At 41.9% G+C, this 72,089-nt stretch overlaps 1 protein-coding gene across 1 annotated transcript in view; it reads left to right on the forward strand.

The window, feature by feature from the left end:
* Window positions 1-71,026: 71,026 nt before the first annotated feature.
* Window positions 71,027-72,089, forward strand: part of INHBA (inhibin subunit beta A) — an 11,121-nt gene continuing 10,058 nt past the window's right edge. The window contains exon 1 of the mRNA XM_073678223.1: window positions 71,027-71,729. Coding sequence (XP_073534324.1) covers window positions 71,342-71,729 — 388 coding nt within the window. The 5' untranslated portion in view covers window positions 71,027-71,341. The remainder of the gene's footprint in view (window positions 71,730-72,089) is intronic.

The raw sequence follows: 72,089 nt of genomic DNA on the forward strand, positions 1-72,089 counted from the left end.
AAAAGTGGCAGTATATAATGCTGATATGTACGGAGGACATTACATAAGAAATGAATTCTGGTATACCACTTGGTGGTGGTGGTGCACCATTACTTATAAATTTGCCCCATTGTTTTGATGACTTGGAGTAAACTTAGATTAGCAAATAAAGTACTGTCCTTGGGAATTGCTCCAAACTGTACAGTGAATTACAGTCAATGATTTATACTTTTTTAATAATGGTAGATGAAAGCATCCACAAATAAGAATGTAACATCCCTGGCGGCGTGCTTGCATGGCTTACCATCTCCCACCATGCAAGACCGCAATCCTACCTTTCAGGCCAGGCTTCACACTTTTGCTCCAGTACCTGCTGTTTGTATGTCTCTTGTCTGCTGGCTTGGGGCGTCGGCGCTGTTGCTTTCTGATTCTTAAAGCTACAGTGTGTGCAGTCCTAATGCGTCCCCAGCCTATTGCTGTGAGTCACTGGATACTTAAACCCCCTCCACCGAGTGGGAGGTGCCTGAGCAACACTTTCTTACAGTCTGTGTTCTGTGCAACTGTTAGTTGCCAGGTCCTGTCCTGACTCTAGTCTGTCTGCCACCCTGGGGGCTGAGAACCCAGGGCCTCTACCTGTACCTGTTACTTTTAGTCTATTTCCGCCACCCTGGGGGCCGAGTGCCCACGGCCGCTACCTGTATCTCTGACTTCTAGTCTGTTTCCGCCACCCTGGGGGCTGAGTTCCCAGGCTCGTTCCTGTATCTTGTTCCCGGTTCGGTTCCTGTCTGAACAGTGTCCTAGCCCGTTACCTGTTTGTCTCTATGTCTGAATCTTCTCTTTTCCTGCAGTGTCTGAACCTGTACCTAACTCCAACTCGTTGTCTCTGTACTTCTGTTTGTGAGTTTTGTGTCCACTCGCTACTTCATTGTAAGTACCTTGTGTGTATCTGGTTCTGCTTGTCCCCTTTCCCTTCCTCTGTATCTACCTCCTGTGTTCTAACCATCTTCCTGTATTTTCCAGTCTGTTCCATGTGAACAGAGCACTGTCCTGTCTGCCTGCACCTTCTGCTCTGTTCTGCTCTGCTTGTTCACCGCACCCGCGGTTCCGCTCTGCTCATTCACCACACCTGTGGTTCCGCTCTGCTCGTTCTCCGCACCTGCGTTTCTGCTCCGCTCTGCTTGTTCACCGCTCCGGCGGTTTTGCTCCGGTCTGCTTGTTCACCGCACCTGCGGTTTTGCTCCGCTCTGCTTGTTCGCCGCACCTGCGGTTTTGCTACGCTCTGCTTGCTCACCGCACCTGCGGTTTTGCTACGCTCTGCTTGTTCACTGCATCAGCGGTTTCGCCCTGCTCTGTTTGCTTACCGCTCCGGCGGTTCTGCTCTGCTTGTTCACCGCATCTGCGGTTCCGCTCCGCTCTGCTTGTTCACCGCTCCAGCGGTTTTGCTCCGTTCTGCTTGTTCACCACATCTACGGTTTCGCCCTGCTCTGTTTGCTCACCGCTCCGGCAGTTCTGCTCTGCCTGTTCACCGCATCTGCGGTTTCACTCTGCTCTGCTGTCCACCGCACCTGCGGCTCTGTTCCTGTGTCCCAGTCTGTACTGGTCCCTATCCTGCCTGCGTTCCTACCTGCCAGTACTCGCCTGCCTGCATACCAGCTGTGCCTGTCAATGTCCATCTGTCTGCATACCAGCCGTGCCTACCAGTGCCCACCTGTCAATATGCCAGTTTAACCTGCCTATTCCTGCTTTTCCCGGTGTGGGTCAACAGCTGTGACTGGGGTCTGACCTGGAGTAGCACCTGGTTCCTCTGCTCGGTTCCTCCCTGGTTCACGGAGTCAACTGAGCCGCCGTGCGAACTTGGTCGGACCGAGTTGATACTTAGTTTAATTTATTGCCGAAATTATAGTGACATGTCCATTGAGTAGCATTTTACTGATAGGCAAGAGTAAAAATTTCTATCATTCTAAGACTTCCATGTAGACAAAACTTGTAGTAAAAGGGGATTTACTAATAAAAAAACAAGCAGAAAAATTCTAAACAAACATATAAAAGTTGAAGAATACATGGATCAGAGATAAACCCTGAACATGTTAAACTAAATTTTATTACACAGCTTTGCAGTAATAAACAGGGCTAAAGGTGAAGGTAGCTTGAGAAGGCTAAGAGGTTAAAAAGTCATTTGGCTTCAGAAAGTAAGGGCGAAAAAACAAAACATTTTCTGAGCGTCCCATCTTAATTCTTGCTTAGGGCCATTTCCATACTGAAACTTGAACAGTTTAGTAGCATAATGGAAATCTTAAGAAAAAAAAAACGTTACTGGATTTTTCCCCTATGAGGCTGATGGGCAGATCATAAGAAAATGTGTTAACACAAATACGAAAGGCATAAAAATATACTGTGAAGACCTTGCAAGATCTTTAGAGATGCATTAATCACCTCTGACAGAATACACATGAGGGTTTTCATTAGATGTGAAGTCTACTTATCTCGTCATCCTGTTATCTCTGATTTCAACAGCAGCTCTTAGAAATGTTGAGTTCTAGCAATGAAAGAAAAATGACCTCTTAAGCATGGTGCCATTTTTCTTAATGCTAGATGACATACCACAAGTTCATTATTTCAAAAAGTAGAAAATTAGACTAAATATTTTGGTCCTTAACCCATTCATGTCCAGATCAAATTAGACAGAATGTAAATATTGACAATAGACACATAAACAAAAGTATAACAATGAAGGGCCTGTGAGCAATAAACAATAAGATAAATATTTTTATGCAAAACCAATTAATTGAATGCTATCTTTTTTATACCTATTGATTATCATTAGTGTCAATAGCTTTCGTTTCAATCATATTTTTAGTGGAGTAACTAAAGGAGTTGCAGTCGCACCTGTGCCCTGAAGTCACGGGGACAGAATGATACTTCCTTGCTTAAAAAAGCATCCATGGCATTCATCAGACATTATGGTTGGACGGCCCAAACTTTGCCTTACGAAGTATAAGCAGTCCCTTTGACATTTTTGTCCACCTTTCTGGTATTCTTGGCTACAAAGATAACACAAGCTGTAAAGCTGTATTTTTACCCCAATAGGCAACATTAAAATTATTAAAGAGCTTGTCCACTGCTTTTTCATTGATGACCTATCCTTAGGATAGGTCATCAATGTCTGATCGGTCGGGGTCTGACACCAGGCACCCCTGACAATCAACCGTTAACGATTTCGGCAGCACCGGCTGGAACTGCTCGATTAAGGAACTGACGCTGAGAACAGCTGATCAGCAGGGCATGCCAGTAGTCTGACAACAGCCGATCAGACATTAATGACCTATCTAGAGGATAGGTCATCAATGAAAAAGTAGTGGACAACCTCTTTAAAGTCTCTTGGGATTCCTGTGTATCTGTTTTGAATTCAGATCTGGCATAGCTGTCACGATTTTATTATACAGTTATGTAATAATGATCACTTTTTATGTAAATGCATAACTAAAGCTTCTGTTATATGTGTACAGGGCTTATAAAGTGGCAATCAGCAAGTAGATGGCTAAGAAGGTGAAGTATTTGTTTACAGGCTTAGGCAGAGCATTGACCTCTACCCTGACCTGGACGAACATCCTCTCAAAGGGCAGAAGGTAATTTAGTCTCTTTGCTAGTTCATTCCTAGGTCCTTCCTGCTAAGAAAAGTCAATTGAACCCAATTATACCTAGTGAGTTTAGGTTTTAACACATGTCTATGGGTGACAGATGCTAATGACTCTGCTTCAATAAATACAGTAAGTAAATAACGCGTAAGTTGTAAAGCACTGAGCACTAGTTAATTGTTCATGGAGATATAAATCAATAGACTTGGCATTGGAGTCTGCAGTGTTATCTGATTTTTTAAGCCATTATGAAAAACAGATAAAGCTAGCAATAGAAGACATTTTATTCTTATAACTTTGTGCATTTATATAATTGGACATTGTTTTATGGTTAATATATACAATTTATGTTTCAAGAATACAAGTTAACAAATATTTTAATGTCATTAAATATCTATTTATATGTATTGTAAAAACTTTACATGAATGATCCAGCATTGACTTTTAATGACAGCCTGTATCATAACCTAGAAGTTGTATAAAAAATTCTGTAGACTTCAGAGCTGAAATCTCTAAATCGCTTCATCCATATGATTTTATGTAGCAGAGGAGACTTATGGGAAACACCTCCCCCAAATTTTAATAGGTACATAAATTAAATAGTGAGTTATAGTGTTCCACACTAGATGTGGGGGTCTTAGATGGGGGCTTCATTACTACTGTACTACTTACCTGAGGGTTGACTCAATGGTTAGCATTGTTGCCTAGATTTGAATATGATTAAGGACAACATCTGTATGGAGTTTGTATGTTCCCTCCATGTTTGTTTGGTTCCATCTGGCTACTCCTGCATTCTCCCATAACCCAAAATGATTGTGTATGTATGCGTGTGTCTAAAATAGAAAAAGTAGATGCTACTTTCTATTCTAGCTTCAACAAAAGTTTAAGCAGCATGGTGGCTCAGTGGTTAGCACTGTTGCTTTGCAGCACTGAGGTCCTGGGTTCAAATCCCAGCAAGGACAACATCTGCAAGGAGTTTGTAAGTTCTTTGTGTTTGTGTGGATGTTCTCCAGTTTTCTCCCCCACTCTAAAGACATACTGATAGGAAATTTAGATTGTGCGCCCCAATGGGGACAGTGCCGATAATGTCTGTAAAGCTTTGTGAAATTAATGGCGCTATATAAGTGAGTAAAATAAATAAATTAATAAAAATAAAACCCCCTGATCTGCAGTACCTGGGAGCTGCCACTACACCTTGTGAGTGCTTGGGCTCCACCTGAGAACTGTTCACATTCACCAGCTGCTGGAACTGTGAAGAATTTTGAATCCCTGCCATCTAATATTGATGACTTATTTAAGTATAGGTCATCAATATCATTTTGGTGGAAAAGCCCTTTAATTGGTGGTTGCAACTCTCATTTTTGCAGCTCCTTTGCCCCTTATACAGCCAAATATCATGACAATAATAAAGGGAGAGAGATAACAATTGATTGCAGAATCAATATCAATATATGGATGTTAAGACCAAAACAACCCTGATTATGAAAAAAAAATATCAAATAAATAATATCAAAAACTAATAATAATAAACAAAAAAATAAAAAATCTTCCAAAATTCCAGTCAACTAAGCTTCACTGCTATGCTAAGTAGGAAAGATACAGAAAGTTATTTTACATAGTAAAATAGTCTTCATAAAATATAAAACACAAATATTAATTCTATAATTTTATATAATTTACAAAAAGTTTTTTGATTTTTATCTAACAAGGCATATACTGTGTGTAAAAATTGTAATAAAATTAAGCCCTGAAAAAAAGGCAAAAATAATATTAATACTGTAGAAAATAAAAAAAAAATGTAGCCAACACGTGCAGAAAATCCGTAGAAAAGTATTCAATATAAATCCTAATATTGTTCTCTTGTGCGAAGTATTTTAATATTCTATTCAGCTGTTTCATACTTGTAGCTGTTTTTTCCTCTGTGTTTTCCAAAAGTGACACCAGGAAATGGTTGCCATTACAGCTCCCATTAGGATTGACACTGAGACTCTTATTTCCCTTACTCCTGCATGGTAAATCTGCTGAACTATGGAGCGATATAGGGAGAAACAGAGTGTCAGTGCAAGTCAAATCAACCCCTATAGGAGCTTTAAAGGCTGACATGTTCATTTAAAAAATACACAGGAAAGAAACAAATATAACTGGGGAAACAGCCAAAAAATAATTTATTTTTTTTCATATAAGGTCAAATTCGCTACTCAATGTAAAATAATTCTTAGATAAGATGATAAATGTAATAAATTATATAATAAAACACAATACAATACAATCATTTATTTTTATATATTTTTTTTATAGTAAATGATGAATTTTAGTAGATAGCAAGAACTGCAATAAGAAAAAAAACAATGAAAATGTTACCCATATGTAATAAAATAAGGGGAATTTGTCATATATTTATAATAGATTGGTAATAATTTTCATGTGACATGTGTTATGCATTATGAGCTCAGAATTTTTGAGTAGAGTCAATTCTGTATATGCCGAACCAAAAATACCATGAGTAATAACGGGGGGAGATGATTACTGTAACTTGATTGGTAGAAAAGAGCGTCATTACAGGCAGCTGAATCAACTTACTTGTCAAAGTCATTTCTGATGAATAAGATGAGTCTTACATGATCTGCTGAAACAAAGGTTCTTTGCAAGTAGAAATACTATGATGGACCACTCATAAAAAATCATCTTTATTTATAACTATTTTAAGGTTGTTTTCTTTAGACCATTGGGCTTTTTTATTATTCATTATATATAGTAAAAGGTCAAAAAATTGTATTGACTCAGCTTAAATATTTGTCATCCCCATTTTCCACAGTTGGCCTAAAATTTCCTGGCAAGTCTATTTTGAGTAATACTACATTTATCTTCCTCGTGTGCTGTGGATTAGAACAACAGCAATTATGAAAATGTTAAAAAAAAAAGGGAAAAACTGACCATGGAGTGGAGAATGCATGGCCTTTGAGTTAATCTCTGGAAGAATGTTGAGTTTAATTACATTCCCTTTATCAAACTGATAGAGACTTATGGAAATCCTGACTGCAATTTAACCTTTGCAAACCTGACCTTCCTAAAATTAGAGCTGGGCACCTGGAAATATTTACCAACTGAACTGAAATGCACTGTGTTGAAAGTTCTACCCGTTTACACTGAAGTTATTTTCATGTATTTCCTATGTTTAACATCACCTACATTGTGCAGCCCTGAACGTGAATCTGAGGTTGACTGGTAAAAGGTCAGATACTTTGGACTCTTTCTATCTAGTTAACTCTTGTACATGATGGAGTCTGGACGGCTTGTACGTGATAAGCACACACAATACAGCCATCAGATCACTTTGACCATTATCCTCCCTGCCCCCATTATCACTTGCTTTCAGTTTCCAAAATCTGGTCTAAACCAATGGGAAGAATAAATAAATGCTTGCTGGTAACTGATGCTGAATGCTTTAAGAATACACAATGTGAGATAAAACATTGGCTAATATATACTTCAATGTATTCTAAGTTAAGGAGAAAGACCTATTTGTATATGTTATCTCATAATTGGCAAAGAAGTAGCAATAATACTCCATATAGAGCTAATCTTAATAGGGAGCACCAGAAGCTGCCAAAGCTATGTCAAGGCCTCTCATCCAGCCACCCAAACCCTGCTTTGAACTGATGTGGGATGTATACCCCAAATAAAAGTGTTTGTAATGGGTATGGGTGTATGGGTGTCACCCATACATGGGTAACTGTATGGGGGTTAGACTTTGCTAATATACTCTGTCTTGTTGAAAGGTTTGTTAAATGATTGGACTTGGTGTAGCCACTTGTGATCAGTGAAGCTGACAATATTTGAATTTGGCAGGTCACTCGAATTTGGCCAGGAAATTTGATTCATATTTGATGAAAATCAAATATGCCTTATAATGTCCATGGCTCTGTCCTTGCCCCTTATGAATAATAAACATAGAGGTTACAAAATAAAAAAAATATATATTACATTCACATCTGTAGCATCGGCGTCTCTGCCCCCGGCCAGGCAGAGATGTCGTCCCTCTCACCGCCGCGCTCCCCGCCTGGCGTCCTCCAGCGCTCCTCTTCCTGCTTCTGCCAGCGCGCGCAGCTTCCCGGGCACTGTGCTTAGGGCGCCGCGCGCGCTCCCTCTTAAAGGGGCCGCGCGCGCCGCCCTAAGGAGTCCCCGGCCAATTGCCGGAGGTCCTCCCATATATAAAGCACCTCCTCCAATATGGAGTTGCCCAAGCATTAGTTAATGCACAGTGTACTTACCTCTGCTTCAGCCCTCAGGTCCCGCTGCTAGCCTGACTACTAGTCCTGCCCGCCAGCCTGACTATCAGTCCAGTCCGCCAGCCTGACTACTCTGCAGCCCGACAGTCTGTCTTCCGTTCAGTCCACCAGTCTGTCTATGGGCTTTGCCCGCCTGCTTACCTGGAAGCACCTGCCTGTTTCCTGTCAGCCTACCTGGAGGCTCCTGCCCGTCACTTGCCGTGACCACCTGTCTGCCTACCTGGAGGCTCCTGCCCGTCACTTGCCGTGACCACCTGACAGCCTACCTAGAGGCTCCTGCCTGTCACTTGCCGTGACCACCTGACAGCCTACCTAGAGGCTCCCGCCTGTCACTTGCCATGACCACCTGACAGCCTACCTAGAGGCTCCCGCCTGTCACTTCCCGTGACCACCTGACAGCCTACCTAGAGGCATCTGCCTGTCACTTGCCGTGACCACCTGTCCGCCTACCTGGAGGTTCCTTCCCTCTGCTCGGTCCCTCCCTGGTCACGGAGTCGTTAGCCGCCGTACGACCTAGGTCGGTCTGAGTTGATACTTAGTTACGCCCCTCTGGGTCCCTCCTTGAACCGCAGCACAGAGGTTCCACCACCCAGATCCGTAACAACATCCCTGCTCACCTGTCTTGCCTCCATAGCTACTCGCCTGTTTCTCCACCAGCTCTGGTCTTTTCTGTTCTTCTTGGCAGGTAACATCCTCTTCATTGCCTTTCTTCACTCTGCACCAGTGCTTCCTGTGCTGGCTAGACCTTGGGTGATTCTAGTCATGACATCACTATTCACAATGTCAAGACATCATGACGTGCATCACTTTAGGCATAGTCAGGGCCTTGGGTCACAAATCAAGATGTCCTTACATTGTGGTGTCATGACATGGTGCCTAGACGACACACATTGTGATGTCCTCCTGACATCATGTGTGTTGCCCAAGGGATATTCAGTGCAGGAAGCATTGATGCAGAGTGAAGGAAGACATGGAAGAAGATGTCTTTTGCAATATAGAACAGAAAAGACACGAGCAAGAAAAGAGGAAGCGAGTGGAGGATTGTGGCGACAGGACAGGTGAGCAATGAGTTGAGCATACTTATTTATTTTTAAGACCTTTTCAGTCTGCTACTAAAAAGGAAAATGGAGGTGGCTGACAGCCACTTTGCTAGTTTTGCATGTACCAAATAAAAAAATTTTTAGATTTGGGCGAATTCAAATTTTTTGTAAAACTCAATTCGAATTTGATTAGTCTTCAACAGATTCACTTGTCTCAAGTAGCCACTTAGTGGAACCAGCAAAATAGTTTTATTTTTTTTCTGTGAGAAAGGGAATTAGTATTAGGGATGAGCATACCTGTGGAAGTTCAGGTTCATCGGGCTTGGTCGAACTTTAGTCCAAAGTTTGGTTCAGGTACCCAAACTTGACCCAGACCCACATAGAAGGCAATGGGGACCCGAATTTTTGTGCTGTAAAATGACTGTAAAATGTGGGTAGTAAGGGGTTGGAAGCTGCAAAAAGAAGGAAAATGCGGGTAATAGGACAATAAACCTGCAAACAAATCTGAATAGAGAAATGAAGGATAGATAGACAGAATAGATAGGATATATGTCCTGTAGATATTTAATGCTACAAGCCCCCTACATATAATAAACTAGCACCCTTTTAGTGCCTTTCGTACATTTATTATGCTAAGAGGTCTGAAGAGAAAATCAGAGCCTAATTCGGAACATTCAACTTGCGGAGAACAGATTAGGTGCAAATAAAATTTCATCAAAAAATCACCGCTGTTTGGCCATTTAGAATACCTCAGTAGTGCTGAAGTAAGAAGAAGCTGCACATACTGCAATCCGCCCTGTCTTTCCGATCTAATATTGTGGATAAATGGATTGAAAACGTAAGAGAAGGCTGCCCACCATGTCTTCCCGATCTAATACTAAAAATAAAAAGGTTGCTGAGGTCAAATGAGTTTGTTCTCACTGCTGTCCACCCAGTCTTTTTGATAATAGAGTGCAATCTAAAATTGAAGGTACCAGTGGTGCGTAGATAAGAAGAGGCTGCTCATGCTGCTATTCACCCTTTCTTTCTGATCTAATACTGGCTATACTAAGGTGCTGAGCTAACAAGAGGTTGCTCACACTGCTTTTCATCTTGTTTCTGATCTAATACTGAAGATACTAGTGGTGCTGAGGTAAGAATAGTCTGCTCATACTGTAATCCACCATGTCCTTCTGATCTAATACCAGAGACACCAGGGGTGCTGAGGTGAGAGGAGGCTGCTCACACTGCTGTCCACCATGTCTTTCTGATTTAATAATACCAGGGATGCTGAGGTAAGAGGCCGATCACACTTCTATCTACTCTGTCTTTCTGTGCTAATACAGTAGATAGCAAGGGTGTTCATATAAGAAGAGATTGTTCACACTGCTATCCACCCTGTCTTTCTTGTGTAATAGTGCAGCTACCAGGGTTGCTGAGGTAAGAAGAGGCTGCTCACACTGCTATTCTCTCTTCATTTCCTATCAAATACAGGAGTTACCAGTAGTGCTGTTGTAAGAAGAGGCCACACAAACTACTGTCCACCATGTCTATCTGATCCAATACTGGAGATAGCTGGGGTGCTGAGACAAGAATAGGCTGCTCTGTCCACTCTGTCTATCTGATCTATTACAGCAGACACCAGGTGTGCTGAGGCAAGAAGAGGGCACTCACTCTGCGGTCCACCATGTCCCAAGTTATAGGACAAATTTAGCCTTCTAACTAAATTGAAGAGCTGATCTGTGTCTGCTAAGATCATGTAGCTTTTGCACCTTTCCAGCATTTGGCAATCACATGATCGCTGGCAAGGGAGCGATTAAGGAGGCATGAACTGTAATACACCATCTATGCCTTTCTTTGACAGCTGGTTTTTTACTCCCGTAGCTGCACGATCTCCATGGGCTTGTATAGTTAGCCTCAAAGTTTTAAAGAGGACCTGCGAACAGGTCAAACATGGCCATTTTTTCCTCTTCATTCCTGTTGCTTCCTAGAGTATTTTGTTTTCAGTTTTTGTTTTTAAATCTGCCATACGGTTCCAGATATATGAGCCTTTTTATTTAGTGCTAATTTTTATGGTCTTTAGCAATGGCGTGTGGCTCACGGGATTATATGGGGGCATGACTTTAGGCTATTTTGAATAATTACCCCTTTGAGCACTGCACTCTTGGTAAAGACAATAAAAATGTGTGACAAATAAATATGCCCATAACCCTCAAATGACTAGAATAGTGCATCATCAGAGACCCATCCAATGACATGCTCCTCTAGTCACCTGAACTCTGGGATTTATGAATCAGGCAGACTCCACTTCCGAAGCTGGCAGTGACATATGGAGCTGCTTATACTGGATCAATGGGGGAAGGTGAGTTTGCTTCCATTTATTATTTTTAATCAGTCCATTGCTAAAAAAAATATTTTGCTGTCGGACAACCCCTTTAAGACTTTGGGCAGAAGGCAAGGAGTTAAAAAGGAAATCCAGTCAAAATTATTTTCAGACATTTTTGATATTTGCTATCATATACCACTACTGAATTCCAGAATGACATGTTTCAAACCTCTTTGACACTGCTCAGATATCTCTTTTATTGCAAATCTGACACAACATGCTAAGCACACTACACACTGCTATGGATTTAAATGGACAGTCAACTTTGCTTACACCATAGTGTCAACATTTTAGCAACAGAAATCTCTGAGCAGTGCCAGAAGGGTATAAGTTCTGTAGAGCCATTCATTACTGAAACCAATGGTGGTCCAAGATCACAGATTTTGCCAAGATCTACCATGATGTATGGTATATCAAAGCTCAAGTTTCATTGGATTTACACTTAAAGTAGTTGGAAGGCCTTAAATCATGTTGTTTATTAAACTGCAAGTCCATTATAGTCAATAAGTAGGAAATTCTTATTAAACAGTACAATTCTTCTCCTTAGTCTTTGAAGAGCTTCTTGGGTCTCGGACACCAAGCATTTGGCTGGCCTTGGTCATAGATACATTCTGATTATTAAGCTTCTCTTCCCTATCTATCATGACAATAAGCTATAATGGGGCATATATTACATTCTTTTGTCATAACTCACATTGTTATTATGTAATCCATTATGGAAGTTAGGATTAATTTGCTCGACTTTTAGTTTATGACCTTTCTCAAGTTTTTCAACACATAAAATAGCAATTAAGGAAAGTACAACTAGGAAAGTAATGCTAAAGTGGAGTTAGTCTGATCTGTAAATATTGGACTAGTGTACTTCTTCATCATTCATTTTCAACAAGTTTCCTTTTAATTCCCTAATGTCTAAGCCTCAGGCTTCAAAAGACTTGGTTCTTAAAAAAAATGCCCGTTCATTTTATGACATTGATTATATTCATTACTTTGCTATAGGGAATTCACATAGATTTTTCGTTTCTATGTTCTTGCACTACGCTTGGGTGATTTGGCTGGATCGATCTTAGAAAAAAATAAGTACATACTGATGAGTGGCTGTACAAGAAATCTTTATTCTTGTTGCCTTAATTCACCCCATGCAATACAGCACTTTGTTAAATGTTCTCGAAGTACAAGTACAAGGCAAGAAAACTTCTTCTAACAAAGTCAACAGCAATTTGTCAGCAGTCATAATGGGCCACTGTTTTGTTAGGGCAGAAATAATATGATGGCTCTAGGTGGATAACATTAAATGAAGGACTCAATATATCATTTATAGTAAGTAATCAATTTACATATACTTAAAAAAGTACGGTAAGTATTTAGTTAGAGAAAGATAGGTGCATCTTTTTAACTTTTGTGTCTCTGTAGTAATTGTGTGTTTCTCTGCATTATCTTATATTATCTGTACATGTCGCTTCTGATTTGTAGACTGCTGCAGAATATGTTAGCGCTTTAAAAATAGAATTATTCTTATTATTATTAAAGGGTATCTGTCGCTCACAACATTTTAAATGATATAGGGGACTTAGTTCCTATAAAAATCATACTAGCACTGTGCTTGTTACTGGTACGACGCCTTAATTTCTATGCAAATAGGGGATTTTCAATGCGCTTGTGGCATGATCGGGAGCTTGGTGCACCGTTACACCCCCTCATTTTGCATGTTAAGGACTTTCCCTACTGCTGATTGCTTCCTAGAGTCAGACAGCGTGCGCCTAAACCCGGCGGAGAGCGCACACATTTTGATTTCTGGTTCCTCTCTGGGTGGATCGGTATAGTAAGACGCATCAGGAGAAAGAAGTCATAGAGAAGGGGCTTGATCACTGTATGCATGCGCGATTAGGCACAAGCCGTGTTAGTGTGCATGCGCACATATGCTGCAGTGCTGATAATCAGAAGTGGGGGAATCTCCCAACATGCATTATGGGGGCTCATGTCAAAGTGCTCATGTCAAAGTGCTCATGCATGTCAAAGTGCACCAAAACCCCCTCATTTGCATGCAAATTGGAAGTTATTTTATCAGGCATTGTGCCAATAATAGATACAGCGCTAGTATTATTTTTATAAGGGTTAAGTCTCCTATATCACAGTATAGCTCAACTAAAATGTAATTTCATGTGACAGACATTTTCTCACATTACTGAAACATTTCAGAAGATGCTATTCTTGGAGTGTCCCTCAGATATGATTATTATATGATTTTTTTATTTTTTTTATTCACATTTTCACTTTAAGTACAAATCCTAAAATGTTATTGGAGTTCATGAGTAGATAAACCCATTGATCACTAGATTGAAGGTATTAATGGTATGTGCTATTTGCTGCGTCCCTTCTGCATCACTTAAAAGTAGTGATAGAATCTATAGAATAAATTCAAATGAAAAGCAAAGGGACATTTATCTTGGCATAGTGTTCCACCTTTCTAACCACTTACTTCACATTCTTGCCTAGATTGAATGTCGTTATTTGAAAATCTATAAGCAACAACAGCACATCCATGAAGCTCAGAGGATGGCAGAGGTTTGCAAACCTGAGACTGCAAATATTGTTATCCTATGTATGTTGCAGTGGTCACTGCTACGTACTTCCTGAAAGCATTTTAAGAAGAATAATTGCTCATTAAGAACTTAATGGATTGTGAATAGTGATGAGCAAGCATGCTCGTTACTTGAGATTTACGAGCATGCTCGGGTGTTTTCCGAGTATCTTCAGCGTGCTCGTGTGTTATGTTTCAGTCACTCCGTGCACATGATTTGCGACTGTTTGACAGCTTTAATACATGTGAGGAATGCCTGTTTCTTGGGCATTCCTCACATGTATTAAAGTGCACTGACTGAAAGATAACACCTGAGCACGCTGAAGATGCTCAGCGAGCACCCGAGCATGTTCGCCGAAAGGGTTAACAGAACATACTCGCTCATCACTAATTATGAATCCAAAGCCAAGCCGCAGATATGAAGTCTACTTACCAATTGGAATTGGGTGTGAATACAACAGAAATGTGTTTAAATTTCCAATTAGAATGTGGTTACTGCATTGTAGCAACTTGTAGTTGCTTCTAGACAAATATTGCACATGAGTGCACAGCTTTAAGGCTAGGGCTACATGGCTACGTGTGTTACCTGACAGCAGTTCTCGTAAAAGTCTCATGACAAAAACATCTGTGTAACCTGTGTGACTATTTTAGAGCTTTGACTTTGCTGTAAATAAAACAGCCAAGTTACAGACATGTTGCACACAAGTCACAAGTCATATCCAACTTGCATTAACCCCTTAAGCCCCGCGGGTGGTTTGCACGTTAATGACCGGGCCAATTTTTACAATTCTGACCACTGTCACTTTATGAGGTAATTACTCTGGAACGCTTCAACGGATCCCCCTGATTCTGAGATTGTTTTTTCGTGACATATTGTACTTCATGATTGTGGAAAAATTTCTTTGATATCACTTGCGTTTATTTGTGAAAAAAACGGAAATTTGGCGAAAATTTAGAAAATTTTGCAATTTTCAAAATTTGAATTTTTAAGCCCTGAAATCAGAGCGATATGTCACACAAAAGAGTTAATAAATAACATTTCCCACATGTCTACTTTACATCAGCACAATTTTGGAACCAAAATTTTTTTTTGTTAGGGAGCTATAAGGGTTAAAAGTTGACCAGCGATTTCTCATTTTTCCAACAAAATTTACAAAACCATTTTTTTAGGGACCACATCACATTTGAAGTCACTTTGAGAGGTCTTTATGACAGAAAATACCCAAAAGTGACCCATTCTAAAAACTGCACCCCTCAAGGTGCTCAAAACCACATTCAAGAACTTTATTAACCCTTCAGGTGCTTCACAGGAATTTTTTGAATGTGGAAGAAAAAAATGAACATTTAACTTTTTTCACAAAAATGTTACTTTAGACCCAATTTTTTTTATTTTCACAGGGGTAACAAGAAAAAATGGACCCCAAAATTTGTTGTGCAATTTCCCCTGGGCACGCAGATACCCAATATTTGGGGAAAAAATACTGTTTGGGCGCACGGCAGGGCTCGGAAGGGAAGGAGCGCCATTTGACTTTTTGATTGTAAAATTTGCTTGAATAATTAGCGGACGCCATGTTGTGTTTGGAGAGCCCATGTGTGCCCAAACTTTGGAGCTCCCCCACAAGTGACCCCATTTTGGAAACTAGACCCCCCAAGGCACCTTTCTAGATGCATAGTGAGCACTTGGAACCCCCAGGTGCTTCACAAATTGATTCATAACAATGAAAAAGTGGAAAAAAAAAACACTTTTTCATTTTTATGAATCAATTTGTGAAGCACCTGAGGGTTCCAAGTACTCACAATGCATCTAGATAGGTGCCTTGGGGGGTCTAGTTTCCAAAATGGGGTCACTTGTGGGGGAGCTCCAATGTTTGGGCACACAGCGGCTCTCCAAACGCAACATGGTGTCGCTAACAATTTGAGCCGATTTTCCGTTAAATTTGTTAGAGGACACCATGTTGCATTTAGAGAGTCCCTGTGTGCCCAAACATTGGAGCTCCCCCACAAGTGACCCCATTTTGGAAACTAGACCCCCCAAGGCACCTATCTAGATGCATAGTGAGCACTTGGAACCCCCAGGTGCTTCACAAATTGATTCGTAACAATGAAAAAGTGAAAAAAAAAACACTTTTTCATTTGTATGAATCAATTTGTGAAGCACCTGAGGGTTCCAAGTGCTCACTATGCATCTAGATAGGTGCCCTGGGTGGTCTAGTTTCCAAAATGGGGTCACTTGTGGGGGAGCTCCAATATTTGGGCACACAGCGGCTCTCTAAATGCAACATGGTGTCCGCTAACAAATTTAACGCAAAATTGGCTCAAATTGTTAGCGACACCATGTTGCGTTTGGAGAGCTGCTGTGTGCCCAAACATTGGAGCTCCCCCACAAGTGACCCCATTTTGGAAACTAGACCCCCCAAGGCACCTATCTAGATGCATAGTGAGCACTTGGAACCCCCAGGTGCTTCACAAATTGATTCGTAACAATGAAAAAGTGAAAAAAAAAACACTTTTTCATTTTTATGAATCAATTTGTGAAGCACCTGGGGGTTCCAACTGCTCACTATGCATCTAGATAGGTGCCTTGGGGGGTCTAGTTTCCAAAATGGGGTCACTTGTGGGAGAGCTCCAATGTTTGGGCACACAGGGACTCTCTAAATGCAACATGGTATCCGCTAACAAATTGAATGGAAAATCGGCTCAAATTGTTAGCGGACACCACATTGCGTTTGGAGAGCCCCTCTGTGCCCAAACTTTGGAGCTCCCCCACAAGTGACCCCATTTTGGAAACTAGACCCCCCAAGGCACCTTTCTAGATGCATAGTGAGCACTTGGAACCCCCAGGTGCTTCACAAATTGATTCGTAATAATGAAAAAGTGAAAAAAAAAACACTTTTTCATTTTTACGAATTAATTTGTGAAGCACCTAGGGGTTCCAAGTGCTCACTATGCATCTAGATAGGTGCCTTGGGGGGTCTAGTTTCCAAAATGGGGTCACTTGTGGAGGAGCTCCAATGTTTGGGCACACAGGGACTCTCCAAATGCAACATGATATCCGCTAACAATTTGAGCCGACAATTTGTTAGCGGATATCATGTTGCATTTGGAGAGTCCCTGTGTGCCCAAACATTGGAGCTCCCCCACAAGTGACCCCATTTTGGAAACTAGACCCCCCAAGGCACCTATCTAGATTCATAGTGAGCACTTGGAACCCCAGGTGCTTCACAAATTGATTCATAAAAATGAAAAAGTGTTTTTTTTTTCACTTTTTCATTTTTACGAATCAATTTGTGAAGCACCTGGGGGTTCCAAGTGCTCACTATGCATCTAGAAAGGTGCCTTGGGGGGTCTAGTTTCCAAAATGGGGTTACTTGTGGGGGAGCTCCAAAGTTTGGGCACAGAGGGGCTCTCCAAACGCAATGTGGTGTCCGCTAACAATTTGAGCCGATTTTCCATTCAATTTGTTAGCGGATACCATGTTGCATTTAGAGAGTCCCTATGTGCCCAAACATTGGAGCTCCCCCACAAGTGACCCCATTTTGGAAACTAGACCCCCAAGGCACCTATCTAGATTCATAGTGAGCACTTGGAACCCCAGGTGCTTCACAAATTGATTCATAAAAATGAAAAAGTGTTTTATTTTCACTTTTTCATTTTTACGAATCAATTTGTGAAGCACCTGGGGGTTCTAAGTGCTCACTATGCATCTAGATAGGTGCCTTGGGGGGTCTAGTTTCCAAAATGGGGTCACTTGTGGGGGAGCTCCAATGTTTGGGCACACAGGGGCTCTCCAAACGCAACATGGCGTCCGCTAACAATTTGAGCCGATTTTCCATTCAATTTGTTAGCGGACACCATGTCGCGTTTGGAGAGCCCGTGATGTGCCTAAACAGTGGAGCTCCCCCACAAGTGTCCCCATTTTGGAAACTATACCCCTCAAAGATTTTATTAAGGTGTATAGTGAACATTTTGAACCCAGAGGTACGGCACATTATTTGTTTACATTAGGTCATCATATTGAATAAGTTGTCATTATTCTTGAGCGCAAGTGCTCGCTACTTGAGTTTGCATCGGGTACTCAGGTATGCACCATGTACAGCGTGTGCTCGAGTGACATGCTCGAGTCCCTGCTCCGCATGTTTCACGGTTATTATACACCCAAAAAAAAACATGCGGGGATCGCTCGTGCATGGCAGGCAATCCCCGTAAAGTTTTTTGGCCGCGAAGCATATGGGGCAGAGACTCGAGCATGTCACTCAAATACCCACGATACTAAATGCATACCAGAGCACCCGATGCAAACTCAAGTAGCGAGCACTTGCTCTCAACACTAGTCGCCATATCGTCATCTTTTTTTCTTACTTTTGAAAAAAATCCCAACCCCAGCCCTAACCCTAGCACAACCCTAGCCCCAGCACAACCCTAGCCCCAGCACAACCCTAGCCCCAGCACAACCCTAGCCCCAGCACAACCCTAGCCCCAAACCCAGCCCTAACCCTAGCCCAATCCTAACTCAAGAGTTTATTTTTGACGCCGTTCCTTGTGCGGTATAAGTGATTAGACGACTTTATTCTTCGGGTCGGTGTGATTACAGCAATGCCAGAATCATATGGGGTTTTTATGACTGACAGCTGTCACACACTAAAAGACGCATTTTTTCTAAAATCTAGTTTTTGCATCGCCATATTTTGAGAGCTATAATTTTTCCAGATTTTGGCAGACAGTCATGTGACGGCTCGTTTTTTGCGGGATGACTTGACGTTGTTATTGGTGCCATTTTCAGGCACGTGACATTTTTTGATCGCTTTCTATTCCGATTTTTGGGAGGCAGAATAAACAAAAACCAACAATTCAGGAATTGTTTTTTTTTTTTTTTTTTATTCTGTTCCGCGTGTGGTAAAATTGATGAGGCAGCTTTACTCTTCGGGTCAGTACGTTTACAGCGGTACCACATTTGTATCATTTTTCTATGTTTTGGCGCTTATACACAATAAAAGCTATTTTATAGAAAAAAATATTTTTTAGTATCGCTTTATTCTGAGAGCTATAACTTTTTTATTTTTCGGCTGATGGAGCTATATGGTGGCTTGTTTTTTGCGGGACGAGATGACGTTTTCAGCGGTATCATTTCTATTTATATGCGTCTTTTTGATCGCGTGTTATTCCACTTTTTGTTTGGCGGTATGGTGATAAAGCATTGTTTTTTGCTTCGTTTTTTTTTTTTTTTTTTTACCGTGTTCACTGAAGGGGTTAACTAGTGGGACAGTTTTATAGGTCAGGTTGTTCCGGACGCGGCGATACCAAATATGTGTACTTTTATTGTTTTTTTTTATTTTTTTTATAATAATATTTATTGATGGGTACATTATATTTTTATTTTTGGTGTATTATTTTTTTTATTTTTTTATAATATTTTTGCACATTTTTTTTTTTTTTTTTTTCCACTTTCACACAGTTTATACACTTTATTACTTTGTCCCACTCTGGGACTTTCACTTTTTTTTTTCTGATCGCCTGCATGGCACAGGAATGGAGCACCATCCCTATGCCATGAAGGCTGTCAGAAGTGCACAGTGTGAAGATTGCTTGGAGATGCACTGCGCATGTCCAAGCAATCTTCCTGCTCTCTGGTGACCCGGATGTTGTCATGACGACATCGGGTCGTCATGGCAACACCCGGGAAGCCTTTGCAGACTGCGCTGGAAGCCGGAAGAGGAGGTGAGTATCGCCGATCACCTCCCCTTGCCCCCGCAATGCCGCGATCGACTTCGATCGACTTCGATCGCAGCATCGCGGGGGTTAATGTGCTGGGAGCGGTGCGTGACCGCTCCCTGCACATAGTACCGGGTGTCAGCTGTGACAATCAGCTGACACCCGGCGGCGATCGCGCCCGCACAGCCTGTGTGCGCGCGCGATCGCGATGACGTACTAATACGGGTCTGGCTCTTAAGTCCCAGGGCACAGACGCGTATTAGTACGTCAGATGTTATTAAGGGGTTAAAGTCTTTGGCAAGTGTGACTTGCGACTGGTGTCAGAAAATTTAACTCATTTGGAAACAATTGCGACTCCTATGTTACAGTATGTCGCAGGTCACAATGAGACACCAAAACATATCACTGAATGCAATGTTGCAATGAGAGATGTCATGTGACCCATCACAATGTATCCTCATCATTAGTCAAAATCTAGGTGCTAAACCAACATTGCTAAAAGAAACTTATATTGAGAAAGACCAATACAAAAATTGTATGCACATCAAATAATTAAGAAGCTATAGAGCTTATTAATAAAGCTTAATTTATTAGATAACAAAAATATATATTAAATATCACTTTTGAAAGGGGTGTGCTCATTTATGCTGAGCACTGCATATATAAATATATATATATATATATATATATATATATATATATATATATATATATATATATATATATAAATACATATACAGGGTGGGCATTTAATATGGATACACCTAAATTAAATGGGAATGGTTGGTGATATCAACTTCCTGTTTGTGGCACATTAGTATATGGGAGGGGGGAAACTTTTCCAGATGGGTGGTGACCATGGTGGCCATTTTGAAGTTGGCCATTTTGGATCCAACTTTATTTTTTTCAATGTAAAGAGGGTCATGTGACACATTAAACTTATTGAGAATTTCATAAGAAAAACAATGGTGTGCTTGGTTTTAACGTAACTTTATTCTTTCATGATTTTTTTTACAAGTTTATGACCACTTATAAAATGTGTTCAAAGTGCTGCCCATTGTGTTGGATTGTCAATGCAACCCTCTTCTCCCACTCTTGACACACTGATAGCAACACTGCAGAAGAAATGCTAGCACAGGCTTCCAGTATCCGTTTTTTCAGAAAAAAAAAATAAAGTTTGATCCAAAATGGCTAACTTCAAAATGGCCGCCATGGTCACCACCCATCTGGAAAAGTTTTCCACCTCCCATATACTAATGTGCCATAAACAGGAAGATGATATCACCAACCATTCCCATTTAATTTAGGTGTATCCACATAAATGGCCCACCCTGTATATACAGCTGAAACCAGAAGTTTGTATACACTATATAAAAAGACACATATGCATGTTTTTCTCAATATCTGACATGAAATCAGAATAAAACTTTCACGTTTTAGGTAAATTAGGATTACCATCATGCCAGAATAATAAGAGAGATAGAATGTTTTAAAGCATTTATTACTTACTGCAAAGTCAAAAGTTTACCTATACTAAGATTACTATGCCTTTAAACAAATCTGGACTGCCCATATGATGATGTCATATGTTTGGAAGCTTCTGATTCTCATTTAAAGATTTTTCTGTATTTTCATGACTATGAAAATTGTACATTCACACTGAAGGCATCAAAACTATGAATTAAAACATGTGGAAATTATATACTTAACAAAAAAGTGTGAAACAACTGAAAATATGTCTTATTTTCTAGGTTCTTCAAAGTAGCCACCTTTTGCTTTGATGACTGCTTTGCACACTCTTGGCATTCTCTTGATGAGCTTCAAGAGGTAGTCGCCAGAAATGGTCTTCCAACAATCTTGAAGGAGGTCCCAGAGATGCTTAGCACTTGTTGGCCCTTTTGCCTTCAATCTGCGGTCCAGCTCACCCCAAACCATCTCGATTGGGTTCAGGTCTGGTCATAGTGGATGCCAGGTCATCTGGCGTAGCACCCCATCACTCTCCCTCTTGGTCAAATAGCCCTTACACAGCCTGGAGGTGTGTTTGAGGTCATTGTCCTGTTGAAAAATAAATGATGGTCCAACTAAACGCAAACTGGATGGAATAGCATGCTGCTTCAAGATGCTGTGGTAGCCATGCTGGTTCAGTGTGCCTTCAATTTTGAATAAATCCCCAACAGTGTCACCAGCAAAGCACCCCCACACCATCACACTGCCTCCTCCATGCTTCACGGTGGGAACCAGGCATGTAGAGTCCATCCGTTCACCTTTTCTGCGTCGCACAAAGACATGGTGGTTGGAATCAAAGATCTCAAATTTGGACTCATCAGACCAAAGCACAGATTTCCACTGGTCTAATGTCCATTCCTTGTGTTCTTTAGCCCAAACAAGTCTCTTTTGCTTGTTGCCTGTCCTTAGCAGTGGTTTCCTAGCAGCTATTTTACCATGAATGCCTGTTGCACAAAGTCTTCTCTTAACAGTTGTTGTAGAGATGTGTCTGCTGCTAGAACTCTGTGTGGCATTGACCTGGTCTCTAATCTGAGCTGCTGTTAACCTGCGATTTCTGAAGCTGGTGACTCGGATAAACTTATCCTCAGAAGCAGAGGTGACTCTTGGTTTTCCTTTCCTGGGGCGGTCCTCGTGTGAGCCAGTTTCTTTGTAGCGCTTGATGGTTTTTGCAACTGCACTTGGGGACACTTTCAAAGTTTTCCCAATTTTTCGCACTGACTGACCTTCATTTCTTAAAGTAATGATGGCCACTCATTTTTCTCTACTTAGCTGTTTTTTTCTTGCCATAATACAAATTCTAACAGTCTATTCAGTAGGACTATTAGCTGTGTAACCACCATACTTCTGCACAACACAACTGATGGTCACAACCCCATTTATAAGGCAAGAAATCCCACTTATTAAACCTGACAGGGCACACCTGTGAAGTGAAAACCATTTCTGCTGACTACCTCTTGAAACTCATCAAGAGAATGCCAAGAGTGTGCAAAGCAGTCATCAAAGCAAAAGGTGGCTACTTTGAAAAACCTAGAATATAAGACATATTTTCAGTTGTTTCACACTTTTTTGTTAAGTATATAATTCCACATGTGTTAATTCATAGTTTTGATGCCTTCAATGTGAATGTACAATTTTCAAAGTCATGAAAATACAGAAAAAACTTAAATGAGAAGGTGTGTCCAAACTTTTGGTCTGTACTGTATATATATATATATATATATATATATATATATATACAGCTCTGGCAAAAATTAAGAGACCACTGCAAAATTTTCATTCTCTCTGATTTTTCACTTTATAGGTATATTTTTGAGTAAAATGTACATTGTTGTTTTATTTTACAAACTACTGACAACATGTCTCCGAAATTCAAAGCTAAAAATTTTGTATTTATTTGCAGCAAATGAGAAATCGTCAAATAATAAAAAAGAAGCAGTGCTTTCAGACCTCAAATAATGCAAAGAAAACAAGTTCTTATTAATTTAGAAACAACAATACTTATGTTTTAACTCAGGAAAAGTTCAGAAATCAATATTTGGTGGAATAACCATGATTTTTAATCACAGCTTTCCACCAGGCTTTAACACTGCTTTTTGGTGACCTTATGCCGCTCCTGGTACAAAAATTTAAGCCGTTCTTCTTTGTTTGATGGCTTGTGACTATCCATCTTCCCCTTGATTACATTCCAGAGGTTTTCAATGGGGTTCAGGTCTGAAGATTGGGCTGGCCATGACAGGGTGTTGATGTGGTGCTCCTTCATCCACACATTGATTGACCTAGCTGTGTGGCATGGGGCATTGTCCTGCTGGAAAAAACAGTCCTCTGAGTTGAAGAACATTGCCTGAACAGAAGGAAGCAAATGTTTTTTAAGGATAACCTTGTATGCGACTTGATTCATACATCCTTTGCAAAGATTAACCTGCCCAATTCCAGTCTTGTTGAAGCATCCCCAGATCATCACCGATCCTCCACCAAATTTCACAATGGGTGCAAGATACTGTGACTTGTATGCCTCTCCAGGTCTCCGTCTAACCATTAGACGACCAGGTGTTGGCAAAGCTGAAAATTAGACTCATCAGAGAAGATTGCCTTACTCCAGTGCTCTTTGGTCCAATCCTTATGGTCTTTGGCAAACTGCAGCCTGCCTCTCCTTTGCTTCTCATTGATGAAAGGCTTTTTTCTGGCTTTACATGGAGTCTGTTACGAACTGTTCTTGCCGTGCATTTCACCCAAGCTGCCATTTGCCATTCCTTTTGTAGGTCACTTGTTGTCATCCTGCGCTTGCTGAGTGACATTCGAATAAGATGAGAGTGGAAAGTAGCTTTCGCCCTCTGCCGGTCTGAGGCTTTGTTGTCCCCAATGTCTGCTGCTTGACCTTGTTGTAATGGACTGCTGTTTTTGAAATTTTAAGGATGGAGGCAACATGACGCTCACTGTATCCCTCTGCTAGTAAAGCCAGAATTGAGCCCTTCGTTTCCTCACTCAAGACTTTTCTTTTCAACTCCTTGGGCATGGTTAAAAGTTATTTTTTCATTCAAATTACTTTTGGGCTATTCCTAGCACTTGTTTTGCCATCCAGCTTGTCCTATTGCAAGAGGATTGTGAAGACCACAGCAGTGTTTTTTATACTTTCCCTCATAACATAAGATTTGGTTCAGGTGATCACCTAATCAGAAGCACATTGAGTAGAATGAGGTGTACTTTGGTTGGAATTCAACTGACACTGGAATGGAATGGCTGTCAGACATGTAGAGATGATTTTTTTAGAAAACTGCAGTGGTCTCTTAATTTTGCCAGGGCTGTATATACAGTAGGGAAAATAAGTGTTTGATACACTGCCAATTATTCAAGTTTTTCCACCTTCAAAGAATGTAGAGGTCTGTAATTTTTATCATAGGTACACTTCAATTGTGAGAGACTGAATCTGAAAAAAACACAGAAAATCAAATTGTATTATTTTTAAATGATTAAACTGCATTTTATTGCATGAAATAAGTATTTGATCAACTACCAGTTAGCAAGAATTCTGGCTCTCACAGACCTGTTAGTTTTCCTTTAAGAAGCCCTCCTACTCTGCAATCATTACCTGTATTAATTGTACCTGTTTGAACTCATTACCTGTATAAAAGACACCTGACCACACACTCTATAAATCACACTCCAACTAGAGATGAGCGAACCTTTCAAGGTTCAGTTCGGTTCCGATCAGTGAATTTCCCGATGTTTGCTGAACAGTTCGTCGAACATTTGCAAACCCCATTGAATTCAATGGGAGGCAAAGCCAAAGAGATAGACAACACCATCAGGGGGGGCAAAAGCTGTCAAAACAGCTCAAATTAGGGTCAAACACCAGGAAAAGTGACATCAATTGACCCACAGTCAAAATTTTATAATGACACAGCAGCAGTCAGCCATGGGCCATGCATTAGGTATAAGGGTTTGGGCAAATATTTACAACTTTGAATTTAACTTCAAATTAAGATGATGTGGGTGAAATACCAGTGTAGGCCTGCTGTGCTGGGAGCCCTGATACCACATGCAACAGCTCAAGCTGCTTTTCAGCTCAGCGACACTCAGGTCGCACAAATATCAGTTTTGTAGACTACTATTGCTAGAAAAATTTAAGGATAGTAACACAGGTAGTTGACTAAAAGTAAGTGCAGGTCTGCCGGTCTGGTAACCCTACTGCTACCGGCAACACACATGAAGGAGACCCAAGCTGGTGTGCAAACATTTACAAAAATTAGGAGCAGACACCACTAAAGTGGCATTAATTTCACCAGTGTAGAAATAGCATAATGGGGCTCTGACACCACTTGCACTACAGGCAACACACCGGATGGATAACCAACTAGGAGTCTCCACATTTCAAAAAATTATTGATAACATCATCAACAGTAGCAACAGCAGGCACAGAAACCACAACAAAGATGTCACAGACTGCAATAACTCGAGATCAGTGCAGCACACTAAAAACTACACCATCGCCTAGTCTGCACAGTCTGCGATTGGGGTGCAAAAGTGATTGGAGATCCATGACTTGTGTCTTGATGAAAGTTAGGTGGTCTATACTTTCAGGGGACAGCCAGATGGGCTTAATCGTCAGGACACCACCAACAGCACTGAAAACACATTCTGAGAGAACGCTGGCTGGCTGTTATGCCTTCCGCATCCTCCTCTGCTTCCTCCTCTTCTTCTGGGACCGCCACCTCCTCCCGCAGACTATTCAAAGTGTGCTCCAGCATGTAGATGACCGGCATAGTGATGCTGATGATGACATCGTCAGCACTAACCATTTTAGTAGTCATTTTGAAACTGTGCAAAAGGGTGCAGAAGTCTTTAATCTGATTTGTACCACATCTGTACTGTGTTGGCCCAGGATATGCAAAATAAGATACTGCTCCAGGGCTTGTGGCTGCTGCCACAGTTGCTGCAACGTGTGCAGAGTGGAAATCTACCGAGTCGGCATATCGCATATCAACCGGTTAACCGACTGTAGCAGGTAAACAAGTGGAGGGTCTGCGGCTGGAGACCTGTGTGAGAAAATTTGCAACGGTGAAGGAGGAAGAATCAGCAGATGCGGTTGATGGGGCGGCAGGTGGTTGGTGAGGCCCGCAGTCTGCATTTTCACTGCCCGCAGTGAAATTCCCAGACTAACGCATGTTGGTCGCGCAGGTAGTAGTAAAATTATTAAATTTTTTGCCTCTACTGAGTAGTTTATTTTACAAAGTTGGCAGATAATGTAAGTTGGATCATCCTTTGAGGTCTCAAAAAAGGTGCAGGCTAGGCAACCCTTGCCTCCCCTCAGAACTGCAGACTCGCGACCGCTGCTGGTCACAGCCACAGTTGTGGCTGAGGATGCAGTGCTTGTCGTTGTTGTATCACTCCGTGTCTGTGCGAGAGGCCACAATGTAACCTCCTCGTCTTCCTCCTTCTCCACCTCCTCTGCTGAGCTACTCAGCTGCGTGCCTCTGGGTTCACAACAAGTGGGATCTACAACCCCATCGTCATCCTCTCTGTTCTCCCACTCCTCACTCTGAGAGTCACCCTCCTTCTCTTCCTGCCCTGACAGCACAGTATAGTCCTCGTATGCCTCAGGCATCTGAGTCTCATCAGGATCACCTCCACCCCCGGGGGTTAACATCTGGTGATGAGGGTCTGTATTCTGCTCGGACCCAACTTTGTCCAGCCCTGGATCCAACAGAAACATTTTTTGGGCATCTGTGCAGATGCTTTCCTCCTCTTGAGTCTGTGAATCTTTGGAGAAGACCTCTGATGCCCATGAAATAGAACGTGTGAACAGCTCTGCAGAATCGACCATCTGTGGTTCCCCACAGTCAGCTGGGCAGTTGGTGAGTTGTGATGCAGGGGGAAACAAGGGTAATTGGGCTGCCACCTCTGAGGACTGTACTTCGTGTGATGTTGAGATGGAGGAAGAGGAGGAGAGGCCACTTGATACAGCGTTTGCCATCCATTGGAGCACCTGCTCTTTCTAGCTCTCCTCTACAAGGCGTACCACTGTGAGGCTGCCTAATAAAGGGAGCAGAGTAGCCCATCCAGTAAGAGAAGTTGAAAATTGTCCATGGATAGGATGAGACGGTATTTGTTCAGTAGAGCTTTCACTAACATTACCACCTACCACACATACACCTTGAACACCAAGCCTATTACCCACCACAACCTGGCTTTTTCCCACTCATGTTGGATGTACCCCTCCCCTCTATTAACCAGCTGTTTCACAACCCCAGGCCCAGACCTGTCAGTCACCTGTCACTAAATTACTAATCAGTATTTATTTGCTGAGATAGTGTGTCTGTAGAACGCTAGTAGTACAAAGAATTTAGATTTTCTAATGTGGACAACTGGCTTAAGCAAAACTAGTAGCACAAAAGATTTATATGCAGGAATGTGGCCCGCTTCCTGTAGCACGCTAGTAGCACAAAGAATTTAGATTTTCAAATGTGGACTTCTGCCTAGCCAAAAATGTTACCAGCACAAAATATTTCTATGCACAAATGTGGACTTGTTTCAGGACCACGCTAGTAGCACAAATAATTTAGCGTTTCAAATGTGGACTCATGCCTGGAGCACAATATTAACAGCAAAAAAAGAATTATATACTGAAATTTGGCCTGGTGTCTCTAGACCACACTAAGAAAAAAGGATTGATCTGTTGGAAGGTTGATTTCATAGCCAAACAGGATCCTGTCTATCTGAACTAACTGACTGACAATCAAACGCCTTGCTAACCATCTCACTATTCAGTTGAAGCAACAAGAGCAGCCTCTCTGTGCTATTACACTGACAAAATGGCGCCAAAACAGCATATCCACTCTTTATATGGAGAGGGACATGTGACTTTGGCAGCCAATGACACAAGCCCTCATGTCTGGACGCTGTGGATGGTTTCTGTACCCTGATTGGCTGCCAGAATCATTAAGTTAAGAAAAAAAAATTAAGAATAAAAGTCCGCCGCTCCTCTGACCTCTCCCCACCCCCTCCCCTCATCAAACATGTCATCATACAGCACCACTATCCTAGACAAAGTCCTAAAAAAAGCATTTGTGGAAACGCTATCATTTACAGCACTTTGGCTGAATTTTGCCGATTTTGAGTAAACACGCTAGGGGGTTAGAATATGAATCCTAATGTGCAATATTTGAGCCGACTTTGAAGATTGGTGAACGTTTTCTGAACAATTTCGCTAATCTCTAGCGCAAACCTCTCCACCATGGCAAAGACCAAAGAGCTGTCTAAGGACATCAGGGATAAAATTGTAGACCTGCAAAATGCTGTGATGGGCTACAGGACAATAGGCAAGCAGCTGGGTGAAAAGGCAGCAACTGCTGGCATAATTATTAGAAAATGGAAGAAACACAAGATGAGTGTCAGTCTTCCTTGGTCTGGGGCTCCATGTAAGATCTCGCCATGTGGGGTAAAGATGATTCTGAGAAAGATCAGGAATTAGCCCAGAACTACATGGGAGGACCTGGTCAATGACCTGAAGAGAGCAGGGACCACAGTCTCAAACATTATCGTTAGTAACTCACTTCGCTGTCATAGATTAAAATCCTGCAGGCCACACAAGGTTTCCCTGCTCATGCCAGCACATGTCCAGTCAAGTTCGCCAATGACCATCTGGATGATCCAGAGGAGGCATGGGAGAAGGTCATGTGGTCAGATGAGACCAAAATAGAACTTTTTGGTATCAATTCCACTCGCCGTGTTTGGAGGAAGAGGAAGGATGAGTACAACCCCAAGAACACTGTCCCAACCATTAAGCATGGTGGGGGAAACATCATACTTTGAGGGTGCTTTTCTGCAAAGGGGACAGGACTACTGCACCGTATTGAAGGGAGGATGGATAGGTCATTTATCGCAATATGTTGGCCAACCACCTCCTTCCCTCAGTAAGAGCATTGAAGATGAGTCGTGGCTGGGTCTTCCAGCATGACAATGACCCGGAACACATAGCCATGGCAACTAAAGAGTGTGTCTTTAAGAAGCATTTCAAGGTCCTAAGTGGCCTAGTGAGTCTCCAGACCTGATCCGAATAGATAATCTTTAGAGGGAGCTGAAACTCAATGTTGCCCAGCCACAGCCCCAAAACCTGAAAGAGCTGGAGAAGATCTGTATGGAGGAGTGGGCAAAAATTGGTGCTGCAGTGTGTGCAAACTTGGTGAAGAACTACAGGAAATGTCTGGCCTCTGTAATTGCAAACAAAGGTTTCTGTACCAAATATTAAGTTCTGTTTTTCTATTGTATCAAATACTTATTTCATGCTACAAAATGCAAATTATTTATGTAAAAATCATATAATGTAATTTTCTAGATTTTTTTTTCTAAGATTCTGTCTCACACAGTTGAAGTGTACCTATAATAAAAATTACAGACCTCTCCATTCTTTGTAGGTAGGAAAACTTGCAAAAGTGGCAGTGTATCAAATACTTATTTCCCCCACTGTATATACAGGTGCTTCTCACAAAATTAGAATATCATCAAAAAGTTAATTTATTGTAGTTCTTCGATTCAAAAAGTGAAACTCATATATTATATAGAGTCATTGCAAACAGAGTGATATATTTCAAGTGTTTATTTCTGTTACTGTTGATGATGATGAATTACAACCAATGAAATCACAAAAGTCATTATCTCAGTAAACTAGAATAATTAACAAAAAACACCTGCAAAGGCTTCCGATGTGTTTAAAATGGTCCCTTAGTCTGTTTTAGTAGGCTCCACAATCATGAGGAAGACTGCTGACTTGACAGAAGTCCAGAAGGTAGTCACTGACACAATCCACAAGGAGGGTAAGCCACAAAAGGGCATTGCTAACGAAGCTGGCTGTTCACAGAGTGCTGTATCCAGACATATTAATGGAAAGTTGAGTAGAAGGGAAAAGTGTGGTAGAATAAGGTGCACAAGCAACCAGGATAACCGCAGCCTAGAAAGAATCATTAAGAAAAGGCCATTCAAAAATTTGGGGGAGATTCACAAGGAGTGGACTGCTGCTGGAGTCATTGCTTCAAGAGGAACCACACACAGACGTATCCAGGACAAGGGCTACAAGTGTCGCATTCCTTGTGTCAAGCCACTCATGATGACCAATAGACAACGGCAGAAGAGTCATACCTGGGCCAAGGAGAAAAAGACCTGGACTGTTGCTCAGTGGTCCAAGGTGTTGTTTTCGATCAAAATAAATTTTGCATTTGGAAATCAAGGTCCCAGAGTCTGGAGGAAGAGTGGAGAGGCACACAATCCAAGCTGATTGAGATCTAGTGTGAAGTTTCCACAATCAGTGATGGTTTGGGGAGCCATGTCATCTGCTGGTGTAGGTCCACTGTGTTTTATCAAGACCAAAGTCATCACAGCCGTCTACCAGGAAATTTTAGAGCACTTCATGCTTCCCTCTGCCGACAAGCTTTTTGGAGATTGAAATTTCATTCTCCAGCAGGACTTGGCACCTGTCCACACTGCCAAAAGTACCAATACCTGGTTTAAAAACAACAGTATCACTGTGCATAATTGGCCAGCAAACTTGCCTAACCTTAACCCCATAGAGAATCTATGGGGTATTGTCAAGAGGAAGATGAGAGACATCAGACCCAACAATGCAGACGAGCAGAAGGCTGCTATCAAAGCAACCTGGGCTTCCATAACACCTCAGCAGTGCCACAGGCTGATCGTCTACATGCCACGCCGTATTGATGCAATAATTGATGCAAAAGGAGTCCCGACCAAGTATTGAGTGCATTTACTGAACTTACATTTCAGTAGGCCAACATTTTGGATTTTAAAAACATTTTTCAAGCTGTTGTTATAAAGTATTCTAATTTACTGAGAAGATGACTTTTGTGTTTTCATTGGCTGTAAGCCATAATCATCTGCATTAACAGAAATAAACACTTGAAATAGATCACTCTGTTTGTAATGACTCTATATAATATATGAGTTTCACTTTTGTATTGAAGAACTGAAATAAATAAACTTTTTGATGATATTCTAATTTTGTGAGAAGCACCTGTATATGAAAGTAAAGTTAATAACTTTCATTATTAAATATTCAGTTTTACTCAAAGTAGATGTTATAAAAATGGATTCATCTCACAGCAAAAACTACTACAACTAGTTTTTGTATGACCTCCATGATTTTTAAGCACAGCAGCAAGTCTTCTAGGCATGGAATGGACAAGTTGGTGATATTTTGCAACATCTGTCTGTTTCCTTTCTTTAAGAATGGCCTATTTTAGAACCTGGATGCTGGATGGAGAGTGATGATCAACTTGTCTTTTCAGAATTCCCCATAGGTGTTCGATTGGGTTCACATCAGGAGACATACTTGGCAACTGAATCACTTACATCTTGTTCTTCAGAAATGTAACAGCGGCTTTAGATGTGTGTTTTGGATCATTGTCATAATGGAAAAGTTCACAATTACCATCGGCACAGAGTGATGGCAGCATCTTCTCTTTCAATATAGAGCAGTGCATGTGTGAATTCATGATACCATCAATGAATGTAGTTCAGTGACACCAGCAGCACTCTTGCAGCCATACATAGGGACACTGCCACCATCATATTTCACTGCAGGCACAGTGCACTTTTCTATACACTTTTCACCTTTGCGATGTCATATAGTTTTGAAGCCATCAGTTCTAAAAACATTTATTTTAGTCTTATCACTCCAGAGCATAGAGTCTCTGTAGTCTTCATATTTTTCAGCATGGTCCCTGGCAAATTATAGGCAGGTTTTTTTGTTCAGTGCCATTAGGAGAGGTTTCCTTCATTAGTGACACCCATTCAGAGACACAGAAAACACTCACTTGGCTTTCTACTTCTTTAGCTAACTTCAGTGAACTTGCATGTTGATTTTCTTCAACCTTTCTCATCAGTAGACACTCCTATTTAAGTGTTAACTTCCATGGTCGGCGTGAACATCTTTCTGAGATGGTCGCAGTTCCATCTTTGTTACATTTTTGCACCACTTTTCTTACAGTATTCGGACTGATAAGTAAAATTTTGCTGATCTTCTTGTACCTGTCACCTTTCTTGTATAATTAAATTATTTTCTTTCTCAGGTGTTGTGACACTTCTCTTCCATGTGGTGCCATTGCTGACAGCATCAAATAGGAAGGGGTTTTCTTTGTTAAGTAATGCCCTTATATAGTCAACTATCTGCTGGACACCAGTTTAATGAATAATTAGACTTACCTGGGGTTGAATTCCTGTTAATTAGATTTTGAAAGTCTAAACTTTAGCTTAGCATCTAAGACTTTCATTTTGGTGTACTCATTTTTGCAAAAAAATGGTCTTGAATGAATTTGTTAGAAAAATTACTTTTTTGGATGTGCTAAATAACAAATCTTGTTTGCAATTAATGACACATGTTTGTGTGAGTATTTTGTAGTATAGTATCCCATAGAAAATGTTGATTCTGAAAGGAAACAAGGTTTTCTGTCAAATATGTTGGGGCAAACTCTTTTGCTAAGCAGTATATTTATACTAAAAGTGCTCTTGACATGAAATTATCACCAGATGTTGGTAACAACCCATCCAATCGGCACAGGCACAGAAATCAAACCATAGATGTCCACAAATTAAGTTAAGTGTAATAATGAGAAATGACACAGGGAAATATACTGAACACATTAAGCAAGATAGGTGCAAAAAGCCATGGAAAGTCATGACACCAGCTGAAATCTATCTAAAATTAGAAAGAAATCCTGCCACTTAGCCATAATAGCTGGTTCAACTGATGGCCTATAAAAAAGTGTCTCATTTCCAAGGTGCCACACAAGAAACATCTCATGATGGGTAAAACCAGTGAGCTGTCTTAAAACCTTCGCAACCTTATTGTTGCAAAACATACTGATAGCATTGACAGAAGAATTTCTAAACTTCTAAAGGTTCCAGTGAGCACTGTTAGGGCCATAATCTGGAAGTGGAAAGAACATAATTTCACCATAAACCAGCCATGACCAGGTGCTCCCTGCAAGACTTCAGACATAGGAGTGAAAAGAATTATCAGAAGAGTTGTCCAACAGTAAAGGACCACCTGTGCAGAGCTATAGAAACACCTGGAATAAGCAGGTACAATTTTTCCAAAGTAAACAATAAGTAATGCACTCAACCTCCATGGCGTATATGCACGCTCACCAAGCAATACTCCATTGTTGAGCAAATAGCATGTTCAATCACGTTTAAAATTTGCTCAACAACATTTAGAGAAGTCTGTGAAATAGTGGGAGTATATAGTCTGGTCAGATGAGACTAAAATTGAACTCTTTGGATGCCATAATACACACCATGAAGTGAAGTTTGGAGGTGTGAACATCATGGTGTGGGGTTGATTTTCAGCATATGGCCCTGGTAAAGATCATATAATTGAAGGAAGGACAAATATACAGAGACATTCTTGACAAAAATCTGCTGCCATCTACAAGGATGATGAAAATGAAACGAGGGTGGACATTTCAGCAAGCCAAGGACCCCAAAAAATAGCCAAAGAAACTCTCAATAGGTTTCTGAGAAAGAAAATAAAACTGCTAAAATGGCTCAGCCAATAACCTGACCTGAATCCAATAGAAAATTTATGGAAAGAACTAAAGCTCAGAGTTCATAGAAGGAGCCCACAGAACCTTCAGGATTTGTAGAGCGTTTGTGTGGAAGAATGGGGCAAAATCACACCTGAGCAATGCATGCGACTAGTTTCTCCATGCAAGAGGCGTCTTAAAGTTGTCATCACCAGCAAAGGCTTTTGTACAAAGTATTAAATAAATTTCAGTAAGCATGTTCAAGACTTTTTCCATGTCATTTCTCATTATTACACATAACTTAATATATGGACATCTATGGTTTGATTTCTTTGCCTTTGTGGATTGGATGGATTGTTACCGACATCTGGTGAAAATTTTATGTCAAGAGCACCTTTAGAACTATACACTGAACAAAAATATAAATGCAAAAATGTTGTTCCTTCTCCCATCATTCATGAGCTGTACTCAAAGATCTAAGACTTTTTCAATGAACACAAAAGGCCTTTTCTCTCAAATATTGTTCACAAATTTGTCTAAATCTGTGTTGGTGAGCACTTCTCCTTTGGCTTGATATTCCATCTGCCTCACAGGTGTGGCATATCAAGACGCTGATTAGACAGCATGATTATTGCACAGGTGTGCCATAGGTTGGCTACAATAAAAGATCACTCTAAAATGTGCAGTTTTATCATAAATCACAATGCCACAGATATCGCAAGTTTTGAGGGAGCGTGCAATTGGCATGCTGACTGCAGGAATGTCCACCAGCTCTGGTAATTGAATGTTAATTTCTCTACTATAAGCCGTCTCCAAATTCAGAGAATTTGGCAGTACTTCCAACTGGCCTCACAACCACAGACCACGTGTAACCACATCAGCCCGTCCCTCAACTTCCAGCATATTCACCTCCAAAATCGTCTGAGACCAGCCACCCGGACAGGTGCTGCAACAATCAGTTTGCATAACCAGAGAATTTCTGCATAAGCTGTCAGAAACCGTCTCAGGGTAGCTCATCTGCATGTTCCTCATCCTCATCGGGGTCGCCACGTGACTGCAGTTCGTCATCGTAACCGACTTGAGTTGTTAAATGCTCACATTTGATGGCATCTGGCACATTGGAGAGGTGTTCTCTCAGATGAATCACAGTTTTCACTGTACAGGGCAGATAGTAGGCAGCGTGTATGGCGTCGTGTGGGTGAGCTGTTTGCTCATGACAACATTGTGAATCGAGTGGCCCATGGTGACGGTGGGGTTATGGTATGAGCAGGCTTATGTTATGGATAATGAATAAAGCTGCATTTTATTGATGCCATTGTAAATGAACGGGGATACCGTGAAGAAATCATGAAGCCCTTTGTTGTGCCATTAAACTAAGACCATCACCTCATGTTGCAGCATGAAAATGCATAGATCCATGTTGCAAGGATCTGTACACAATTCCTGAAAGCTGAAAATATCTGATTTCTTACATGGCTGGCATACTCACCGGACATGTCACCCATTGAGCATGTTTGGGTTGCTCTGGATCAGCGTATACGACAAAGTGTTCAAATTCCTGCCTATATCCAGCAACTTCACAGAGCCATTGAAGAAGAGTGGACCAACATTCGACAGTCCACAATCACAACCTGGTCATCTCTATGCAAAACAGATGTGTTGCACTGTGTGAGGCAAATGGTGGTAACACCAGATACTGACTGGTTTTCTGACCCCACCGGAATCCCCCAAAAATGTAAAACTGCACATTTTAGAGTGCTTTTTATTGAGGCCAGCCTAAGGCACGCCTGTGCAATAATCATGCCGTCTAATCAGCATCTTGATATGCTACACCTATGAGGTGGATGGATTATCTCGGCAAACGAGAAGTGCTCACTAACACAGATTTAGACTAATTTGTGAACAATATTTGAGAGAAAATGTGCATAGAAAAATAATTTGATTTTTGAGTTCAGCCCATGAAAAATGAGAGCAAAAACCAAAGTATTGCGTTTATATTTTTGTTCAGTGTATTTACTTTGAAAATTGGTGATGTGTTCAATACTTATTTCACCCACTATATATACATATAATCTGTGTGTATATATATATATATATATACATATATATATACTGTATATATATAAAGAAACACATATTTCATCCTTGCAATATAAGTTCAAAAGTGAAAACTTTTTTTGGTTCATTTGGACATATTCGAGTACTGGCAGTGCTTTGCATCTTGTCCCTGTTTGTTAAACAGTCAATTTGAAAAAGTATGCAACACTGAGCTCAATAGGCTGCTGTGAAGTTATGGAAAACTTGACAGAGTGAATGGCACTTAGAAAGACGTGCCTCCTGCATAGTGGTATATACACATTTGAGCAGCTTGGTGACTGTCCAATACTTTATTTTTGTTATTAAACACACCAAGGGACATATGAAAGTGGCATTTATTTAGATAAGTAAGTGGGCTTGTAACCCTCTAAGAGAAAGAAGTATTTATGTATATAAAACCAGATACTTGAAAAAACTACCGGGTACTGTATATGGGGAACATGCTGTAACAATCTTGGCAAGGCTAAGTAAAAAAAAAAACGATGAAAGTGATCTGGCTTATATAGTTCAAAAGGTCTGTTCCAAGTTTTGTTTCAATCAGTGCGGGATGAAAAAGTGGATGTGCTGACATTAACTTAGTGAGTAAAGAGACTGCCCAATTGCAAATACACTTTAAAGGAATTCTGAATTAAAAATGGAAGACTCTGCTGTTATTGTGAGTGGGAGGACCTTGCATAGGTGTACTTTACATGGCCAGTCTTTTACTTACAAAGGGTTGTGTGTAATTTTTCATTTGATCTCAGGTGGTACAAAATTGAACACTTTTAGCCAGGTTTACCAACATATTTCAGTTGATCACTGATTGTTCTAGCACGAAGATACCCAGCGATCAGCTTATTGTCAGGGGATGTCTCCAACAAGAAGCAATTGATTAAGGACACGTTCACATGGCCGGATCCCAACGCAGAATCTGAGTAAAATCAATGAGCATTCTACCTCCCTTTTATTGTCACTGAATAAAACTCTGACATGTTTATTCTTGCAGAAACCGTGATATTAGCGACACGAGGATTCAAATGGGGCTAAATCCACTCATAGCTCCTAGGCAAATCCATAATGGATTCTGCAATGGATTTTTCTCAAAATCTTTTGTGTGAACATGCCGTAGGGTATACAGGTAAAATGATTGTGATCTTCATTAAACTGATAATAGAGCTTTCCATACTAGTAAAACAGATCCAGTACTAAGTAAAGAAAGACACTTACATATAATCTAAAACACAAGAAAATGGGCTGTCAAGTTTCTCGTTTTACAGAGAAGTATTTTGAAAGATCGTACATTTACAACCTCAGATGAACCTGCATTTTGAAGGAGCTTCTACAGTTATCTGAGCATGGGGTTATTGACTGAAATCAAATGCAGCAGATTAGCTTGTGAATGAAAATACTCCTACAAGAATGCTCACTAGACATGAAGGATATAAGAAAAAGTTAACAACACAGCTGAAGATTTATCCTTAAAGGAACTTTGACCACAAGACAAGAATTCTGGACCTTTCACCATCCCGCAGGCATTGTAATTTGGCTATGTATGACTCAGTCCTATCTACCCAAATGGGAAAACCAGGAATCACCTGAGTGTATAGCTACATTTTATTCTCTTTGTGACATAAAACATAAGAACTTATTGCACCAAAGTCTTGATTTTATTTTAATGTGTTTTTATGTTCTTGCCCTGCAAGGTAAGAATGTAGTTTGTCAATTTCTCATCCAGCTCGTTTCAGAATGTAGAGCAACCTTCAAGTGATGCATTGTGCTTGTAAAGGAAATGGCAACAAGCCACATTTAAGTATGTTGATGTTTACAGTTGTTAACTCTAAATGACTTGTCTATTGGGTGACATGCCTCATTTGGATGTAGTCAGGTTAGTAGAACACACTCTTGGAAGCAGAAAGTATGTTCTTTTTCTGTTTTGGAGCTCAACAGTATAATTTCAGCTCTGGAAGCAACACGCAAGTAAGAAATCATTTTAAAAATTGAAGTAATAGTAATTTATAACTTTATAACTTGCCAAAATGTGTCCCTGTGTGTTGTCCCAAAGAGCAGCTCTTCTTTCTCTTATCATATATTCAGCATGGATTCCACTATGTAGAAGAATGATAAACAGCCGACATATTCCCAGGACCCCTAATTTGTAAGCTTTATATAATTATTATTGCTTTAGCACACCTGTCTGACCTAATTGAGTTGTATGAGGACATTGAGAAGAACTAGTGTATTTATGGCAACTCCTCATTCTCTCTGCATTCCAGACTCATTGCCGGAAACTGTTTTCAGTTTTATATCAAGAAGTCAAATAAAGAGGGAATTATTTCTTTCTGTTCATATGTGTTATGCACTTTGCAGAGGGACCCAGCAAGACTGGCACCAAACCAGCAAAGGCGCAGCCACAGACACACTTGGCACAAGCTGCCCAGCTAAGCTAGTCCTTGAGAGCCAGGAATACTCTTCATCCAGCTCCCAGTAAATGCAAAGGGGACTTTGGCAGACCCCTTCCCAGGCCCACTGTCGTCGGACAGCTGGTGCCTGGTGACGCGGTTGGTGCCTTGTTATAACCCCAAGAAGTGAAACCAGAAGAAAAAATGAGAAAACCCATGAAAAAATATCAAAACTCCTGCTATCACCAATAACCACCAAGGCACATAACAACTGTAATAAACAGCAAAGGACTGAGCAGGAAGCAGGATTAAATAGCCCACCTAATGAGCAGGTGTTGAATACCTCTCAACCTCTGGCAACTGGAGAAATCATCCCGTGTCCTCACACATCCTACAACACCAGAACGTGATGTTCCATAAGATTGGGACAGTCTCCATGCACGTCTGGTAGCTCCGCCTCCAGGGATAGGGCAGTGGCAGCACCTGCCATTGGAGCAGCGTAGCACCAGACCTGCTCCATTCCCAGGTGCGAGCACAGAACCACAATTCCTAACAGTACCCCCCTCCCTAGCAGAGAACTCCGGGCTTTCACCATACATCTTGTCCGGAAACCCCTTATGGAACTCAGCGATGAGACAATTGGCATGTATATTACCTCTCGAGACTCAGGATCTCTCCTCAGGACTGTATCCCATCCAATGAATCAAATATTGAATGGAGTTCCGAACTCTACGAGAGTTCACAATACTTTCTATCTCAAATTCCTCAGTATTATCTACCAGAATAGGAGGAAGATCCTCGGTCATACGTGGAGTAACCACCTTCTTTAATAATGTCTTGTGAAAAACATTGGGAACCCGCATAGAGGAAGGCAGACCTACCCGAAAAGCCACCTTATTGACAACCTCAATAATGGGAAATGGTCTTATAAACCTGGGTGCGCGCTTAGGAGATGGCACATTAATCTTGAGATTCTTAGTAGACAACGAAACTCTGCTCCCCGCTCTGAGTTTGCAACCTTGCTGACAGTGCTTACCGGCCTGCCTCTTCATGCTCTTCTCTACTTTCTTGAGATGGATACGTCTTCCCCCCAAAACCTCATGAGGCGGTGCATAGTAGCAGAGACCGCCAGAAGTACATCGTCCCCTCCATCAAAACATGGAGACCTAGGATGGAATCCTAGATTACAGAAGAAGGCAGACATTCTTAAGCCCTCGTGGTGTCTATTGTTTAGGGTGAACTCTGCCCAGGCTAAGTATGATCCGCAATCATGCTGCGTATGGGAGCAAACACATCTCAGATAGGACTCATGACACTGGCTAGTTCAATGCGTTTGCCCATTAATTTGAGGATGCTATGCAGGTATAAATAAGAGTTCAGACCCGAGGCGTTTACAGAAAGCCCTCTAGAATCTGGAGATAAACTAGGACCCCCTATCGGAGACAATATTCATAGGAGCCCCATGTAATCTTACCACCTGAACAAGGAACAAATCTACCGAGTCCTGCGCACTGGGCAACTGAGCCAAAGGAACCAAATGGCATTGTTTATAAAATCAGTCCAGAATAACCAGCACCATAGTCATAGTCAGGGAGATCCGTAATGAACTCCATGGACATGTGGGACCAAGGACGTACAGGAGTAGGCAAAGGGAGAAGTTTCCCTGCCGTGGCGAAGCAAGGCACCTTGTTCCTGGCACAGATCTTGCATGCTTTAACATAAGCATAAACATCCTTATTCAAGTATGGCCAACAATACTTTCTGTTCAACAGGTGAAAAGTCACTTTAATGCCTGGGTGGTTCGCTGTGACATGACACTCTCTGAGTAAGCCCAACCATAACTGCACCGGAACAAATAATTTATCATGAGGTGTGCTGGATGGAGCCATCCCCTGAGCCATCCCCATCCTCCCAAGCTAAATTGCCAGATGAAGCTATAATACCCTTTGGAAGAATGAAATCAGGTTTCATAATTTTAGACTCACTAGGACAAAGACTCCAAGAGAGAGCATCTGCCCGAACATTCTTGCTCCCAGGGAGGTAAGAGATTGAAAAATTGGATCAGGTACAAAACAAGGCCTATCGTGCTTGTCTTGAGTTCAGTATCTTAGCATTCTTTAAAAAAAAAAGATTCTTATGGTCAGTAAGCACCATAAATGGGTGCTTAGCTCCCTCAAGGAGATGCCTCCACTCTTCCAGAGCTAACTTTATGGCAAGAAGTTCACGATTGCTGATGTCATTATTGAGCTCTGGAGGAGAGAATTTCCAATAAAAAAACGCACAAGGCCTCAAATGCGTTAGTGTGGTGGAACACTGCGAGATCATCACTCCCACACCTTCCATCAAAAAAAAGGTTTATTGACATCAGGCTGGACCAAAACTGGAGTGGAGGAAAAGGCCTACTTAAGTTTATTAAAGGCCTTAATGACCTCCTGTCCCCAATTAGACATGTCTGTCCCCTTATGGGTAAGGTTAGTGAGGGGTTTCATCACTTTGGAAAAACTTTTAATAAACCTCCAGAAATAATTGGCAAACCCCCAAAAATGCTGCAATCGCTTGAGGTTAACCTGTTGTGCCCAATCCATCACCGCCGTCACCTTCTCGGGGTCCCTCTGAAACCCCGTGGGAGACAGTATGAGTCCCAGGAACCTCAACTCCTGTACTTCAAAAACACAATTTTCTTTTTTGACATAAAGAAAATGATCCTCCAATCTTTTCAGGATGGTATGTACATGGTCTCTATGCAAAGCAAGGTCTCAGGAGAAGATGAGGATGTCATTGATGTATACAATGACAAAAATACCCCAAAGAGCACAGAAAATATCATTTTTAAGCATCTGACACACAGCTGGAGCGTTATAGAGCCAAAGGCCATGACACAATACTCATAATAATGGTCCTTGGGGGTATTGAAGGCCATTTTCCACTCATCCCCCTCCTTGATTCGAACAAGATTGTAAGCCCCGCCGGAGATCCAGCTTAGTAAACCAACTTGCCGCCACCAGTTGGTTAAAGAGGTCAAGGATGAGTGGAAAAGGGAAATGATTACGTACAGTTATGCGAGTAACATTGGGACAGTCTCCATGCATGCGTAGTAGCTCCGCCTCCAGGGTCAGGACAATGGCGGCGCCTGAGACCGGAGAAGCATAGCACCGGACCTGCTCCATTCCCAGGTGGGAGCATAGAACCACGATTCCTAACAGTATACTAGTGTAATTTGTAACATAGTTTAAGCTGTTTCTAAAATGCCATGCTACTTTTCCCATTTGCAATGGACTAGACTGCACAGAAAGAGAATATTGCATTGTCATTGAGTCCAAGCATTTCCTATCTTTTAGGTGATGTCATTGTTTGATCCAAGTCAGTCCATGTTAGCACCACCATCAACACCAGGGAACACATTTAGCCTAGTAAGACTAGCCTAGGAGCCCAAAATCAGAAGGGCAAACTAAGCTTGACAGTCCCAGACACTGTAAGTCCATATTCCCTAAAGAATTCAAGAGATGATTTGGTCAAAACGAGTCCGGGGGGCCAATACACAAGGGCAGTCTCAATACAGCGAAAACTGGGTACTGCTCTTTTAAGGGTAGGAGTTATAGGGGAACACAGGAAGAGATAAGGGGAGTAATAGAGACAGTAAGGATTACTCCTTCCAGAGTGACACAGGAACCTGATGGAAACTCACATCTCTTCCTTTTCCTCCCAGAACTACCACAGGTGGCAAGATAGAATACAATTTTCATTTCATGCATTGGTTATTGAAGGATACACTTATGATAGCTAGAACTGTGTAACGTGGACAGTTTATTTCCTGCAATGGACTTCATGACCTTTGACATGGTGCGTGGTAAAAAAAATTGTGTATGTATTATATATATATTTTCCTCTTATGTACTTTTTTAGCATATCTATTAAAAGTTAAATGTTAATTTTCCTTACCATGGCTTGGTACCTTTTGAATTGGAGGGTGACATGTAAAAGTTGCTAGTCCAGAGAGGAATTCATATAGTAAAGCTGCTATCTAATCAATGAACTACATCACTCTGCATGGCAAGCTGCTAGGTAGCCCACTGGAGAGCGATCAGTGCCTGTATATTATTATTATTATTTATTATTGTTATAGCGCCATTTATTTCATGGCGCTTTAAATGTTATAGGGGCATACATAGCAAAACAATGAACAATACAAGTCAGCGACTGGTAAAGGAGGAGAGAGGACCCTGCCCGCAAGGTCTAACAATCTACAAGGGATAGGTGAGGATACAGTAGATGAGAGGAGAGCTGGTTGTACAGCGGTACGGTGGAACGATGGTTACCGCAGGTTGTACGCTTGTCAGAAGAGGTAGGTCTTCAGGTTCCTTTTGAAGGTTTCCACGATAGGCGAGAGTCAGATATGTTGAGGTAGAGAGTTCCAGAGTAGGGGGGGGTGCACGGGAGAAATATTGAATGTGATTGTGGGAAGAGAAGATAAGAGGGGAGTAGAGAAGGAGATCTTGTGAGGATCGGAGGTCACTTGCAGGTAAGTACCGGGAGACTAGGTCACAGATATATTGAGGCGATAGGTTGTGGATGGCTTGGTATGCCAAGGTTAGGGTTTTGAACTGGAGTCTCTGGACAATGGGGAACCAGTGAAGGGATTGACAGAAAGGAGAGGCCGGGGAACAGCGGGGTGACAGGTGGATTAGCCAGGCAGCAGAGTTTAGGATAATTTGGAGAGGTGCGAGAGTGTTAGAGGTAAGGCCACAAAACAGGAGGTTGCAATAGTTGAGGCGTGAGATGATGAGGGCATGCACTAGTGTTTTTGTAGATTATTGGTTGAGAAATATGCAGATCAGGGAAATATTTTTGAGTGGGAGTCAGCAGGAAGTGAAAAGGGCTTAGATATGTGGTTTGAAGGAGAGATCAGAGTCCAGGGTTACCCCGAGGCAGCGAGCTTGTGGGAGTGGGGAGAGATGGGAGAAAGATGATGAATTCAGTTTTATCCATGTTAAGTTTTAGAAATCTAGCAGAGAAGAAAGATGAAATAGAGGACACACATTGTGGGATTCTGGTTAATAAGGAGATGATATCAGGTCCAGAAAGGTAGATCTGTGTGTCATCAGCATAAAGATGATACTGAAAGCCGTGAGACTCTATGAGCTGTCCCAGGCTGAAGGTGTAGATGGAGAAGAGCAGGGGTCCTAGAACTGAACCTTGGGGGACACCGACAGGTGGTGTGTGAGTGGAAGACACTGAATGTCCGGTCTGTTAGGTATGAGGCGATTCAAGACAGCTCCAAGTCTGTGATGCCAAGAGATGAGAGAGTCTGTAGTAAGAGGAAATGGTGTACTGTGTCAAAGGCAGATGACAGGTCCAGGAGGAGGAAGACAGAGTAGCGTCGCTTGTATTTGTCAGTTAGTAGGTCAATGGTTGCTTTAGTCTGGGCAGTTTCAGTGGAATGGTGTGGTCGGAAGCCAAATTGTAAGCAGTCAAAGAGGGAGCAGGAGGAGAGGTGGGAGAACAGTTCAAAATGGACATTTTGTTCCAGTAGTTTTGAGGCACAGGGAAGAAGTGATATGGGGTGATAGTTAGTCAGAGAGGATGGGTCAAGGGAGGGCTTTTTGAGAATGGGTGTAATTGAGGCATGTTTGAAGCATGAGGGGAAGATACAAGTTGTTAGTGACAGGTTGAAGAGGTGGGTTAGGGTTGGGATGAATACTGTGGTAAGGTAAGGGATGAGGTGGGACAGGATTTGGCCAAGTTCACAGGTGGTGAGGTGTGATTTGGATAGTAAAGAGGAAACTTGATCCTCCGCAATGGTATATATACTATTTAGTGTGGTTTCATTGTTCACATACATTGTTTAGAGTTTTTGGTATATTTTTCTTTATATCAATGGAGTCAATGGAGATGTTTACATTTCTTATGGTCTCTGGCACTGGCACACAGTTTGGACTGTTGAGAAAATTTCAGGTGAAACATTCACCCTATGCATTTCAGGTGAACACTCAGCCTAGAAAGTCATGATGACAGATGATCTAGCATTGATGTAATGCTTGCATCTATGCGTTTCAGATGAGCACTCACCCTAGAAAGTCACGATGACAGGTGAACTAGCATTGATATCATGCTTGCATCTACGTCTTTCAGGTGAACACTCACCCTTAATCTCGATTAAGGGTGAGTGTCCTCCTGAAAGGCGTAGATGCAAGCATGATATCAAGGCTAGATCACCTGTCATAGTGACTTTCTATGTCCTGTGTATGGATTTTATCTTAATAATGAAGAATCTATTTGTGAATAAACAAATTTGATTGTGAAATCAGGAAACTTACATCATTTTCCAGATAAACCAAATGTATAAAATTGTAATTCCACATATACCATAAGGGAATGAGTACATTTCACCAGAAATTCACAGCTTATCACACGATATGAGTATGAATAATGTAATGTGAGGCTGGTGTAAAACATTGCTTAAGGGTATGTGCACACGATGCAGAAATGCTCAGGATTTTTTCCTGAGCGTTTCTGCATCTCTCTGGCAGGAAAAAACGCATGCGGATTGTACATGCGGTTTCCTGCCAGGGACATGCAGAAATGAAGCGGTCTTCACTTTCATTTCCGCATGCGGGTTGACAAGTGCTTCCAAAGCGATTTTAGCATCACTTGGAAAGTGCTTGTCAACTTCACACTATATAAATCCATGCAACCGGCATGGATTTATATAGTGTATGAATGTCAAAAAATAAAAAATAAATATATACTTTACCCTCTGATGGCCCCCGGTGTCCGGCTTCGCTCGGTCCCGGCTGCCGGCAGTGAAGACTTTAGGACCTTCCGACGTCAGCGTCACGTGACCCGTCACATGACTCTGACGTCAGCGAAGGTCCTTCTTCATTCAACCGCGAAGTGCGGGGAACCAAGCAGGAGCGCTGCGCGGGCCGTCAGAAGGTGAGAATCTATATATTTTTTATTTTATTCTTTTTTTTTTAATGGTACCTGGGTCTGGATGAGAGTCCTCTCATCCACACCCGGGTACCATCCGCACATTAGACCGCATGAAAAGCGCATCAACATATACAGTGATGTGGATTCCATGCGGTCTAATGCAAGTCAATGGCGGCAAAAGAGCAGCGTTTCCGCAAAATTAATTGACATGCTGCGGATTTTTGACCGCAGCGTTTACGCTGCGGAAAAATCCGCATCATGGGCACAGCACATGCGGATTTCAATTGGGGAACATTGCTGCCCTTCTACCATGCGTTTTTCATGCATTTCCGTGGCGTTTCCGCAACTGCAAAAACGCCGCGGAAACGCATGAAAAACGCATCGTGTGAACTCAGCCTCAAAATAGGCAGTGAAATAATTTACCTCACCAAAAAAAATCAGCTGCAATCCTCCTCTGTAATATCTGTATACTTTTTTGCTTCCTCCCCTGCCCAGGAGCTGTGGTATGATCAGACCATGTTCCTGCACGGTCAGACACAGCCATTACACAGTACACAGCAGGGGCACATTTATAAGATTATCTCAGCACAGGAACATTTTTTAGAACACATCCAATTGTGGAATTTATTATTATTCCAATATCTTTAAATTGAAATGTAATTTGTTTATGGGAAAACCCTTTAAGGAGTTAAAAACTACATAAAATGGCCTGAGTAAAAACACTATTAAAGTGTTATTCACAACATTTAAAGTTATGATCTAAATACAAGTCCCAGGATTCAGGCCCCCACTAGTGATGAGCGAGTAAGCTCGATAATCGAGATTTACAAGCATGCTCGGGTATTTTTCGAGTATCTTCAGCATGCTTGGGTGTTATGTTTGAGTCATGCGTGCGCATGATTTGCGACTGTTTGACAGCTTTAATACATGTGAGGAATGCCTATTTCTTAGGCATTCCTCACATGTATTAAAGCTGTCAAACAGTCTCAAATCATGCGCACGGAGTGACTAAAACATAACACCAGAGCACGCTGAAGATGCTCGGCGAGCACTCGAGCATGCTCGCCGAAAGGGGTACCAGAACATACTCGCTCATCACTTGCCCCTACCAATAAATCCGCAGCCATGGCTCCATTCATTGTCTATGAGACTACTGGGAAAATCCACTTTTTTATTCAGCTATCTCCAGAAGAACCACAGAGAATAAGCAACCACTCTTCTTTTATGAAGGAACATTTCAGAGGCCTGTTGCCAGGATTGGTTGGGGTTCCTGGCGGTTAGATCTCCACTGATTTACAAGCTATTACCCATCCTTTGGTTAAGTGATAATTTTTAAAGCTGGGAAAAACACTTTATATGGAACCTGTCAGCACATTTTTACATATGTGCCAGACATGAGAAATCTAATATAGAAGCCATATGCAAATCAAGCTTGGAGTGCATTGGGGTGTGTCAGTGCATTTGGAAGAAACATTCTAAGCATATTGGCATTCCCCAATGCACTCCCAGACTGATCTTCATATGACGTCTACACAATTCGTCATGACTGGTATGTTGGATTGCTACAAAAAACAGGTATCATATATATTGGCGGCCAAGTGCCTGTACAGCCATACCATTACTTTCAAATGTTAGCAAGTGCTGACAGGTTCCTTTTAAAGCTTAATAAATACATTGAAATTCTGTATTCCTGTTGCATATAAACAATATGAATACACAATGTTTTTTACAGATATGTCCATCCTATACCATATGATTGAATTTGGCTAAGAATTCCAATTTCTCACTAAAACGAATTGAAAACAATATCTCAAAATTACATCAAAACCTTAGCGAGGCAAATGTTCTGGTTAAAACTCATTATAACTTTCAAACCTCGACTTTTTGGTGGATCCTTTGCTAGAATAGCCTAATGCCAGGTGTAAAACATTAGATGCCTTTATGTTTAATGTTATCAAATAATATCAAATTACATTTTTGAGGATTTTTTTTTCTTAGGCTTTTACACAGTAATCAAACTAAGCAGTTTTAGGAGACTATAATATTGATGTTCAATACCTTTGCCTCATTAATGGAGATCAGACTCCCGCCATCCCTACTGATCAGCCGAATGAAAAGCTGCAGAGCCCCCTAATTGTTTACCCATACACAGTGCCATATATGAACTGTCACTGTTACTGCAGCTGAAGGTTTGGGACTGAGGTGCAGTCTCAGGCTAAATTGCAACTATGTATATCGTCTAGTGATGATCGAATGTGCTCGCCACTGCTCGGTACTCGCCCGAGCATTACTGTGCTCGACAAGCTCAGCGCTCAGCGAGTATTTCTGAGTTGCTCGGGAGGGAACTCGGGTCCCCTCCCTGCATGTTTGGCACTCTTTAGAGAGCCAATGAACATGCAGGGATTGCCTGCCATGTACTGTAATGCCGTAGCCATGATGGTTGTGGGCATTACAGTGATTGGCTGGCCGCACAGCATCATCAGGTGTAAATAAGACCAGGCGCCGCCATGCTCGTCACAGTCTACTCCGGAACCAGGCAGAGTAGGGAGAGCTGCTGCTGAGTCAGGGAGAGATTTGCTTCTTCCTAGTTAGTATAGGTATTCCACAACATATATATACTGTATATATATATATATATATATATATATATATGTATATATATATATATATATACAGTACAGACCAAAAGTTTGGACACACCTTCTCATTTAAAGATTTTTCTATATTTTCATGACTTTGAAAGTTGTACATTCACACTGAAGGCATCAAAACTATGAATTAACACATGTGGAATTATATACTTAACAAAAAAGTGTGAAACAACTGAAAATATGTCTTATATTCTAGGTTCTTCAGAGTAGCCACCTTTTACTTTGATGACTGCTTTGCACACTCTTGGCATTCTCTTGATGAGCTTCAAGAGTTAGTCACCGGAAATGGTTTTCACTTCACAGGTGTGCCCTGTCAGGTTTAATAAGTGGGATTTCTTGTCTTATAAATGGGGTTGGGACCATCAGTTGCGTTGTGCAGAAGTCAGGTCGATACACAGCTGATAGTTCTACTGAATAGACTGTTAGAATTTGTATTATGGCAAGAAAAAAGCAGCTAAGTAAAGAAAAACGAGTGGCCATCATTACTTTAAGAAATGAAGGTCAGTCAGTGCAAAAAATTGGGCAAACTTTGAAAGTGTCCCCAAGTGCAGTTGCAAAAACCATCAAGCACTACAAAGAAACTGGCTCACATGAGGACCGCCCCAGGAAAGGAAGACCAAGAGTCACCTCTGCTTCTGAGGATAAGTTTTTCCGAGTCACCAGCCTCAGAAATCGCAGGTTAACAGCAGCTCAGATTAGCCACACAGAGTTCTAGCAGCAGACACATCTCTACAACAACTGTTAAGGGGAGACTTTGTGCAGCAGGCCTTCATGGTAAAATAGCTGCTAGGAAACCACTGCTAAGGACAGGCAACAAGCAGAAGAGACTTGTTTGGGCTAAAGAAAACAAGGAATGGAAATTAGACCAGTGGAAATCTGTGCTTTGATCTGATGAGTCCAAATTTGAGATCTTTGGTTCCAACCACCGTGTCTTTGTGCGACGCAGAAAAGGTGAACAGATGGACTCTACATGCCTGGTTCCCACCGTGAAGCATGGAGGAGGAGGTGTGATGGTGTGGGGGTGCTTTGCTGATGACACTGTTGGGGATTTATTCAAAATTGAAGGCATATTGAACCAGCATGGCTACCAGAGCATCTTGCAATGGCATGCTATCCCATCCAGTTTGCGTTTAGTTGCACCATCATTTATTTTTCAACAGGACAATGACCCCAAACACACCTCCAGGCTGTGTAAGGGCTATTTGACCAAGAAGGAGAGTGATGGGGTGCTACGCCAGATGACCTGGCCTCCACAGTCACCAGACCTGAACCCAATTGAGATGGTTTGGGGTGAGCTGGACCGCAGAGTAAAGGCAAAAGGGCCAACAAGTGCTAAGCAAGTCTGGGAACTCCTTCAAGATTGTTGGAAGACCATTTCCGGTGACTACCTCTTGAAGCTCATCAAGAGAATGCCAGGAGTGTGCAAAGCAGTCATCAAAGCAAAAGGTGGGTACTTTGAAGAACCTAGAATATAAGACATATTTTCAGTTGTTTCACACTTTTTTGTTAAGTATATAATTCCACATGTGTTAATTCATAGTTTTGATGTCTTCAGTGTGAATGTACAATTTTCATAGTCATGAAAATACAGAAAAATCTTTAAATGAGAAGGTGTGTCCAAACTTTTGGTCTGTACTGTATATACAGGGTGGTCCAAAAGTGGGTGGACAGAAAGTGTAATAAGGTTATGAAGGGGGAGATAGATTTATCAAACATGGTGTAAAGTGAAACTGGCTCAGTTGCCCTTAGCAACCAATCAGATTCCACTTTTCTTTCCTCACAGACTCTTTGGAAAATGAAAGGTGGAATCTGATTGGTTGCTAAGGGCAGCTGTGCCAGTTTCACAGATCTAGTTTTTGCAGATAGATCTCCCCCAAATCTGTTTTCTTTTCAGATAATTCAGATAACACATAATGGCAAATAATTTAAATACAGATCAAAGAAAATGGATTTTAACAGAGTATTAGAAATCTCAAAATGCTGAAACCGTTAGAGCAAATTGGGTTGAAACATTTGGTACTCAAGCCCCAAAGAGACAAACCATTTACTGCATTTGTGACAAATTCAATGCCACTGGCTCAATCCTTAATGCTCCAAAAACTGGTCGACCCAAAACAGTCTGTACAGAAGATAATAAACAACTTGTTGCTAAAACATTTATTCAGAGCCCAAAAAAGTCCTCCAGAAGAGCCACTTTGGAATTGGGAATTTCACGAGCTTCTATAATGCGAATCCTGAAATCTATTGGGTGGAAAGCTTATCGTCCACGTCTAATTCATTTTTTATTGGAGGATGATCTAGACAGGCGGCTGCAATTTAGTGTTTGATAAATCTCCCCCTTCATAACCTTATTACACCTTCTGTCCACCTACTTTTGGACCACCCTGTATATATATATCCATCTGAACTAATAGTCCTTTTGAGGACTAATCTAGCTGCATATATTCAGTGGTGATGGCAGGAATTAGGCAGGCAGGCAGTGTATGTGGCAGACTGCAGTGCATAAAGTGCAAGAGGGTCCATTGAACGTTCCTGCTGCTGCTGTTCTTACAGATATTTGTAGACATAGACCTAGATATCAGGGGCCAGGGACAATTTTTTTTTATCATAATCCTGGCTGTTTGCTTAAAAAGCAATCCAGAGTACACAATTTTTCTGCTCCATTTGCTTGTTCTCACTGCAGAATAAAGCCAGATCTGTTCTATATTTCAGCGGTAAAAATCCAGAAATTTAAACTGAACATGGAAAATATTGGCTCCCTTTTCCATTCAGTTGCAGTGTGTCGGTCAAACTATTCACACTAGGTGTCTGTGAAGGATAGTATTAGCAAATTACAGGCCTGCTATTTAAAACAGTGGTTCTCTGTCAGACAGAACACCTATAAGAGTGTTCCAAAATCAGCCATTTCTTCCATTTTCATTCCATTGCAGTGTGTCGGTCAAGCTATTCACACCAGGTATCTGTGAAAGATAGTATTTGCAAATAACAGGCCTGCTATTTAAAACCATGGTTCTCTGTCAGACATAACACCTATAAGAGTGTTCCAAAATCAGAAATTTCATCCATTTTCATTCCGATGCAGTGTGTCGATCAAGCTATTCACACTAGGTGTCTGTGAAGGACAGTATTAGCAAATAACAGGCCTGCTATTTAAAACCGTGGTTCTCTGTCAGACGTATCACATATAACTGGGGTTCAAATCCAGCCATTTGTAGTGAATGTGGAAAATATTGTCCTCCATTTATAGATTGTAGCAGTGTGTCAGTGTACACCATTTTACAGCTCCATTTGATTGTTTACAGAATACAGCCAGATTTTTTTCGTTTTATTCATATTACTGTATTGTAGAAGCAGAGGAACTTTTTTCAATGATCAAACGCCGTATGACTGCCGTAATAATGCAGAAATTTTGTGGAGCGTGCCAAATATTCCACTCCTTTTAAAGTCAGCCACCTGTTTTTTGTTGAACCAATTGACACTTGGTCGCTGACAAATACCATACAATTAGGCAACTGCCTGAAACAGTGGCCATCAGACGTTATCCCATATGACTGCCCTAATAATCCAGCAATTATTGTGAGCATGTCAAATATTACACTCCATTTAAAGTATTGCAGTTGAGGGTTCAGACCTATTTTCAGTTGGCTGCTGACAAATAGCATATCTGTGAACAATGTTGTCAGAGTATTATGCCACTTATAGAATCATAGAATCATAGAATGGTAGAGTTGGAAGGGACCTCCTGGGTCATCTGGTCCAACCCCCTGCTCAAAGCAGGATTCACTAGATCATCTCAGACAGATGTCTGTCCAGCCTCTGTTTGAAGACGTCCATTGAAGGGGAACTCACCACCTCTCGTGGCAGCCTGTTCCACTCATTAATCACCCTAACTGTCAAAAAGTTTTTTCTAATATCTAATCTGTGTCTCCTCCCATTTAGTTTCATCCCATTGCTTCTAGTCTTTCCTTGTGCAAATGAGAATAAAGATGATCCTTCTACAATGTGACAGCCCTTGACATATTTGTAGACAGCTATTAAGTCTCCTCTCAGTCTTCTTTTTTGCAAGCTAAACATTCCCAAATCCTGCAACCGTTCCTCATAGGACATGGTTTGCAGACCAGTCACCATTCTGGTCGCTCTTCTCTGAACTTGCTCCAGTTTGTCTATGTCTTTTTTAAAATGTGGTGCCCAAAACTGTACACAGTATTCCAGATGAGGTCTGACCAAAGAGGAGTAAAGACCGATAATGACTTCACGTGATCTAGACTGTATGCTTCTGTTAATACATCCCAGAATTGTATTTGCCTTTTTTGCTGCTGCATCACACTGTTGACTCATGTTCAGTCTATGATCTATTAGTATACCTAAGTCTTTTTCACATGTACTGTTGATTAGCTCTATTCCTCCCATTCTGTATATGCTTTTTTCATTTTTATTGCCCAGATGTAGTACTTTGCATTTTTCCCTGTTAAAAACCATTCTGTTGGTTGCTGCCCACTGCTCCAGTTTATTTAGGTCTTTTTGAATCCTCTCTCTCTCTTCTCTAGTATTAGCTATCCCTCCTAGCTTTGTGTCATCAGCAAATTTAATCAGTTTACCCTCAATTCCTTCATCTAAATCATTGATAAAGATGTTGAACAATACAGGTCCCAGGACGGAGCCCTGTGGTACCCCACTTGAGACATTTATCCAGCTGGATGTGAAGCCATTTACAACCACCCTTTGAGTCCGATCACTAAGCCAGTTATGAATCCACCTAACAGTTGCCTGGTCCATTGCATACTTGGTCATTTTTTCAATAAGGATGGTGTGAGATACTTTGTCAAATGCTTTGCTGAAGTCAAGATATACTATATCTACAGCATTTCCCTGATCCACCCAGTCAGTGATTCTGTCATAGAAGGAAATTAAGTTAGTCTGACATGACTTGTTAGTTACAAACCCATGCTGACTCTGGTTAATCACTTCATTCTTATCCATGTACTTACATACATGTTGTTTAATAATTTGTTCAAAGATCTTTCCTGGTATAGAAGTCAGACTCACCGGCCTATAGTTCCCTGGGTCCACCTTCTTCCCCTTTTTGAAGATAGGAACAACATTTGCTCTTCTCCAGTCTTCTGGGACTTCTCCTGTTCTCCAAGAATTTTCAAAGATTATGGAGAGTGGTTCTAAAATTTCTTCTACGATCTCCTTCAGTAGTCTGGGGTGTAATTCATCTGGACCTGGTGACTTGAACTCATTTATGTTAGCTAAATATTCCCTCACAATCTTTCTGTTTACAGATAACTTGGATTCCTCTATTCCTTTAAAAGGACAGTGAAGATCAGTTGATGTTACATTTTCTTTCTGAGAGAAAACAGATGCAAAATAGGAACTTTTGCGGACGGACAAAAAAAAACATACAAAAAACAAGCTAAAATGTTAAGAAACATTCTTTCCAGGGTAATGACTTGTATATAAGGCCAAAGAAATAAAAAAAAATGTATGGACTGTGGAAGACATTTATGCCACCAGAATGAACACTCATGTGTAGATGGTGATGATACCACGTAGCAGCACCACCTGTTCCTATTGTAAATGCATCTGACAGCGTTATCGATGGGGAATAGAATACAGTTTTACATTTTTTGGGCAGCACCAGCAGCACGCAGTATAAGGAAATAATACCTGGCTGGATAGTTGTAATACGCTATCCATACTGCGATACCTGACCCGTAAAAGAATTTCAGATAAGACAGATAATATTCTAGAACATAGAATCTATTTGAATTGTCCTTCCCATTACTAAGGAGTGTGTCTACTATGCTGTTATTGCATATGCAACAATTTCAAGGTCTGCGAAAAATTAGAACACACTCCAATACAGATTTGAAGAGACGTAAAAAATAAATAAATAAATAAATAAATAAATAAAAACACAATAGGATCTTTGTTTAGTATAAAAACCAGACTCACCAATGTAACCTCAATGTAATCACATTGTTCAGCTCCTGCATCTCCTCCTCCAGTTTGGCCTCCATATCCAAAATGACCACATCAGTCAAGCACTGCAGCACTGCCTGGCCAAGCGGCAACAGGCTGTGATGAAGATAATATGCTTAATGCTTAGGTGACAAACCGCCCATCACTGCAGAGTTGTTGATAACTGTAACACAGCAGCCTGATCTGTGGCTTTCATCGCTGAACATACAGCCAGGCATGGTCGTGTGTGACAATGGGAGGAACCTGTTGGCGGAGAAATGACAGCCGGAGTAGATACGGTTTCTCTCTTTGACAGTACTTTCACTGAGCTGAAGAATATGGCTGTGGTGAAATACAACTCACACCGAGAAGTAGTGTCAGTGAAAAACATTGGGCCCAACAGAGGATTTGATTTTGAGGGCCCACCTTTCTCCCCCGCTCAAGAGCCCCATAGCAGCTGCAAAGATTTGCGCTATCATGAACTCTCCTGATGGAGAAACAAGGGCCCACCCGAGGATTCTCTGGTGGGCCTGTAAAACCCTGCCGAGAAGCAGCCCTGGCTAAGTAAAGTGTGCGGGAAGGTTCCTGGACACTCTATGGCTGCTTTTTTACTGTGGACTGGTTCCAGCAATCTATAAGATTGCAATCTATGATCCATTCACTGGCTCCCCATTGGCCAAAGACTTCAGTTCAAAACCATAACCATGACATGCAAAGCCATCCACAACCTGTCTGCTCCATATATCTGTGACCTAGTCTCCTGGTACATACCAGCATGCAACCTCCAATCCTCACAAGATCTCTTTCTCTACTCCCGTCTTCTCTCCTCTTCCCACAATCGCATACAAGATTTTTCCTGTGCATCCCTTCTACTCTTGAACTGTGTACCCCAACATATCAGACTCTCGCCTACTGTTGAAACCTTTAAAAGGAAGCTAAAGACCCATCTCTTCTGACAAGCCTACAACCTGCAGTAACCCTCGCTCCACCATACCGCTGCACGACCAGCTGTACCCTCACCTACTGTATCCTCACCCATCCCTTATAGACTGTTTGTGCGCCCTCACGGGCAGGGTCCTCTCTGCTCTTGTACAAGTCAGAGACTTCTTTTCACATGTAAAGCGCAATGGAATAAATGGTGCTATAATAATGAATACTAATAATTATACTACTTGTAGTCTGGGTCAATTGATGGCACTTTCCTGGTGACTGCTCCTAAATTGATGTGTTTTGGCAGCTTTTGGTCCCATTTGAAGGTGTTGCGTATACATTTGGTTTTGGCTCCCATTGAATCCAATGGCGTTTGGCAATGTCCAGCGAATATTCGACAATTACATTGGCGAATATTGCAAAAACGGCGATTGTAATCCAAAACGAATATTGAAATATTTGTTTGTCTCTAATCAGAAACACCCTTAAAAAAATTATGTGGGTGTTGCATCACGGTATCCCTGGTGGTAAGGTGGTGGAGGATTAGGAGGACGAGGAGGGTGACATAAAATAGAATACCTGAAGGGTATACCCATGTCTGGGTGTGAAGGGGTGCATGGGAATAGGCCCCCCAAAAATAACTACTGGATTTGAGTTTATATTTGATGCTATCATCTGGTGGTGTTGAAAAGTCTGACCCAATTCAACACTTGCTCATTTTTATAAGAGTCAGCCTGTCAGCATTTTCAGTTGACAGGCGGATGCACCTATCAGTTTTTACAGTTATAATGCCCCCGGCGGCACTAAAAACTATCTCTGACAAAATGCGAGCGGCCAGGACCTCCATGGCGTAGAAAGACAGTTCATGCCACGTGTCCAGCTTGCATCTTCCAAAACTTTTCCCTCCTTGTCAGAGTACCCCTTGTTTCAGGGCCTGAGCACTGGGAGGGTCTGAGAAAACTGTCCCAGACCTTTGACAGCGTTCTCCTGCCTGTGCCACATCTGGTTTGTGTCTTACTCGCTTGTACTCCTTGGTTGTCCAATGAACTGTCTGACTGTCACCTCTGCTGCCAGAGTTGTCAGATGGGGATTTTTTTTTTGTTATAATTCTTCAACAAGAGCCTGATCTTAATATCTCCCAAAATGAGCTCATTCAGTTTCCTCCCTCTATTAACCTACCTATACCTGACTTTGCAATTTCCTTTAGGTGCTGTTACCATAACTCCCACTCGGCATGCCTGCTACCTTGAAGTCATATTTGACACACAACTTTCCTTTATTCAACTTGGAAAATCACTCACTCGCTCATATCACCTGCACCTTAAAAACTTCTCCAGAAGTCGACCTTTTTTAACCTCTGATACTGCAAAAACTCTTACTGTCACTCTTAGGCTGTGTGCCCACGATGCGTTTTTTAAGCATTTCTGCAGTGGTAATTCCGCTGCAGAAACGCTTAAAAAATGCTTGGTAGAAGGCCTGCCATGTTCCCCAATGATAATCCGCATGTACCGGTAAAAAAATGAATAAAATAAAAAATAAATATTATATTTACCTTCTGATGGCCCGCGGTGCGCTTGTCTTCGCTTGCCGGCAGATCGCGGTGGACTGAAGGACCTGCGCTGACGTCATTTAATCATGTGACGGGTCACGCGACGCTGACGTTGGCAGGTCCTTCAGTGTACTGCGAGCTGCCGGCAAGCCAGGACGGATCGAATAACAACTCTGGGGCCATGATAAGGTAGAGTATATATTTATTTTTTTATTTTTTACCATTTTTTACGGTCACACTATATAAATCCATGCCGTTTGCATGGATTTATATAGTGTGACCAAGTAGTCAAGCACTTTCCAAGTGATGCTAAAATCGCTTGGAAAGCGCTTGACAACCCGCATGCGGAAATGCATGTGAAAAATGCTTCACATCCGCTTGTCCCTGGCAGGAAAACGCATGTACAATCCGCATGCATTTTTTCTGCCAGGGAGATGCAGAAACGCTCAGGAAAAAATCCGAAGCATTTCTGCATCGTGGGCACATAGCCTTATTCGCTTGTGCAACTCTCTTCTAATCAGTCTCCCTCTAAACAAACTGTCTCCTCTTCAATCCCTTCTGAATGCAGCAGCCAGGGTCATATTTCTATCAAGTCGCTTCACTGACGCCTCTACCCTGTGCCAGTCATTGCACGGGTTAGGTTAAACAATCACTACAGAATACAATACAAACTCATCTCTCTTACCCACCAAGCAGTCCACAGTTCTGCACCAGCCTATATCTCTTCCCTCATTTCTGTGTAGCACCCCTCCTGTGCCCTCCGTTCTGCAACTGATCTAAGACAGACATCCTCCTTAATCAGAACCTCACACCCTTTCTCCAAAAATTCTCTCGTGCCTTGCCAGTTTTCTGTAATGCCCAAAATGTGTACAATGCGATGGTCACTGTAAAGGCAACGGGAACATAAAGTCGTTCTTGTGTGCCAGACTGCCAACAGCCAACACTTCCCTGTTCTCACCAAGAGTATTACTGTCTATGTTCTTTTCCTCCTCCTCCTCATTATCACTCAATCCACGCTGAGATGAGGCTGGGCTGGGTAGAATCACCTTGTACAGTTCCTTGCTACGCCTGCAATACCTCCTATTTAATTGTGAGCAGCAAGCGTTTCAGTAGACAGAGAAGTGGGGTGGTGACACTAATTATGGCGTCATCGCCGCTCACCATCATGGTAGAGTCCTCAAAGTTTTGGAGGAGGCCACAGATATCAGACATCCATGCCCACTCATCAGCTCTTATGTGTAGAGGCTGACCTGAATGCTAACGGACATGTTGAAGCTGGTACTCAACAACTGCTCTCTGCTGCTCAAAATCATTCTAAATATCTGCAACATTGATTTCCAATGTGTAGTCACATCGCACCCCAGTCGGTGAGCTGCCAGGGCGGAAGCTGTAGCTGACTTCCTGAAATGGGCACACACACGGCCTACTTTCACAAGCAGATCTAGCACATCCGTGTAGATTTTAAGAAACTGCAGATCCACTAAGTTGAGCACATGGGCCAGGCATGGTACATGTGTGAGCTTGCCTAGCTTCAAAGCTGACACCAGGTTCTCTGATACAGCTTTCAACAACTCTGCAACGGTGTGCGGTTTGTCGCCTAAGCATACAGTCCTGCTTATTGTTATTGCCACACACGAAGTTTAAGTAAATAATCTGGAATATGTCCTGAAAAAATGAATCAAGTGATGGAGATAAAGGCTGAAGAGGAGGAGGTGGTGCAGGAGCTGTAGAATGTAGGGGTAACACTGATTGACCCAGGGCCCGCAATCCTCTGCGTCAGGAGGACGTGTTCCGTCCCTGGGTCCCGGCTTCCACAATATTAACCAAGTGAAATGCGTCAGTGAGATGAACCGTCCCTGGCCACATTCACTTGTCCACGTGTTTGTGGTTAGGCGGTCCTTCCCACTTAAGTGCACTGGGGAGGGCACAGGAAAGGTGTGTGGGAAGGTTCCTGAACACTCTATGGCTGCTTTTTTACTGAGGGGGAAACCCACACAAACACGAGGAGGACATACAAAATCCTTGCAGATGGTGTCTTTGGTGGGATTTGAACCCTGGACACCAGAGCTGCAAAGCTTCAGTGCTAATCACTGAGCCTCTATGCTGCCGTCTCTGTTCTCCCTCTGATATCTAACATGCTGGACAAATTTGCACCTACTGCCACTCAGTATCTTCAGCTCCTTTGTGAGAAACTAATGTATTTGGGCAGCCACTCAGTCTGCCAAATAAAATTCCTGAGAAGGAAATTGTAGCTGCCGTCGTTTCTGGTACGGGGTGCCAATACCAAACCACTGGAAATATTCCAGGCTGGTTGGAGCTAAGCTGATTCCCACAGAAAAGTACCAGCAGCAAGCTAAGGAGATCATGGCCTCTATAATCATCATGACATTACCTTGGCACTATGAACTCTCCTGATGGAGAAGCCAGGGCCCACCAGAGGAGTCTCCGATTCTCTGGTGGGCCCGTCCAAACCTGCCGAGTAGCTGCCCTGGCTAAGAAAAGTGTGTGGGAAGGTTCCAGGACACTCAATGGCTGTTTTTTTTTTACTGTGGACTGGCTCTGTACCGTCCCTGGCCACATTCACCTGTCCACATGTCTGTGGTTACGCAGTCCTTCCCAGTAAGTGCACTGGGGAGGGCACAGGTAATTTTCTGGGACCCGTGCAATCACATACAAGAGTTCTCCCGTGCATTCCCCCTTCTCTGGAACTCTCTACCCCACCATTTCTGACTCTCGCCTACTGTTGAAACCTTTAAAAGGAAGCTGAAAACCCACCTCTTGCGACATGCGTACAACCTGCAGTAACCCTCTCTCCACCATACTGCTGCAAGGCCAGCTCTATCCTCACCTACTGTATCCTCACCCATGCCTTGTAGACTGAGCCCTCGTGTGCAGGGTCCTCTCCTCTCCTGCAACAGTCGCTGTCACATTTTTGTTCAAGATTATTGTAATTATTTTTGGGATGTATACCCCTTTTTCATATGTAAAGTGCCATGGAATAAATGGCGATAAAGTAATAATAATAATGTGATCCAGACTCACATCTACTGAGACTGGACCATGTGTAACACAGGGTGGTGGTGGTGGCGGCAAAGTGACTTGAAGCATTATCTGCTATCCAACCAACAACCTTTTCACACTGTTCTGGCTTCAAAACTGGTGTTCCGCGGCCCCCTAGAAATTGGGACAGGAAGGTAGTTCGACATGACGTGGGTGTTTGTTGTGCTCCCTCAGCAGGCACAGTTTCATCTTGCCCACGGCCTCTGCGTGCACTATCACCATCACCATAACGTCCACTTTCCCGTCCCTTGACACACACCTTGCCCATTTTAAATGGAGTTTAAGATTTGTCATGATGCCATAAATGTCTGTATTATTACCGCACTAATATAGGATCACATTTGATGAGATAACCACAGTTTTAGGCAGTGCCCTGGGAGTCAGAGATGCTTCCAGCCCCAGGGGTCTTCCCCATGCTGTTCCCATGTCACACACCACATGGCCAGAAAAGGTTGTAAAATCTTAAAATGACATTTCCCGATGAATGCATTAGTCTTGGTTAAAAGCAATGCAAGTGCAAAAACGCATCAAAAACACTACGTGTGAACATAGTCCAAGATGTGGAGGAGCATTTTTGTTTCTGTATATTTATTTTGCCTTGTATACAAGTCATTATCCTGGAAAGGATGTTCCTTAATATATTTCCTTGGAAAATCCATTTGGGTTTCGTTTTTGTATGTTTTATTGTGAGTCGGTAAAAGTGGCGCAATACCTCTGACAACATTGTTGACAGCAGTGACCTGGGAGTCACAAATGCTTCCAGGGGTGTTTCCCATGCTGTTTCCATGTCATTTGAGCACTGTTTCCATCGATTTGGGCAATTTTTAGGCCATCTGCAGACCGCCGGGGTAGCCGCCGGAAAAATGCTCGACTTTCCCATAGACTTACATTGGGCTCGTTACTCAGACCGAGCACTTGAGCATTCTAATTTGCTCGACTCTTGGTATTCTCTTGATGAGCTTCAAGAGGTAGTCACCGGAAATGGTCTTCCAACAATCTTGAAGGAGTTCCCAGAGATGCTTAGCACTTGTTGGCCCTTTTGTCTTCACTCTGCGGTCCAGCTCACCCCAAACCATCTCGATTGGGTTCAGGTCTGGTGACTGCGGAGGGCAGGTCATCTGGCGTAGAACCCCATCACTCTCCTTCTTGGTCAAATAGCCCTTACACAGCCTGGAGGTGTGTTTGGGGTCATTGTCCTGTTGAAAAATAAATGATGGTCCAGCTAAACACAAACCCAATGGAATAGCATGCCGCTGCAAGATGCTGTGGTAGCCATGCTGGTTCAGTATGCCTTCAATTTTGAATAAATCCCCAACAGTGTCACCAGCAAAGCACCCCCACACCATCACACCTCCTCCATGCTTCACGGTGGAACCAGGCATGTAGAGTCCATCCGTTCACCTTTTCTGCGTCGCACAAAGACACGGTGGTTGGAACCAAAGATCTCAAATTTACACTCATCAGACCAAAGCACAGATTTCCACTGGTCTAATGTCCATTCCTTGTGTTCTTTAGCCCAAACAAGTCTATTCTGCTTGTTGCCTGTCCTTAGCAGTGGTTTCCTAACAGCTATTTTACCATGAAGGCCTGCTGCACAAAGTCTCCTCTTAACAGTTGTTGAAGAGATGTGTCTGCTGCTAGAACTCTGTGTGGCATTGACCTTGTCTCTATTCTGAGCTGCTGTTAACCTGCGATTTCTGAGGCTGGTGACTCGGATAAACTTATCCTCAGAAGCAGAGGTGACTCTTGGTCTTCCTTTCCTGGAGCGGTCCTCATGTGAGCCAGTTTCTTTGTAGCGATTGATGGTTTTTACAACTGCACTTGGGGACACTTTCAATGTTTTCCCAATTTTTCGCACTGACTGATCTTCATTTCTTAAAGGAATGATGGCCACTCGTTTTTCTTAACTTAGCTGCTTTTTTCTTGCCATAATACAAATTCTAACAGTTTATTCAGCTGTGTATCCACCAGACTTCTGCACAACACAACTGATGGTCCCAACCCCAATTATAAGGCAAAAAATTCCACTTATTAAAACTGACAGGGCACACCTGTGAAGTGAAAACCATTTCTGGTGACTACCTCTTGAAGCTCATCAAGAGAATGCCAAGAGTGTGCAAAGCAGTCATCAAAGCAAAAGGTGGCTACTTTGAAGAACTAGAATTTAAGACATATTTTCAGTTGTTTCACACTTTTTTGTTAACTATATAATTCCACATGTGTTAATTCATAGTTTTGATGCCTTCAGTGTGAATGTCATGAAAATACATAAAAATCTTTAAATGAGAAGGTGTGTCCAAACTTTTGGTCTGTACTGTACATGTTTCAGGTGAACATTCCCCATAGAAAGTCACGATGACAGGTGATCTAACTTTGATGTAACGCTTGCATCTATGCGTTTCAGGTGAACATTCCCCCTGGAAAGTCACGATGACAGGAGATCTAGCATTAATGTAACGCTTGCATCTACGCATTTCAGGTGAACACTCACCCTAGAAAGTCACGATGGTGACCTAGAGTTGATGTAACAGTCGCATCTACGAGTTTCTGGTGAACACTCACCCTAGAACGTCACGATGACAGGTGATCTAGCATTGACATCATGCTTGCATCTATGCCTTTCAGGTGAACACTCACCCTTAATCACGATTAAGGGTGAGTGTCCACCTGAAACGCGTAGATGCAAGCATTATATCAAGGCTAGATCTCCTGTCATAGTGGCTTTCTATGTCCTGTGTATGGATTTTATCTTAATAATGAAGAATCTATTTGTGAAGCTGGACTATTTCTTCATTCACTGTTTATCTGGGCTGTGGCAGAGCCGTTGTCTGAGCTCCGAGTTGATTGGGTCAACTTCAGTGATGAGGTGGACTCTACGTTATTGTATTGCATAAAATAATGCACAGGAAAATCAAACTCAGGAATAAACAAATTCAATTGTGAAATCAGGAAACTTACATAATTTTCCAAAGAAACCAAACATAAAAAATTCTAATCCCATCTACGCAATAAGAGAATAAGTTCATTTCACCGAAAAATTCACAGCTTGTCACACGATATGATTATGAATAATGTAACGTGAGGCTGGTGTTACATTAATGACTGTTTTGGGAAGGAAAAAGCATTATTCCAGGCCATAGGTCCTCCACATAGATAAAGAATTTGTGCATTTAGTCATGGTGAGAAAGCTTATGTAGCTGTGATGTACTATGCTGGTATTTAAACAAGTCAAAGAAGAGGAGGCTGGGGGGGGGACAAACTCATATTCTTTTCATTTGTTGGGGGGGGTCACAGGCCTTTTCACATGTGCAAACATACCATATATTTGCTTGTTCCCAAGATGGTGTTAGATGGATTTTCTTCTAGGAAAGTGTTTGCTGAGCAGTGGATTGATTGAAGCACGTCTTCCGGAGCTGTTTAATATACAAATGAGTATCATACAAATAGAAAAATGCTACAATTTGCTTAATGATGATTTAGTGACGGGTGAAATAAAGCATCATAGCAATTATTAATCAATGGCAAAGTTACTCACATGAAAGTTTCGAAGAGCAAAAGATATAGCTGGATAGGAGGGCAGAATATTTTCAGAAAGTTTTCTACAATGTAATAATAACAGTAATAAAGAACCTACAGCATTCTCACTCAACACTCAAATGCTCCCTTTGCTTATTCTGATGCTTACCTTAACTCCATATTGCCTCATAGCAGCTCTGACACAGGCACAACTATCGGAATGTGAAGGTAACAGTCTCCCCCAGACACTGGTACCTAAAGGCTCTTCTGTCCTCTCCTAAATAATGAGGCACCAGAAATATACATGGCACATGGTAGATACAGAGCCTGTTACTGTATTAAGTTTCGCCTATGACCATTGCTTCCTCTGAAGCCTCGTAGAATGCTGTGGATGATCTAAAGAATGACTTTATATGGGTTAAAATTTGACAGATAATAATGCTTCATTGGTTTAATTCTGAGCTTACATAAAGCACTAATGGTGCTATTAGGAACAGAAATAATACTATTCTAGGGGGAAACACTCTTCTACGTGGACTACTATCATTGCAGTCGTATCTTTTAGTATCAAACAACACGATACCAAAAGATATTCTAAGAACAGTGGAATCTGGTTAATTATGTTCTATGGGATGTAAAAAATATACATAAGTATTGAACATGTCACCAATTTTCTATGTAAATATATTTCTAAAGGTGCTATTGACATAAAATTCTCACCAGATGGCGTTAACAACCCATCCAATCCACACAGGCAATGCAATCAAACCATAGATGTCCATAAATTAAGTTATGAATAAGGAGGACGACATGGCTGCAAGTTTACCATACAAGTGCTCTAGTGATCATCTCTGGCTGATAAAACTGTGATATTATCAAAACTACTGCAAGCAGCCCAGTGCTCCATTGTTGGAATCAGAGTCTGTACATTTTTCTGCTCTTAGATTAGGTGGCAAAACTTGATGAGAGATTTCTTTTAGTGAAGATATGTATATGAACTTATGAAGGTTATCATATGCACACAATGAAAAGTGTATATGATACATTTATGGAAAAGGATACTGCCTAATGTGACTTGTGTTATTGCTGTGTACTATCACGTGTGCTGCTGGTTATCACCCCACTAATGCAAAGAGTTCACTAATTGTTACTGTCATGGATGGCATGGCAGTTCTATGTCACAAGCTTTTGGGGCAATGCTCATACTTGCATTAAACATGATTAATAACTCCAATGTAAATCATGAATCACATGTTCGTAATACATCAGTGAAAACTCTTCATGTCACGTATAAGCCCAGTGGAGGTGTTTTGTAAGCAGCTGCTTGGTTTACTTCATCTCTCCCAGAATTTAAGCACTCATTATATTTTACTGCACTGGATATAAAAGTTTCTTGAATAGGAAAATGTAATTTTTGGCTTTAAGTTAACAGAAGATTTGTTTTTAAGAAGCAGTTTATATTCACTAAAAATATATGTGGAGTGTAATTAAAAATATAAAAAGTGTCCTAGATGAATATGGAGTTTTGTGCTGGTGGAATAAAGCTGTTCTTTTTGATAGATGACCTAGCATAACTTACTCTATGTATTGCATCCATCGTGGGAGCCAGGGGCTTGTGTTGTAAAATAAACTTGCAATAAAGAGCTTACTGTTTTCATTTAATGCAATAACGCTGGAAACACTTTGAGACTGTACGGCCTTACAGTGACAATGGGCAACCCAAATACACACGCACATATATTTTCTTGGCTCTAAGTATATACTGTAGAAAACTAACTGATGCTTGGAGTTTACACAGATAAGGCAACATCATCTCAATCAAGGGCAGGATAGCGGAAACCTAAGAACCTCAGGTCACCTGGGCAATCATGCTAATTATGGAGTAGATTGGGCTCTTTGTCACAGCTTTGCATAATTCTCAATATTTTGAAGGCCAAAGCCAGAACATTTAAGAATTATCCCTACAGTCATATTATTTTTCTTAAGACCTCATTCAGACGTCCACATTGCACCTATGTGTTCTATCCTTGATTATCATGGATACAACAAGTACCCATTATAGTTTATGGGCTGTTCTGTGTTTTTTCATGGATTCTTTGTTTGTGCAAAGCTCATGAAGACATATCCATTTTTTTCCGGTATAATGGCCGAAAAGACTATGAGTCGGTGAAAAACACATACAGCACATCTGTGTGCCACCCGTGTACTGAAAGTGCAATATAAAATTAATAAAGTTGATTGGTAAATGCGGTAACAAGAAAAAAAATCAAAACGTCAGGATTCGCGTTTTTTGGTTGTTGCAACTTCACTAAAAAATGCAAGAAGAGGCGATCAAAATGCATCTACCTCAATATGGTATGAATAAAAATGAGAGATCGCGATGCAAAAAACATGTCCCCACACAGCTCTGTCTGAAAAATAAAAATGTTTTGGGTCTCGGAAAATGGCGACAAAAGCAACATTGTTTAAGAATTTTTTTCATTACTTCATCGCTCTATTAAAAAAAAAACTATAAAAATGTAGTATCCCTGTAATTGTAGTGATGTGGAGAATATTGTTAACAAATTATTTTTCACAAAGAATTCACCTTTTGCTTTTGTGCATTGGGTGTGCCTGTACAGTACCCTGCCTGATGGATTTTATCTTCTGCCATATGGATCAGTATAGCAGACTGTGTGTATTTACATAATTGTTGGCTGGCTTATAGAAGACCCCAACACTCCTGCACTCCTCCACTCAGAGCTTGAAATTATTAGGCAGTGTGGAGTGGAGCTGACTTTGTTGCCTGCAGCTGAGAGATCAGTGATATGAAACTACCAGTGCTGCTCTGTTGTTTAATATTGCAGATTATCTTCATATGCATCAGCAGAGTAGTATTTTGAGTTGAACATCACTGATCTCCCATCAACAGGCAACAAACAGCTAAGCTCCTTTTGGCTCCTCTATGTACAGCCCCATCCTGCAGTATATCACTGCTTTCAGCCTCCTGTATACAGCCCCATCCTTCACTATATCACTTTTTTAGTTACCAACACACATGCACACCTCTGCTTCCAGGTATGAGCTCTACACTGTAAGGAAAGAGGCTCTGCCTCTTCCAGTTACATCATCCCTCCATTCTAGACATGACTCAGAGCACAGCTTGGCAGGAAGCCAGCTGAGAGAGATTGTACTGAACGTTATCATCCAGGAGCATTGGATCTATAGAAGGTTGGTTTCAATGGCAAGTGGAGGGTAAATTTAGCCTAGATGGGCAACCTTTGTGGGGTGATATGTGCAAAACATGACATTTAAAACAAAAAGAGGCATACATGAATAAATATATGTGTAAAATATTATTAGACCACTCTCCTGTGCACAGCGCTGTCCCTGCACTGTCTCCCCTGCGCACAGATCTGGCCCTGTACTGTCTCCCCTGCGCACAGAGCTTGCCCTGCACTGTCTCCTGTGCACAGTGCTGTCCCTGCGCTGTGTTCCCTGTGCACAGAGCTGGCCCTGCGCTGTCTCCCCTGTGCACAGTGATGTCCTTGTGTTGCGCCCCCGGGGGCCTTACTGTTTGGGGACAGTATATATCACAGTGGCTGGCCCAGGGCGGACAGTGCACAAAAGGGTGTCAATTATTAGTAAAGGTTATGAGAAATTCGTGACGCCACCTGTGGTGTCTGGTGAAGGTCACCAGCGCTGCAGCAGTCCGCTGAAGCAGGTGTCAAGGCAGCTAAAGATGGTACAGCTCCCCACAGGTGAAGCGGGCCTCAGGGCAGTGTAGATAGATAGATGATGGGAGCGCTGGGCGTTGTGGTGCAGGTAGATGGCGCAGCCGGAGTAACGAACAGAGACAGGGGTTTTTGCTTCGTTACCTTTACTGGTACAGCTGTTAGATACGGTCCAGGGTACTCCAGGTGAAGGGCGCACTTTTGGACTTCTCCCCAGGGAGCGGGTATAAGGCCTCCTGATCCATGTCTGCCTCTGTGCAAGCTCCTGGCCAGCCTGCAACTGAGCCTAGCTTATGTGTCTTGCTTTTTCTACTCCACCTGTTGCTCTGTAGTAGGACCTCCGGTTGGTAACCACTTTCCCTGGACGTCAGGGCCTTCGTGGTACCTGATCCTGTATGTGTCTAGCTTCAGGTTTGCCAGGGACTTGTAGTCCTCCTGGGATTCCGGTTATCCCTACTGGGTATAAAGGGTCCCTGTAGGCTCAGACCCGGTGTCCGGTATATATACTGGGGTGAGCCTGGTATGCTCCTCTGCCCCCTTTTATCACTCCTTCCTTCCTCTCGCCTTCAGCCACGCTCGGGGCCCTCACTAGGCTTCAGTGCTGCTGGAGGCCTAGCTTGCCTCACACAGCAGCCTGAGTGCTGCTCTCACTCTGACTGAGCACACTGTAACTGAACTAATCTGTAGACTGAACTTCACTGCCTGGCTCCACCTTCCCTTTATATATCCCTATCAGGGCTCCCTCTGCTGGTATGACGTGGAAGGTGGAGGTGTGTGCATGAAGTGAGGGCCTCTTGTGGAGAAATCCATCCATGCACCCTTCTGGGTTCTGTGGCATCATGCGCAGCAGGGCGCCACACTTGCACTGTCTCCCCTGCGCGCAGAGCTGGCCCTGCACTGTCTCCTGTGCACAGTGCTGTCCCTGTGCTGTGTTCCCTGTGCACAGAGCTGGCCCTGCACTCTCTCCTGTGCACAGTGCTGTCCCTGTGCTGTCTCCCTGTGCACAGTGCTGTCCCTGCGCTGTCTCTCCTGTGCACAGAGCTGTCCCTGCTCTGTCTCCCCTGTGCACAGAGCTGGCCCTGCACTGTCTCCCCTGCGCACAGAGCTGGCCCTGTGCTGTCTCCTGTGCACAGTGGGGAGGGTCAGCTCTGTGCACAGGGGAGACAGCACAGGGCCAGCTCTGTGCACAGGGGAGACAGTGCAGGGACAGCGCTGTGCACAGGGGAGACAGCGTAGGGCCAGCTCTGTGTGCAGGGGAGACAGTGCAGGGCCAGCTCTGTGCGCAGGGGAGACAGCGCAGGGACAGCGCTGTGCACAGGGGAGACAGCGTAGGGCCAGCTCTGTGTGCAGGGGAGACAGTGGAGGGCCAGCTCTGTGCGCAGGGGAGACAGCGTAGGGCCAGCTCAATATTATAGGGCTTGATAGCTAGAGTTTAGACACAGAGGTAAAGTATAAATAGTTGAATACACTAATAATTCTGAAGTCAGTTTCCTAGGAGAATGAAGACTGCTTGCTGAGTTAAAGATGTATCTAGCTGAACTTTTACTTCAGTTTCAGGCTCGGCATTGCAACAAGCCATAATTACAGCTCTCTGTTGGGCTGTTTACAGAGAGACATGATATTAATATGCATTATTATAAGCCTTTGGTTACACAGGCGCTTACTATATGATACACCGTACGGACCATTTCCACAAGGAGCCAAGTCAAAATATACATATCGAACGCCTACGACCTTATGGAACAAGAACTTTAAAATGTTTTGTCATACCAGTCCTATCTGTCCTGTATTTGTATAGCTGTATAACATAGCCTTCTATCCGAATGGGAAATAATAGAAAGACGGGGACTATTATTTGATAAGGATGAATGACATATTATACAAAAAGACCAGCTAGCCGGATCTCTACAGGCAGATTGTACAATGTGTATTTTTGGTTATGTCAATCCATTAATTACAGTAACATGAACTCATATGGCTCTCAGGGAGGACTAAAATGATGTAACGAGGATAAAAAATCATGATATTAAATACACATCAAGAGGAATTTATCTACGGATGTAGCAGAGCTGAGTCTCTCAAAGGCAGCAGAGCAGAGCTGAGCTTGTCACTTGCCACTCACTGTGATTTTGCAATATCTGTGTTTTACTATGTACTGTAATTTTATTATATGCTGTCATTACCTTAATGCAAATGACCTTAGGAGTATGTTCACACAGTACTTTTTTTTGTGTACATTACATGTGTTTTTGTTGCGTTTTTCTTGCATTTTTCATGTATTCATTCGAATGGGTAAAAAAAGCAGCAAAAGCACTGAAAGACTTGACATACTACAGTTTTAAAAAAACCATATCATAGCTCAAATAAAGCAAGGAAAAAATGCAACCATCGAATAAGATTATTGAAATCTCATTTATTTCACTGCTACTGTAAAACGCATCATCACGAAAAAACGCATGGGAAAAAAGTGCAGCAAAAACATTATGTGTGAACAAACCCTAAGGGTACATTCATACATAATGCAGTGGCGCTGCAAGGCACACGCTCCCCTGAAGAAGCTGGGCGAAACACTCGTCGGGTTGGAGGGACACAGAGCAGAAAACTGAGCTGGCTTAATGCTTCCCTAAGGTATATCCTGCCTAATTCCACATTTTTTACTGCTGCACTAGTGTGTATGTATTTCTGGCTGCTCACTAGTAGGAGTTGTGCCTGGGTGGATCTGTTTGGTTATTTATTCAGGACATATGTTCCTTTTTACCATGTCCCCTCTTAGGCCACATCTATCTGTTCGTTAATACTTATCGGCTATTTCTGTGCCCCTCACAAGAGGCATCTTTTAATATATGTGTTCTAAGCTTATTATATATAATAAAGATTTACTGACTTTATTGGTTCTTTAGTTCACTTCATTTAAGTCCTGGGGGGTTTCTTCCCATTCTGGAGCAGTTGTGTAGTTATATATCTACTGAAGTGCTATACTACTGCTACATTTTATAGAAAGGGCTTGTGTTGTCATACTGTAAAACGCGGCAATTTAGTTTTTCAGCACTAAAAAATGCATGGAAATAAAACGCAGCAAATTAATTACGTGTAGAGATGAGGAAACCCGAACTTAAAAGTTCGGGGTACGTACCGGAGACTTAGTGTCCGGCGCTAACTGCCGAACATGGACTTCTCCTGAAGGTCTTTTGCAAAGTTTGGAGTTGCGGGGGAAATCCATTGCAGAGAGAGAGAAAGAGAGAAAGAAAACATTTTTCCAGATCCAAAGTTCGGGTCTCTGTTGTTTTCAATGGGGTTTGGGTTCTGGTTCAAGTTCGGGTACAGTTATGGTACCTAAACTGAACTTTGGATTAAAATTGGGGTCGGGTACCAGAACCGAACTTCTGCTCATCCCTAATTACGTGTGAACAAGCCCTAAAGGTACATTCAGACATACCGTAGTGGCGCTGCAAGTTTTTGCTATTTTGTCATTACATACAATAATAAAAACAAAACATCTAAATCTCATGTCGTATCAGATAATAGAAAGACATAAAGCACAGATATGTTATATTTTTACACATATACACACAAGTACACACATATATACTGGGGGGCACCAGTGGGGGCTATCAGAGCATGTGACACATGTATAATGATCATTAAGTGCTGGGGGGACATGTCACTGTGCTTTGATCAGAAGTAGGACAGCAAACTACTGAACCTTTGCCAATGGGTGAATATATAATAATAATAATAATAATTTTATTTATATGGTGCCAACAAATTCCGCAGCACTTTACAGTATATATATATGTATGTATATATATATATATATATATATATATATATATATATATATATATATACTGTAAAGTGCTGCGGAATTTGTTGGCACCATATAATATATATATATATATATTCGTATGTGTAGAAATTAGGAGCAGATGGCAGCGACATAGTAATCGTTTAGCATAACAGTGTGCATCAATGCCTCCTACATGTTTGTAATACAGTAGTCTGTGGGAATAAAGTGAAGACTTTCTTTTAGTCACTGTAATGATATTGAATCAGTTGTACAGGAAACCCCAAGTTTGCTGCTCGTGATTGCTCATAAGGCAGTGCAATAACAGACCGCAGCTGTGTCATCGAGTATTTCGTAATTCTTCATCATCAGCCGCACTATACGTTATTGTCTATACACCTAGGTTGTCTCCCCCCCTCCTTCTTCTGCTCCGAGCAGTGGCGGGACAGTAGTAATGACTGCCAGAGGTATTTGTGTTAAGTTACTTATTTTTCTCTCCAAAAGTCATAAAATGGTCTGAGCTTAGCTAGGATACCTGTGAAGAACAGCGTGCGAAAACCTGGGAGCTGCTGTGCACATGGCAATAGGATATAGAGAGTATGTAACATGGGCAGCTTCAGACAATAATGTGTCTAATATGATGAAAAAAGAGATCAGATTCCGAGGCTCTGGAGACTAAAAAAAAAAGAAAAAAGAAAAGATAAAAGAGGAGGGCGGTGAAAACATTAACATTGGTGTGTATAGCTTGGAGCACCAGAGCAGAGCTTGAAATGTTCCTCCCCTTCCTTACTCATAGACCAAACTCCCACCCTCTCATTCACTTAGTTGAGGCCAATCGTCCTCTCTGTCTGTCTCTTTTTCACTCTCTCTCTCTCACTCTGAGACAGAAGTCAGAGCTTTTCCTCACTGACAGCCTCAAGTACTCACAGCACTTACTGAAGACTAAGAGAGACACTGCTAACTAAAACTACACTGAAAAACTTTTTCTCTGTTTTGCTTCAGATTATATTTTTCATTAGAGGGAAACAAAAAAAGTTCTAGTTTTTTCTTCTTTTAAGGGATAAGCTTTTCACGCAGAGAATAAAGAAGAAGAAGAAGAAAAAAAAAAAGCAAGCCTATAAAAGCTGGTGTCAGGATGTCTGTCCATTTACTGAAGGGATTTCTGCTGGTACTTTGCTGGATTATGGTGAGGAGTACGCCAACTCCAGGATCTGAGGGGCACAGCTCCGCCACAGACTGTCCATCATGCTCGCTCTCTAGATTCCACAAGGATGCACCCACTTCTCAGACTGACATGGTTGAGGCAGTGAAGAAGCACATCCTAAATATGCTGCATATGAGGGACAGACCCAACATCACTCAGCCAGTGCCTAAAGCTGCGCTTCTAAACGCCATCAAGAAAGTTCACGTGGGGAAAGTGGGAGAGGATGGCCAAGTGCAAATAGATGATGTTATTGCACGGAGAGCAGAAATGAATGAAATCTTGGAGCAAACTTCAGAAATCATCACTTTTGCTGAAGCAGGTGAGTGCGACTGTCACATTTTTGGGGCTATGAAGCAACGTAACAATTTAAAATGTCCATAAATAGCAATTCCCAAGGGGGTAATGCCCAAATAATGTGTTTTCTGTGATCTAACCTTGGCTGCAGCCTACCTGTTTACATTTGCTGAATTCACCTAGAATGAGCTATCTCTAAGAATCTTTAACAAAGTACAAGTGTTTGAGAGGGGGAGGGGATGAACATTCTGCAAAACTCCACAAGAACCCCCGGCTAACAGGGCTAAATATGACTTCAGCCCTTAGGGCATGTTTTTATCCTAGCAATGCAATTAGCCGGCAGGGCACAAAAAAACAATAAGCGTGTTATTTGTAGCTAAAGGTA

The sequence above is a fragment of the Phyllobates terribilis genome, unplaced genomic scaffold (assembly GCF_046119375.1).
Source record: "Phyllobates terribilis strain yellow unplaced genomic scaffold, ASM4611937v1 Scaffold_4__5_contigs__length_816908805, whole genome shotgun sequence".
Taxonomy (NCBI): Eukaryota; Metazoa; Chordata; class Amphibia; order Anura; family Dendrobatidae; genus Phyllobates; species Phyllobates terribilis.